Source organism: Procambarus clarkii, chromosome 71, assembly GCF_040958095.1.
Source record: "Procambarus clarkii isolate CNS0578487 chromosome 71, FALCON_Pclarkii_2.0, whole genome shotgun sequence".
In the NCBI taxonomy this organism is placed as follows: domain Eukaryota; kingdom Metazoa; phylum Arthropoda; class Malacostraca; order Decapoda; family Cambaridae; genus Procambarus; species Procambarus clarkii.
Genome location: NC_091220.1, coordinates 3,010,054 through 3,082,142, shown reverse-complemented (window position 1 = coordinate 3,082,142; position 72,089 = coordinate 3,010,054).

Below are 72,089 nucleotides of genomic sequence, written 5' to 3'. Positions count from 1 at the left end.
CGTCCAGCACCACCGTCCAACACCACCGTCCAACACCACCGTCCAGCACCACCGTCCAACACCATCGTCCAGCACCACCGTCCAGCACCACTGTCCAGCACCCCGTCCAACACTACCGTCCAGCACCACCGTCCAGTAACACCGTCCAGCACCCCGTCCAGTAACACCGTCCAGCACCCCGTCCAGTAACACCGTCCAGCACCCCTTCCAGTAACACCGTCCAGCACCCCGTCCAGTAACACCGTCTAGCACCACCGTCCAGCACCCCGTCCAGTAACACCGTCCAGCACCCCGTCCAGCATCTCCGTCGAGCACCACCGTCCGGCACCACGGTCCAGCACCACCATCCAGCACCACCGTCCAGCACCACCGTCCAGCACCACCGTCCAACACCACCGTCCAGCACCCCGTCCAACACCACCGTCCAGCACCCCATCCAGCACCATCGTCCAGCACCTTCGTCCAGCACCACCGTCCAGCACCACCGTCCAGCACCTACGTCCAGCTCCACCGTTCAGCACCTCCGTCCAGCACACAGTCTAGCACCCCGTCCAGCATCACTGTCCAGCACCCCGTCCAGCACCACCGTCCAGCATCACCGTCCCTCACCACTGTCCAGCACCCTGTCCAGCATCCCATCCAGCACCTTCGTCCAGCTCCTCCGTCCAGCACCACTGTCCAGCACCACCGTTCCTCACCACCGTCCAGCACCACCGTCCAGCACCACCGTCCAGCAAACCATCCAGCACCACCGTCCAGCACCACCGTCCCGCACCCCCGTCCAGCACCTCCGTCCCACACCCAGTCTAGCACCACTGTCCAGCACCCCCGTCCAGCAACTCCGTCCCGCACCCAGTCTAGCACCACTGTACAGCACCACCGTCTAGCACCCCGTCCAGCACCACCGTCCAGCACAACTGTCCAGCACCCCGTCCAACAACACCGTCCAGCACCACCGTCCAACACCACCGTCCAGCACCACCGTCCAGCACCACCGTTCAGTGCCACTGTCCAGCACCACCGTCCAGCACCACCGTCCAGCACCACCGTCCAGCACCACTGTCCAGCACCCCGTCCAGCACCACTGTCCAGCACCCCGTCCAGCACCACCGTCCAGCACCCCATCTAGTACCACCGTCAAGCACCACCGTCCAGCACCACCGTCCAGCACCCCGTCCAGCACCACCGTCCAGCACCCCGTCCAGCACAATTGTCCAGCACCACTGTCCAGCACCCCGTCCAGGACCACCGTCCTGCACCCCGTCCAACACCACCGTCCAGCTCCACCGTCCAGCACCACCGTCCAGTACCACCGTCCAGCACCACCGTCCAGCACCCCAGTCCAGCACCCCAGTCCAGCACCACCGTCCAGCACCACCATCCAACACCACCGTCCAACACCACCGTCCAATGCCACCGTCCAGCACTCCGTCCAACACCACCGTCCAGCACCCCCGTCCAGCACCTCCGTCCCACACCCAGTCTAGCACCACTGTCCAGCACCCCCGTCCAGCAACTCCGTCCCGCACCCAGTCTAGCACCACTGTACAGCACCACCGTCCAGCACCACAGTCCAGCACCACCGTCCAGCACCTCCGTCCAGCACCACCGTCCAGCACCACCGTCCAACACCACCGTCCAACACCACCGTCCAGCACCACCGTCCAGCACCACCGTCCAGCACCACCGTCCAGCACCACCGTCCAGCACCACCGTCCAACACCACCGTCCAGCACCACCGTCCAACACCACCGTCCAGCACCCCGTCCAGCACCACCGTCCAGCACAACTGTCCAGCACCCCGTCCAACAACACCGTCCAACACCACCGTCCAGCACCACCGTCCAGCACCACCGTTCAGTACCACTCTCCAGCATCACCGTCCAGCACCACCGTCCAGCACCCCGTCCAGCACCACCGTCCAGCACCCCGTCCAGCACCACTGTCCAGCACCCTGTCCAGCACCACCGTCCAGCACCCCATCCAGTACCACCGTCAAGCACCACCGTCCAGCACCACCGTCCAGCACCCCGTCCAGCACCCCATCCAGCACCACCGTCAAGCACCACCGTCCAGCACCACCGTCCAGCACCACCGTCCAGCACCCCGTCCAGCACCACCGTCCAGCACCCCGTCCAGCACAATTGTCCAGCACCACTGTCCAGCACCCCGTCCAGGACCACCGTCCTGCACCCCGTCCAACACCACCGTCCAGCTCCACCGTCCAGCACCACCGTCCAGTACCACCGTCCAGCACCACCGTCCAGCACCCCAGTCCAGCACCCCAGTCCAGCAGCACCGTCCAGCACCACCATCCAACACCACCGTCCAACACCACCGTCCAATGCCACCGTCCAGCACTCCGTCCAACACCACCGTCCAGCACCACCGTCCAGCACCTCCGTCCAGCATCACCATCCAGCACCACCGTCCAACACCTCCGTCCAGCACCACCGTCCAGCACCACCGTCCAGCACCACCATCCAGCACCACCGTCCAACACCACCGTCCAGCACCCCGTCCAACACCACCGTCCAGCACCACCATCCAGCACCACCGTCCAGCACCACCGTCCAGCACCTCTGTCCACCACCACCGTCCAGCACCACCGTCCAGCACCACCGTCCAGCACCACCGTCCAGCACCCTGTCCAACACCACCGTCCAGCACCCCGTCCAGCACCATCGTCCAGCACCTCCATCCAACACCACCGTCCAGCACCACCGTCCAGCACCTACGTCCAGCTCCACCGTTCAGCACCTCCGTCCAGCACACAGTCTAGCACCCCGTCCAACACCACTGTCCAGCATCCCGTCCAGCACCACCGTCCAGCATCACCGTCCCTCACCACCGTCCAGCACCCCGTCCAGCACCCCATCCAGCACCTTCGTCCAGCTCCTCCGTCCAGCACCACTGTCAAGCACCACCGTTCTTCACCACCGTCCAGCACCACCGTCCAGCACCACCGTCCAGCACCCCATCCAGCACCACCGTCCAGCACCACCGTCCCGCACCCCCGTCCAGCACCTCCGTCCCACACCCAGTCTAGCACCACTGTCCAGCACCCATGTCCAGCAACTCCGTCCCGCACCCAGTCTAGCACCACTGTCCAGCACCACCGTCCAGCACCACCGTCCAGCACCACCGTCCAGCACCCCATCCAGCACCACCGTCCAGCACCACCGTCCAACACCACCGTCCAGCACCACCGTCCAGCACCTCCGTCCAACACCACCGTCCAGCACCACCGTCCAACACCACCGTCCAACACCACCGTCCAGCACCACCGTCCAACACCATCGTCCAGCACCACCGTCCAGCACCACTGTCCAGCACCCCGTCCAACACTACCGTCCAGCACCACCGTCCAGTAACACCGTCCAGCACCCCGTCCAGTAACACCGTCCAGCACCCCGTCCAGTAACACCGTCCAGCACCCCTTCCAGTAACACCGTCCAGCACCCCGTCCAGTAACACCGTCTAGCACCACCGTCCAGCACCCCGTCCAGTAACACCGTCCAGCACCCCGTCCAGCATCTCCGTCGAGCACCACCGTCCGGCACCACGGTCCAGCACCACCATCCAGCACCACCGTCCAGCACCACCGTCCAGCACCACCGTCCAACACCACCGTCCAGCACCCCGTCCAACACCACCGTCCAGCACCCCATCCAGCACCATCGTCCAGCACCTTCGTCCAGCACCACCGTCCAGCACCACCGTCCAGCACCTACGTCCAGCACCACCGTCCAGCACCTACGTCCAGCTCCACCGTTCAGCACCTCCGTCCAGCACACAGTCTAGCACCCCGTCCAGCATCACTGTCCAGCACCCCGTCCAGCACCACCGTCCAGCATCACCGTCCCTCACCACTGTCCAGCACCCTGTCCAGCATCCCATCCAGCACCTTCGTCCAGCTCCTCCGTCCAGCACCACTGTCCAGCACCACCGTTCCTCACCACCGTCCAGCACCACCGTCCAGCACCACCGTCCAGCAAACCATCCAGCACCACCGTCCAGCACCACCGTCCCGCACCCCCGTCCAGCACCTCCGTCCCACACCCAGTCTAGCACCACTGTCCAGCACCCCCGTCCAGCAACTCCGTCCCGCACCCAGTCTAGCACCACTGTACAGCACCACCGTCTAGCACCCCGTCCAGCACCACCGTCCAGCACAACTGTCCAGCACCCCGTCCAACAACACCGTCCAGCACCACCGTCCAACACCACCGTCCAGCACCACCGTCCAGCACCACCGTTCAGTGCCACTGTCCAGCACCACCGTCCAGCACCACCGTCCAGCACCACCGTCCAGCACCACTGTCCAGCACCCCGTCCAGCACCACTGTCCAGCACCCCGTCCAGCACCACCGTCCAGCACCCCATCTAGTACCACCGTCAAGCACCACCGTCCAGCACCACCGTCCAGCACCCCGTCCAGCACCACCGTCCAGCACCCCGTCCAGCACAATTGTCCAGCACCACTGTCCAGCACCCCGTCCAGGACCACCGTCCTGCACCCCGTCCAACACCACCGTCCAGCTCCACCGTCCAGCACCACCGTCCAGTACCACCGTCCAGCACCACCGTCCAGCACCCCAGTCCAGCACCCCAGTCCAGCACCACCGTCCAGCACCACCATCCAACACCACCGTCCAACACCACCGTCCAATGCCACCGTCCAGCACTCCGTCCAACACCACCGTCCAGCACCCCCGTCCAGCACCTCCGTCCCACACCCAGTCTAGCACCACTGTCCAGCACCCCCGTCCAGCAACTCCGTCCCGCACCCAGTCTAGCACCACTGTACAGCACCACCGTCCAGCACCACAGTCCAGCACCACCGTCCAGCACCTCCGTCCAGCACCACCGTCCAGCACCACCGTCCAACACCACCGTCCAACACCACCGTCCAGCACCACCGTCCAGCACCACCGTCCAGCACCACCGTCCAGCACCACCGTCCAGCACCACCGTCCAACACCACCGTCCAGCACCACCGTCCAACACCACCGTCCAGCACCCCGTCCAGCACCACCGTCCAGCACAACTGTCCAGCACCCCGTCCAACAACACCGTCCAACACCACCGTCCAGCACCACCGTCCAGCACCACCGTTCAGTACCACTCTCCAGCATCACCGTCCAGCACCACCGTCCAGCACCCCGTCCAGCACCACCGTCCAGCACCCCGTCCAGCACCACTGTCCAGCACCCTGTCCAGCACCACCGTCCAGCACCCCATCCAGTACCACCGTCAAGCACCACCGTCCAGCACCACCGTCCAGCACCCCGTCCAGCACCCCATCCAGCACCACCGTCAAGCACCACCGTCCAGCACCACCGTCCAGCACCACCGTCCAGCACCCCGTCCAGCACCACCGTCCAGCACCCCGTCCAGCACAATTGTCCAGCACCACTGTCCAGCACCCCGTCCAGGACCACCGTCCTGCACCCCGTCCAACACCACCGTCCAGCTCCACCGTCCAGCACCACCGTCCAGTACCACCGTCCAGCACCACCGTCCAGCACCCCAGTCCAGCACCCCAGTCCAGCACCACCGTCCAGCACCACCATCCAACACCACCGTCCAACACCACCGTCCAATGCCACCGTCCAGCACTCCGTCCAACACCACCGTCCAGCACCCCCGTCCAGCACCTCCGTCCCACACCCAGTCTAGCACCACTGTCCAGCACCCCCGTCCAGCAACTCCGTCCCGCACCCAGTCTAGCACCACTGTACAGCACCACCGTCCAGCACCACAGTCCAGCACCACCGTCCAGCACCTCCGTCCAGCACCACCGTCCAGCACCACCGTCCAACACCACCGTCCAACACCACCGTCCAGCACCACCGTCCAGCACCACCGTCCAGCACCACCGTCCAGCACCACCGTCCAACACCACCGTCCAGCACCACCGTCCAACACCACCGTCCAGCACCCCGTCCAGCACCACCGTCCAGCACAACTGTCCAGCACCCCGTCCAACAACACCGTCCAACACCACCGTCCAGCACCACCGTCCAGCACCACCGTTCAGTACCACTGTCCAGCACCACCGTCCAGCACCACCGTCCAGCACCCCGTCCAGCACCACCGTCCAGCACCACTGTCCAGCACCCCGTCCAGCACCACTGTCCAGCACCCCGTCCAGCACCACCGTCCAGCACCCCATCCAGTACCACCGTCAAGCACCACCGTCCAGCACCACCGTCCAGCACCCCGTCCAGCACCCCATCCAGCACCACCGTCAAGCACCACCGTCCAGCACCACCGTCCAGCACCACCGTCCAGCACCCCGTCCAGCACCCCGTCCAGCACAATTGTCCAGCACCACTGTCCAGCACCCCGTCCAGGACCACCGTCCTGCACCCCGTCCAACACCACCGTCCAGCTCCACCGTCCAGCACCACCGTCCAGTACCACCGTCCAGCACCACCGTCCAGCACCCCAGTCCAGCACCCCAGTCCAGCACCACCGTCCAGCACCACCATCCAACACCACCGTCCAACACCACCGTCCAATGCCACCGTCCAGCACTCCGTCCAACACCACCGTCCAGCACCACCGTCCAGCACCTCCGTCCAGCATCACCATCCTGCACCACCGTCCAACACCACCGTCCAGCACCACCGTCCAGCACCACCGTCCAGCACCACCATCCAGCACCACCGTCCAACACCACCGTCCAGTACCCCGTCCAACACCACCGTCCAGCACCACCGTCCAGCACCACCATCCAGCTTCCCCGTCCAACACCACCGTCCAACACCACCGTCCAGCACCACCGTCCAGCACCACCGTCCAACACCACCGTCCAACACCACCGTCCAGCACCACCGTCCAACACCACCGTCCAGCACCACCGTCTAGCACCCCGTCCAACACCACCGTCCAGCACCTTGTCCCGCACCCCGTCCAACACCACCGTCCAACACCCTGTCCAGCACCACCGTCCAGCACCACCGTGCAGCACCACCGTCCAACACCACCGTCCATCACCTCCGTCCAGCTCCCCCGTCTAACACCACCGTCGAGCACCACTTTCCAACACCACCGTCCAGCACCACCGTCCAGCACCACCGTCCAGCACCCCGTCTAACACCACCGTCCAGCACCACCGTCCAACATCACCGTCCAGCAACACCGTCGAGCACCACCGTCCAGCACCACCGTCCAGCACCACCGTCCAGCTCCCCCGTCCAACACCACCGTCCAACACCACCGTCCAACACCACCGTCCAGCACCACCGTCCAGCACCACCGTCCAGCTCCCCCGTCCAACACCACCGTCCACACCACCGTCCAACACCACCGTCCAGCACCACCGTCCAACACCACCGTCCAGCACCACTGTCCAGCACCCCGTCCAACACTACCGTCCAGCACCACCGTCCAGCACCACCGTCCAACACCACCGTCCAGCACCACCGTCCAGCACCCCGTCCAACACCACCGTCCAGCACCCCGTCTAACACCACCGTCCAGCACCACCGTCCAACACCACCGTCCAGCACCACCGTCCAGCACCCCGTCCAACACCACCGTCCAACACCCTGTCCAGCACCACCGTCCAGCACCACCGTGCAGCACCACCGTCCAGCACCACCGTCCAGCACCACCGTCCAGCACCACCTGTTATACTCAAATTCTCTGTTAGTTGAAATGTAACCAATCACAGGCAGGTAGGCCTCTGACGTCATGCCAGACAGAGGAGCATCAGCGATGCTCCCAGCAGCCTCAGTTCTCCTCACAGACTCAGAGTAGGTGGACCTCGGTTACCTGGTACCTGGTTGATGGGGTTCTGGGAGTTCGTCTACTCCCTAAGCCCGGCCCGAGGCCAGGCTCGACTTGTGAGAGTTTGGTCCACCAGGCTGTTGCTTGGAGCGGCCCGCAGGCCCACATACCCACCACAGCCCGGTTGGTCCGGCACTCCTTGGAGGAATAAATCTAGTTTCCTCTTGAAAATGTCCACGGTTGTTCCAGCAATATTTCTTATGCTTGCTGGGAGGACGTTGAACAACCGCGGACCTCTGATGTTTATACAGTGTTCTCTGATTGTGCCTATGGCACCTCTGCTCTTCATTGGTTCTATTCTACATTTTCTTCCATGTCGTTCACTCCAGTACGTTGTTATTTTACTGTGTAGATTTGGTACTTGGCCCTCCAGTATCTTCCAGGTGTATATTATTTGATATCTCTCTCGTCTTCTTTCTAGTGAGTACATTTGGAGGGCTTTGAGACGATCCCAATAATTTAGGTGCTTTATTGCGTCTATGCGTGCCGTATATGTTCTCTGTATTCCCTCTATTTCAGCAATCTCTCCTGCTTTGAAGGGGGAAGTGAGTACTGAGCAGTACTCAAGACGGGACAACACAAGTGCCTTGAAGAGTACAACCATTGTGATGGGATCCCTGGATTTGAAAGTTCTCGTAATCCATCCTATCATTTTTCTGGCTGTCGCAATATTTGCTTGGTTATGCTCCTTAAATGTTAGGTCGTCAGACATTATTATTCCCAAATCCTTTACATGCTGTTTTCCTACTATGGGTACATTTGATTGTGTTTTGTACTCTGTATTATGTTTAAGGTCCTCATTTTTACCGTACCTGAGTACCTGGAATTTATCACTGTTAAACATCATGTTATTTTCTGATGCCCAGTCGAAAACTTTATTAATATCAGCTTGAAGTTTTTCAATGTCCTCAGCCGAGGTAATTTTCATACTGATTTTTGTGTCATCTGCAAAGGATGATACGAAGCTGTGACTTGTATTTTTGTCTATATCTGATATGAGAATAAGGAAAAGCAGTGGTGCAAGGACTGTACCCTGAGGTACAGAGCTTTTCACTGCACTTGGACTAGATTTTATATGGTTGACAGTTACTCTCTGAGTCCTGTTTGACAGAAAACTGAGTATCCAGCGTTCTACTTTACCGGTTATTCCCATTGACTTCATTTTGTGTGCTATCACGCCATGGTCACATTTATCGAAGGCCTTTGCGAAGTCCGTGTATATCACATCAGCATTCTGTTTCTCTTCTAATGCCTCAGTGACTTTGTCGTAGTGCTCAAGTAGCTGTGAGAGGCACGATCTTCCCGCTCGAAATCCATGTTTGCCTGGGTTATGAAGGTCATTGGTCTCCATGAAATTGGGGACCTGACTCCTAATCACTCTCTCAACCTGACTCCTAATCACTCTCTCAACCTGACTCCTAATCACTCTCTCTCTGGTTGGCCAGATATATACCTTGTTGTCTCGGTCAATAAATATATACAGAAGCGACTACTGTGTCTACATTCAACCCGAACAAGGCAAACGAATACTGGTAGCAGCAGTGGGACCCAGAATTTTTTTTCCGGAAACATAAGTTAAGTACCCAGCATCGCCTCGTGTTCCAGCCAAAACCGCCGCCACCGCCACCGCCACAAGCCGCCATCCTGTCACCCACGCATCAAATATTGTGCCAGACCGGGGTCCTGCCATCAACCACTAGTCTAGGCCAACGTTTCAGAAGTTAGGGTCAATATTTTCCTGTGAGAACGCTCATTCATCAGTGAGGAGGAAGGAAGCTTCCACGCCAGCCATTTTTGAATCTCACGCCACCACGTGGGAACCACCTGCACCCACCACCACTACGGCCACCCAAGCTGACAGCACCTAAGCTTTGTGAGTGTTCTAGCTACTGAAATCGTCGTCAGCCATCGTCGCAAGTATCAACTGATTATTGTGGGTGTTGTACAGTTATTCAAGAGGAATTGGTGAAAAAAAAAGACTACAATTGTTTGACTATTGTCGCCACCCTGCCTCCCTCCCAAGCTCACACACCTCGCCACCAGCCCCTGCTACATCGTTTTGTGTGAACTTCTCCTAGAAAATTGTGTTCTCCACCGCCATCGTCGCAATATCGTCGTCTCCGAGTTTATCTTCGCGCTCCCAACATCAATTCCGAGCTTGGGGGTCTCCACGGAGCTTCGCGCCACCGCCGCCAGGAGCGCTGCCATCGCACCAGTTTGTAAACACACCTCACATGATCCTCTTCACACGTCTCGTTACCGTTTTTCGTTTTGGCCACTGTTATATTGCAAATCCTGCAGCCCTGAGTTAAGTAATTATGAGCTAAGATATCGTGTGCTATGATTTAATGAGGTTTAACGTAACTATATCCAACATATCTTAGGAATTAACCATTCAGTGACTTGTTAAATATTGGAGCTGGTTCAGTACTCCATTCCCACAGTTTCTCTGAGTCCTTTCAATATTCCCTGCATTGATTCCATTATTCATTAATTGTTACTAGTGTCAGTAGTGAATTCAAAGGTGAGAGAAGTAAGAAATAATAGTTTCTAGCAGTTTATTTTGCATAATAGAAATTTGTTTTTGAGATTTCCATAGACAATAGAACATAGAAAATTTTTGATATTTCTCCAGACCTAACTTGAAATTTATCCTTTAAGCATTTTATTTTAAATTTTTACCATAGCAGTTATATACATTCCTGTGTCCAGTTTATGTGATACATCCATATTTCTTGCATTGCCACTTGTTGTGTTGAATCTTTTTAATGAAATTTTGCAATTGCATTTCCTAGTTTTTATTCTAAATTGCTGTGCTTAGTCTGGTTTAATTAATTTACATACATCTAATTCCAGTCATTTTTTAATGAAAGATTGCTAAAACTAGTTTACAATTTGCTTGTTCTTAAGTACAAAGCACAATGCAAGAAAACTTGCTTAAAAACGCAATATCATGCGAAATTCTGAAATTTGTAGGCCAAATCACAAATAGAGAGACAACGTGAAGAAGTATCAAAATATTACAAAGTTCGAACATTTTTACCTAAAATCACCCTACATGAAAAACGTGAAAGAAATCACTATAATACCAAGTTCGAGGATTTTTACTTCAAATCATAGAGCGAGGTTGCGAATTATTTTGATCAAGAAAAAGGCATATGAAAACGATGTTTTCAATTCAAATTATATAAATCAATGTTTTTTCTTTAGAATTGCCTAAAATGTTCCTGAACTTCCTTTTATTTCTGAATTCGTAAAACTGCTCTAATCTGGCTGAAACGTCGATATATGCAATAAAAACAGAAAATCTCTCTTAATCAAAATATTTCACTATTTTAACGAGGTACAGATAGGTGATTTAAAATCAAGTATTTAATTTTAATTTGCAATTATTTACGTGTTTGCATCATATTTATGGTAAATTTATTGAATTAATGGCAAAACAACAGAAAAGGCTAGAAAACGCGGAAAAACGGCAAAATATTGCCTAAATCGTTGATATTTGGTTTAAATCGCATACAGGAAACAAGGATGAAAAAACTAAAACTATTGCTAAATTCGCTGATATTAAGTGCAAAGCACAATGCAAGAAAACTTGCTAAAAAACGCAATATTATGTGAAATTCTGAGATTTGTTAGCCAAATCATATATAGTGGGACAACATGAAGTAGTATCAAACTATTAGTAAATTCGAACATTTTTACCTAAAATCACCCTACATGAAAAACGTGAAAAAAGTCACTATAATACCAAATTCGAGGATTTTTACATCAAATCATAGAGCGAGGTTGCGAATTATTTTGATCATTAAAATGGCATATGAAAACGTTGCTTACAATTCAAATGATAAAAATCAATGTTTTTTCTTTAGAATTAAATGAAATGTTTCTGAATTTCCGTTTATATTACTGTGAGAAGAGGTACTCGTAAAATTGGTCTAATCCGGTTGAAACGTCGAAATATGCAATAAAAATAGAAAATCTCTCTTAATCAATACCTGCGTCACTATTTTAAAAAGGTACAAATAGTTGATTGATAATCAAATTTTTAAGGGTAATTTGAAATTCATTACGTGTTTGCATCATATTTATGGTAAATTTAATGAATTAATGGCAATAAACCGAAAATGCTTGAAAATGTGGAAAAACGGCCATATATGGCCTAAATCGTTGATATTTGGATAAAATCTCATACAGGAAACAACGATGAAAAACCTCAAAATATTGCTAAATTCGATGATTTTATGAACAAGGCACAATGCAAGAAAACTTGCTTAACAACGCAATATTATATGAAATTCTGAGATTTGTATTCAAAATCACAAATTAGAGAGACAAGATGAAGTAGTATCAAAATATTAGTAGGTTCGAACCTATTTACCTAAAATCACCAAACATGAAAAACGTAAAAAATGTCACTATAATACCAAATTCGAGGATTTTTACTTCAAATCATAGAGTGAGGTTGCGAATTATTTTGATCATTAAAAAGGCATGTGAAAACGATGTTTACAATTCAAATGTTAAAATCAATGTGTTTTCTTTAGAATTACCAAATATGTTCCTGAATTTCCGTTTTTTTCTGAATTCGTAAAACTGCTCTAATCTGGCTGAAACGTCGAAATATGCAATAAAAACAGAAATTCTCTCCTAATCAATATCTTACTCACTATTTCAACGAGCTACAGATAGTTGATTTAAAATCAAGTATTTAATTTTAATTAGCAATTAATTACGTGTTTGTATCATATTTATCATAAATTTGTTGAATTAATGGCAATAAACAGAAAAAGCCAGAAAACGCGTAAAAAGGCAAAATATTGCCTAAATCCTTGATATTTGGTTTAAATCTCATACAGGAAACAAGGATGAAAAGAATTCAAAATATTGCTAAATTCGATGATATTAAGTACAAAGCACAATGCAAGAGAACTTGCTTAAAAACGCAATATCATGTGAAATTCTGAAATTTGTAGGCCAAATCACAGATTGAGAGACAACGTGAAGTAGTATCAAAATATTAGAAAGTTCGAACATTTTTACCTAAAATCACCCTACATGAAAAACGTGAAAGAAATCACTATAATACCAAATTCGAGGATTTTTACTTCAAATCATAGAGCGAGGTTGCGAATTAATTTGATCATTAAAAAGGCATATGAAAACTTTTTTTTTCAATTTCTATGATAAAATTCAATGTGTTTTTGTTAGAATTAACTAAAATGTTTCTGAATTTCCGTTTTTATTACTGAGAGATGAGGTACTCGAAAACTGCTCTAATCCGGCTGAAACGTCGAAATATGCAATAAAAACAGAAAATCTCTCTTAATCAATATCTGACTCACTATTTTAACAAGGTACAAATACTTGATTGAAAATAAAATATTTAAGGGTAATTTGCAATTCATTACGTGTTTGCATCATATTTATCGTAAATTTAATGAATTAATAACAATAAAGAGAAAAGGCCAGAAAACGCGGAAAAACGGCAAAATATTGCCTAAATCGTTGACATTTGAATGAAATCTCATACAGTAAACAACGATGAAAAACCTCAAAATATTGCTAAATTCGATGATTTTATGTACAAGGCACAATGCAAGAAAATTTACTTAAAAACGCAATATTATGTGAAATTCTGAGATTTGTAACGCAAATCACAAATAGAGAGACAACATCAAGTAGTATCAAAATATTAGAAAGTTCGAACATTTTTACCTAAAATCACCATACATGAAAAACGTGAAAATAGTCACTATAATACCAAATTTGAGGATTTTTACATAAAATCATAGAGCGAGGTTGCGAATTATTTTGATCAATAAAAAGGCATATGAAAACGATGTTTTCAATTCAAATGATATAAATCAATGTGTTTTCTTTAGAATTGCCTAAAATGTTCCTGAACTTCCTTTTATTTCTGAATTCGTAAAACTGCTCTAATCTGGCTGAAACGTCGATATATGCAATAAAAACAGAAATTTCTCTTAATTAATCAAAATCTTTCTCACTATTTTAACGAGGTACAGATAGGTGATTTAAAATCAAGTATTTAATTTTAATTTGCAATTATTTACGTGTTTGCATCATATTTATGGTAAATTTATTGAATTAATGGCAATACAACAGAAAAGGCTAGAAAACGCGGAAAAACGGCAAAATATTGCCTAAATAGTTGATATTTGGTTTAAATCTCATACAGGAAACAAGGATGAAAAAACTAAAAATATTGCTAAATTCGATGATATTAAGTGCAAAGCACAATGCAAGAAAACTTGCTTAAAAACACAATATTATGTGAAATTCTGAGATTTGTTAGCCAAATCACATATAGTGGGACAACATGAAGTAGTATCAAACTATTAGTAAATTCGAACATTTTTACCTTAAATCACCTAACATGAAAAACGTGAAAAAAGTCACTATAATACCAAATTCGAGGATTTTTACATCAAATCATAGAGTGAGGTTGCAAATTATTTTGATCATTAAAATGGCATATAAAAACGTTGTTTACAATTCAAATTATAAAAATCAATGTTTTTTCTTTAGAATTAAATAAAAGGTTTCTGAATTTCCGTTTATATTACTGTGAGAAGAGGTACTCGTAAAATTGGTCTAATCCGGTTGAAACGTCGAAATATGCAATAAAAACAGAAAATCTCTCTTAATCAATACCTGACTCACTATTTTAAAAAAGTACAAATAGTTGATTGATAATCAAATTTTTAAAGGTAATTTGAAATTCATTACGTGTTTGCATCATATTTATCGTAAATTTAATGAATTAATGGCAATAAACCGAAAATGCTTGAAAATGTGGAAAAACGGCCATATATGGCCTAAATCGTTGATATTTGGATAAAATCTCATACAGGAAACAACGACGATAAACCTCAAAATAATGCTAAATTCGATGATTTTATGGACATGGCACAATGCAAGAAAACTTGCTTAACGACGCAATATTATGTGAAATTCTGAGATTTGTATTCAAAATCACAAATAGAGAGACAAGATGAAGTAGTATCAAAATATTAGTAGGTTCGAACCTTTTTACCTAAAATCACCCTACATGAAAAACGTAAAAAATGTCACTATAATACCAAATTCGAGGATTTTTACTTCAAATCATAGAGTGAGGTTGCGAATTATTTTGATCATTAAAAAGGCATGTGAAAACGATGTTTACAATTCAAATGATAAAAATCAATGTGTTTTCTGTAGAATTACCTAAAATGTTCCTGAATTTCCGATTTTTTCTGAATTCGTAAAACTGCTCTAATCTGGCTGAAACGTCGAAATATGCAATAAAAACAGAAATTCTCTCCTAATCAATATCTTACTCACTATTTCAACGAGGTACAGATAGTTGATTTAAAATCAAGTATTTAATTTTAATTTGCAATTAATTACGTGTTTGTATCATATTTATCATAAATTTGTTGAATTAATAGCAATAAACAGAAAAGGCCAGAAAACGCGGAAAAACGGCAAAATATTGCCTAAATCCTTGATATTTGGTTTAAATCTCATACAGGAAACAAGGATGAAAAAAACTCAAAATATTGCTAAATTCGATGATATTAAGTACAAAGCACAATGCAAGAAAACTTGCTTAAAAATGCAATATCATGTGAAATTCTAAGATTTGTAGGCCAAATCACAGATAGTGGGACAACATGAAGTAGTATCAAAATATTAGTAAATTCGAACATTTTTACCTAAAATCACTCTACATGAAAAACGTGAAAAGTATTTATAATACGAAATTCGAAGATTTTTATATCAAATCATAGAGCGAGGTTGCGTATTATTTTGATAATTAAAAAGGCATATGGAAACGTTGTTTTCATTTCAAATGATAAAAATTAATGTGTTTTCTTTAGAATTACCTAAAATGTTCCCGAATTTCCGTTTATATTACCGCAAGAAGAGGTACTCGTAAAACCGCTTTAATCCGGCTGAAACGTCGAAATATACAATGAAAACAGAAAATCTCTTCTAATCAATATTTTGCACACTACTTTAACGAGGTAAAAATAGTTGATTAAAAATGAAAAATTTAATTTTAATTTGCAATTAATTACGTGTTTGCATCATATTTAAAGTAAAATTTTTTAATTAATGGCAGTAAAACGAAAAGGCTTGAAAACGCTGAAAAAACGGCAAAATTTTGCCTAAATCGTTGATAGAGAGATGAGGCACTCGAAAACTGCTCTAATCCGGCTGAAACGTCGAAATATGCAATAAAAACAGAAAATCTCTCTTAATCAATATCTGACTCACTATTTTAACAAGGTACAAATAGTTGATTGAAAATCAAATATTTAAGGGTAATTTGAAATTCATTACGTGTTTGCATCATATTTATCCTAAATTTAATGAATTACTAACAATAAAGAGAAAAGGCACGAAAACGCGGAAAAACGGCAAAATATTGCCTAAATCATTGATATTTGAAAGAAATTTCATACAGTAAACAACGATGAAAAACCTCAAAATATTGCTAAATTCGATGATTTTATGTACAAGGCACAATGCAAGAAAATTTACTTAAAAACGCAATATCACGTGAAATTCTGAGATTTGTAAGGCAAATCACAAATAGAGAGACAACATCAAGTAGTATGAAAATATTAGCAAGTTCGAAAATTTTTACCTAAAATCACCCTACATGGAAAACGTGAGAAAAGTCACTATAATGCCAAATTTGAGGATTTTTACATAAAATCATAGAGCGAGGTTGCGTATTATTTTAATAATTAAAAAGGCATGTGAAAACGATGTTTTCAATTCAAATGATAAAAATTAATGTGTTTTTCTTTAGAATTACCTAAAATGTTCTTGAATTTCCGTTTTTTTCTGAATTCGTACAACTGCTCTTATCTGGCTGAAACGTCGAAATACGCAATAAAAACAGAACTTCTCTCCTAATCAATATCTTACACACCATTTTAACGAGATACAAACAGTTGATTTAAAATGAAGTATTTAATTTTAATTTGCAATTAATTACGTGTTTGCATCATATTTATCGTAAATTTATTGAATTAATGGCAATACAACAGAAAAGACTAGAAAACGCGGAAAAACGGCAAAATATTGCCTAAATCGTTGATATTTGGTTTAAATCTCATACAGGAAACAATGATGAAAAAACTCAAAATATTGCTAAATTCGATGATATTAATTATTTTCTTGCCTAACCCAATTTAATAATTTTATTTGTGCCATTTTTTTTTACTTTAGGCAAGTTGATATTTTTTTGAGTGTTTATTTTTGTGTATACTATTTCTGATGCCAGGTGCACTTAATTATAATCTGCGTTCAAATATTACTTCCACGGCTGTGACAATGCCTACCACTGTTGAAACCCCTTCAGACTCAACAGGAGTAGTTGCTCATCCCAATGGCCAGAGATCAGCTCAGGAAATGGCTATTCCTCTTTTTGCTGGAGAATCCCGCTTATTAGAATCATGGTTTAGTAAGGTTGAAGCGAAAACAGTTGCACGTTTTTCTAAGCCTACTGATGCCGAATACTTAGCAATTGCACGGTCAGCTGTAGACACAACCAAAGGTGATGCACGTTTTGTTGTTGACGAGAAAGCCATTGTTAGCCTCCAGTCTTGGCCCGAATTTAAGGATTTCTTTCGCCGTCGATTTGTTAACAAAGGAGACCTTGACCCGTATAGGTTAGTTAAGAAAATTGCCAATGCCACCATGCAGTCTGGTGAATCGTTTAATGCATTTACTAGCCGTCTCGATCAGTATCTGTATGCCTTAGTTCCTGCTATGAATAATTCGACTTGGTTAGATAAAAACAATAATCTGTCCCCTGAGGCTATGGCCAAAATGATAGCATTTGGTACTTTAATGCATTTTGCCCCCGAGCATACTAAACCAATCGTTGAGCAACAAAATTTTGGTGTTAAACATGAAATTGGTGAAGTATTTGAGGCTATTAACAATGCCGCCGATAAACTAGCTCCCTGATGTGCTCAACTGTTGCCACCCTCTGATACTGTAAATGTAGTAACAAGCTCTCAGCATCCTCCCACAAACTCTCAAAACTCTTGGTCGCAGAAGCGTACCCATGCTCGTAGCCCCCAGTCAAATTCGCCGCCTCATAAATTGCTGAAACGCCATAGTCCACAACCATCCACTCCCTCATGTTGGCATTGTGGTAAGAGTAACCACCTCGCAAGGGACTGTTGGTCCGCCCCTAGATCATCACCTCCTAGACAATTCTCTCGGTCCCCTCGTCAATCTAATTATTCTAGGCTACCATAAGCAAGTTGGTCACCACACTGCGGATTGTAGAGCTAGGCAAAGGGCATCCCCACCTCGTAACTTCCATGGTCAGTCTTGGCGAGGCTCACAGCGTCCAAGACATTATCAGAACTCTCGTAATTACAACTCCCAGCCCAGCTATAATGCAACTTCAAATTATAATGCTCAGTCACAGAATGCTGGAGCTCAGAATGTTCACTCCATGTCGTCGGGAAACCCCCAAGGCCATCTGCTAACCAATTCAGGCTAGCCAATCCTAGTGCCCTCCCTGTGTATTCAGTAGCTACCCAAAATAGATTTGGACACTTGACAGAGGAGGACACTGACTCTAGACCAGTTGTAGATGTTGACGGATCCACAGTAAATTTGACCCAAACAAGACGTAGATATCGCAGACAACATAAGTCAAAAGTAGTAACTTGTCCAGTCTCAAGTGATGGTCCCCTTGTATCAGCCATTGTACATGGTAGAGTTTTAAAAGTATTTCTTGACTCAGGTGCAAAAATTAATATTGTCAAGCCCTCAGCTCTTAGAGACATCGAAAGTAAGCACCCTACTACTTTAAAACAGTCACACATACCTTTTCTAAGTGGTATTTCAGGAAATAAAGTAAAAGTTCAGGGTGAAATTGACCTCCCACTCAAGTTCAATGATGTCACATTGTCTATAACATGTTTAGTTGTTGACGTTATTCATTTTCCTGGAGACATTCTCTTAGGTCTGTACACCATGATTGATGAAAATATTGCATTGTTTCCCCATCGTTGGAACATAAGTATCAAAGACCACGTCATACCCTTGTGTAGCATGTATCGACAGGGCCATGAGTTCAACCTTCAACCAGATTACGTTAATTTTGTTGACACCCGCCTTGCAAGTGTAGGTTTGTCAGATCATTGTCGTGGTAGCATACCCGAGAAAACAGGCACTCGATTGAAGCTTAGTAGTTGTGCAGTTGTTAAGGAGAATAAGTATCGGGACTTTCTGGAAGGGGACGCCCTAACGGATTCCCATTGTCTCGCTCGCCTGGCAGCTTCCATCTCTGAAGTCAGTGGTTCCACGGCTACTGACACTGTGCTACACCCTCATTCTCTCACCAGAATAAGAGTTAAGGTTCAGGGAGTGCCTGAGTTGTCGGATGTGACTGCGGAAAGTGAAACATGTAAAGTGAATGGTACATTTGTTGAACCCTCCTGGCACACAGTGCAGGATGGTACTGTTACATTATTTATTGCAAACACTAGTAATGCCGACATCCATCTCCAGTCTGGTACCCATGTTGTAGATTTTGCCCATTACTCGTTACCGGTGCGAGTTGTGGATGATGTCTCCATGGATCATACTGTTTGTACACTCACACCAGGAGAACAGGAATCTCAGCCAGAGGTGCAAGCGCAACACCTCAGTCCTACTGATTTTCCTGACTCTGTGGCTCAGCTTTTGGAAATTTTGAACAGGAATAGAGCTGTTGTTGCTCTACCAGGAGAAAAATTAGGTCTCACTCCTCTTATTACACATAAAATTCCCCTTGAACAAGGAACTACGCCTATTTATGTACCAGCTTACCGTCTTCCCCATTCTCAGAGAGCAGAAGCCGATAGACTTGTAGAGGAAATGTTACAGAGTGATGTAATTGAATCGAGTAATTCGCCATGGAACGCTCCATTGATTCTTGTACCAAAGCGAGATGGGACTTGGAGACCTGTAATCGATTATCACAAGCTTAACAGAGTAACAATACCTGATCGTTTCCCACTTCCAGTTCTAAATGATTTGTTGCAAAGTACTGTATTGGTCGAAACAAAGTATTCTCAATGTTAGATTTGTTGCAGGGATTCTGGCAAATTCCCCTTGATGAGGAAAGTAAACAATTGACAGCCTTTAGTACTCCCAATGGTCATTTTCATTTCAACAGAATGCCATTTGGTTTGCGGAGTAGTCCAATAACCTTTTCACGGCTCATGACAAATCTATTTCGTAGATTGATAAGAAGTACTCTTCTAGTTTACCTTGATGATCTCATAATCATGTCGCAAGATGTTCAGACTCATTTCCAGAACCTTGAGAAAGTACTTGCAAAGCTCGCTGAAGCTAATTTAAAAATAAAACTTGCAAAATGTTCATTTTTAAAGCAAAAGATTAATTTCCTAGGTCATACAGTTAAACCTTCAGGTATTACATTGAATGAATAAAAAATTATTGCTGCCCGTGATTTTCCAACACCTCGTACCGCAGAAGCCGTAAGACAGTTCATAGGTCTTGTAGGATTTTATCGTTCATTTATTGCTGGATTCTCTATTATAGCAGCTTCGCTTTACAAGTTGCAAAGAAAAGACGAACCCTTTGTTTGGGGAGAGGCCCAGGATCAGTCATTCAAAAAACTCAAAGCAGCCTTGATTTCGTCACCTGTCCTTAGGTACCCAGATTTTTCTAAACCTTTTACGTTGGTTACAGATGCTAGTGACATAGGTCTAGGTGCTGCATTACTTCAAACAGAAGGTCACAGAGATCACGCAATAGCTTATGCTAGCAGCACATTATCTAAAGAAGAGAAAAATTATAGTGCAACAGAACGAGAAGCCTTGGCAGTTGTCTGGGCACTTAAACATTTCAAGGATACAATTTATAATTACCCAGTTCATGTTCTTACAGATCACCAACCATTAATTCCCTTGTTCAAAAATAAGAATCCAGTTGGAAAGTTTGCTAGATATTTTCTCACAATTCAAGAATTCAATCCCACATTTGGAAATATTCCAGGGAAGCAAAATGTTGTAGCCGATGCATTTTCTCGACACGTAGCTGCGATTCAGTTAAATTACCCAGCATTAGATGCTACAGTCGTAGAAACGGAACAGACCACTTGATATTCAGCAACCCCATACTAGCACTTATAATCTTAGATCTAGAACTCTCGTTTCAACCGTGCACTCACCACATGTCCATTGGCTAGATGTTAACGAGGATATCTCTCAAGATGATAGTTTGTCACATGAAGTTTCATCTGTTCTGGACCTTCAGTCAGAGCCAGAGTTGTATAGTGCTCTGGATGAGCTAGGTGTAGATATCCGCAGAACTTATAATTGAGTGCACTCTACAGTTATTCTGTTTGTTTTGAAAAAAAAAAAATCATTTGCAGTATTTCTACCACATGTGTCTTATTATTACCATTATATATATTGTATAGTTTTTCTAAACTTTATTTTGTTATAAATTAGATGCCATTGTTAAGTCTACTACCATTTGTATTTTTACAGTGCTTGTCATAAGAGTTCATTAATGTTCTAGCAATCACATTGAGGCCAGTGAATCCTGACTGCTATCACGCAGATGTTAGTCTTCTTCTTCCAGGTCTTGTATATAGTTTGTAAATATATGGCACATTAAATATATTGTACATTGGTCTTGTAAATATATTGTATATTTCAGTGTCAAAGAAAAAAAAAAAAAGGGAGGAAAAAAATCATTATCTAATCTTAAAATTCATTTGTGGTTGTTAGGTCAGAACTTTTTTCCATTAATGTAATAATTGTTTAATTTTGTATGGTTTTCAAGCACATGCCATTGACACATGTTAATAATTTTGTTTTAGGCAATACCTTGAGTTGTATTGTTCATATCTGAGCAGTAGACATACACGTGTTCTTAATACTCTGGTTTAATCAAAGCATTGTTACCATGATTTTCACCTATTATGATGAATTTTTTTTTTGGTGCATATATGCCGAGTTGTTAGTGATACGCACACCTGATCTTCTTCAAATGTTTTATTATGCAAATTTCACATGTAAGCCATTATTGAATGCCACCGAGGTCCTTTCAGTATCATTGTAACTATATAGCTAGCCAGAGCTTGTCGACAAGGGACGTCGACTTCGTTGCGCGTCCGAGCGGTGTTATACTCAAATTCTCTGTCAGTTGAAATATAACCAATCACAGGCAAGTAGGCCTCTGGCGTCATGCCAGAGAGAGGAGCATCAGCGATGCTCCCAGCAGCCTCAGTTCTCCTCACAGACTCAGAGTAGGTGGACCTCGGTTGGCCAGATATATACCTTGTTGTCTCGGTCAATAAATATATACAGAAGCGACTACTGTGTCTACATTCAACCCGAACAAGGCAAACGAATACACCGTCCAGCACCCCGTCCAGCACCACCGTCCAGCACCCCGCCCAGCACCCCGTCCAACACCACCGTCCAGCACCACCGTCCAGCACCACCGTCCAACACCACCGTCCAGCACCCCGTCCAGCACCACCATCCAGCACCCCGTCCAACACCACCGTCCAGCACCATCGTCCAGCACCACCATCCAGCACCACGTCCAACACCACCCTCCAGCACCACCGTCCAGCACCTCGTCCAACACCACCCTCCAGCACCACCGTCCAGCACCACCGTCCAGCACCACTGTCCAACACCACCGTCAAGCACCACCGTCCAGCACCCCGTCCAGCACCATCGTCCAACACCTCCGTCCAGCACCTCCGTCCAGCACCACCGTCGAGCACCACCGTCGAGCACCCCGTCCAGCACCACCGCCCAGCACCCCATCCAGCACCGCCGTCCAGCACCTCTGTCCAGCACCACCGTCCAGCACCACCGTCCAGCACCACCGTCCAACACCACCGACCGGCACCACCGTTCAGCACCACCGTCCAGCACCACCGTCCAGCACCACCGTCCAGCACCACCGTCCAACACCACCGTCCAGCACCACCGTCCAGCACCCCGTCCTGCACCACCGTCCAACACCCCGTCCTGCACCACCGTCCAACACCACCGTCCAGCACCACCGTCCAGCACCACCGTCCATCACCCCGTCCTGCACCACCGTCCAACACCACCGTCCAGCACCACCGTCCAGCACCCCGTCCAGCACCACCGTCCAGCACCATCGTCCAACACCACCGTTCAGCACCATCGTCCAACACCACCGTCCAGCACCTCTGTCCAGCACCACCGTCCAGCACCACCGTCCAGCACCACCGTCCACCACCACCGTCCAGCACCACCGACCAGCACCACCGTCCAGCACCACCGTCCAGCACCACCGTACAGCACCACCGTCCAGCACCACCGACCAGCACCACCGTCCAGCACCACCGTCCAGCACCACCGTCCAGCACCACCGTCCAGCACCACCCTCCAGCACCACCGTCCAGCACCACCGTCCAGCACCACCGTCCAGCACCACCGTCCAGCACCACCGTCCAACACTTCGTCCAGCACCACCGTCCAGCACCACCGTCCAGCACCACCGTCCAACACCACTGTCCAGCACCACCGTCGAGCACCACCGTCGAGCACCACCGTCCAACACCACCGTCCAGCACCACCGTCCAGCACCACCGTTCAGCACCACCGTCCAGTACCACCGTTCAGCACCACCGTCCAGCACCACCGTCCAGTACCTCCGTCCATCACCACCGTCCAACACTTCGGCCAGAACCACCGTTCAGCACCACCGTCGAGCACCACCGACCAGCACCACCGTCCAGCACCACCGTCCAGTACCTCCGTCCATCACCACCGTCCAGCACCACCGACCAGCACCACCGTCCAGTACCTCCGTCCATCACCACCGTCCAACACTTCGTCCAGAACCACCGTCCAACACCACCGTCGAGCACCACCGTCCAGCACCACCGTCCAGCACCACCGTCCAGCACCACTGTCCAGCACCACCGTCCAACACCACCGTCCAGCACCACCGTCCAGCACCACCGTCCAACACCACCGTCCAGCACCACGGTCCAGCACCACCGTCCAGCACCACCGTCCAGCACCACCGTCCAGCACCACCGTTAAGCACCACCGTCCAGCACCACCGTCCAGTACCACCGTTCAGCAACACCGTCCAACTCTTCGTCCAGCACCACCGTCCAGCACCCCGTCCAACACCACCGTCCAGCACCACCGTTCAGCAACACCGTCCAACACTTCGTCCAGCACCACCGTCCAGCACCACCGTCCAGTTCCACCATTCAGCACTACCGTCCAACACCACCGTCCAGCACCACCGTCCAACACCACCGTCCAGCACCACCGTCCAGTACCACCGTTCAGCACCACCGTCCAACACCACCGTCCAGCACCACCGTCCAGCACCACCGTCCAGCACCACTGTCCAGCTCCACCGTCCAACACCACTGTCCAGCACCACCGTCGAGCACCACCGTTCAGCACCACCGTCCAGCACCACCGTCCAGAACCACCGTCCAGCACCACCGTCCAGCACCACCGTCCAGTACCACCGTTCAGCACCACCGTCCAACTCTTCGTCCAGCACCACCGTCGAGCACCACCGTCCAGTACCACCGTTCAGCACTACCGTCCAACACCACCGTCCAGCACCACCGTCCAACACCACCGTCCAGCACCACCGTCCAGTACCACCGTTCAGCACCACCGTCCAGCACCACCGTCCAACACCACCGTCCAACACCACCGTCCAGCACCACCGTCCAACACCACCGTCCAGCACCACCGTCCAACACCACCGTCCAGCACCACCGTCCAACACCACCGTCCAACACCACCGTCCAACACCACCGTCCAACACCACCGTCCAACACCACCGTCCAACACCACCGTCCAACACCACCGTCCAACACCACCGTCCAACACCACTGTCCAGCACCACCGTCGAGCACCACCGTTCAGCACCACCGTCCAGCACCACCGTCCAGAACCACCGTCCAGCACCACCGTCCAGCACCACCGTCCAGTACCACCGTTCAGCACCACCGTCCAACTCTTCGTCCAGCACCACCGTCCAGCACCACCGTCCAGTACCACCGTTCAGCACTACCGTCCAACACCACCGTCCAGCACCACCGTCCAACACCACCGTCCAGCACCACCGTCCAGTACCACCGTTCAGCACCACCGTCCAGCACCACCGTCCAACACCACCGTCCAACACCACCGTCCAGCACCACCGTCCAACACCACCGTCCAGCACCACCGTCCAACACCACCGTCCAGCACCACCGTCCAGCACCCCGTCCAGCACCAAAGTCCAGCACCACCGTCCAGCACCACCGTCCAGCACCCGGCCCAGCACCACCATCCAGCACCACCATCCAGCACCATCATCCTGCACCACCATCCAGCACCACCGTCCAGCACCTCTGTCCACCACCACCGTCCAGCACCACCGTCTAGCACCTCCGTCCAGCACCCCGTCCAGCACCACCGTCTAGCACCAGCGTCCAACACCACCGTCCAGCACCCCGTCCAGCACCCCTGTCGAGCACCCCATCCAGCACCACCGTCCAGCTCCCCCGTCCAGCACCACCGTCCAGCACCCCCGTCCAGCACCACCGTCCAGCACCCCATCCAGCACCCCCGTCCAGTACCACCGTCCAGCACCACCGTCCAGCACCCCCGTCCAGCACCACCGTCCAGCACCACCGTCCAGCACCCCCGTCCAGCACCACCGTCCAGCACCTTCGTCTAGCACCCCATCCAGCACCCCCGTCCAGCACCACCGTCCAGCACCACCTTCCAGCACCGTCCAGCACCCCCGTCCAGCACCACCGTCCAACACCACCTTCCAGCACCACCGTCCAGCACCCCATCCAGCCCCACCGTCCAGCACCCCATCCAGCACCACCGTCCAGCAGCTCCGTCCAGCACTTCCGTGCAGCACCACCGTCCAGCACCACCGTCCAGCACCCCATCCAGCACCACCGTCCAACACCACCGTCCAGCACCACCGTCCAGCACCCCATCCAGCACCACGGTCCAACACCCCGTCCAGCACCACCGTCCAGCACCATCGTCCAGCACCACCGTCCAGCACCCCGTCCAGCACCACCGTCTAGCACCACCGTCTAGCACCCCGTCCAGCACCACCGTCCAACACCACCGTCCTGCACCACCGTCTAGCACCACCGTCCAGCACCATCGTCCAGCACCACCGTCCAGCACCACCGTCCGGCACCTCCGTCTAGCACCACCGTCCAGCACCCCCGTCCTGCACCTCCGTCTAGCACCACCGTCCAGCACCCCCGTCCAGCACCACGGTCCAACACCACCGTCCTGCACCCCGTCCAGCACCCCCGTCCAGCACCACCGTCCAGCACCATCGTCCAGCACCATCGTCCAGCATCTCCGTCTATCACCACCGTCCAGCACCCCGTGCTGCACCCCGTCCAGCACCACCGTCCTGCACCACCGTCCAGCACCACCGTCCAGCACCCCGTCCTGCACCACCGTCCAGCACCACCGTCCAGCACCACCGTTCAGCACCCCCGTCCAGCACTACCGTCCAACACCACCGTCCAGCACCCCGTTCAACATCACCGTCCAGCACCCCATCCAGCACCACCGTCCAGCACCCCGTCCAGCACCACCGTCCAGCAATCCATCCAGCACCCCCGTTCTGCACCCCGTCTAGCACCACCGTCCAGCACCACAGTCCAACACCACCGTCCAGCACCACCGTCCAGCACCACCGTCCAACACCACCGTCCAGCACCACCTTCCAGCACCCCGTCCAGCACCACCGTCCAGCACCACTGTTCAGTACCACTGTCCAGCACCACCGTCCAGCACCCCCGTCCAGCACCACCGTCCAGCACCACCGTCCAGCACCACCGTCCAACACCACCGTCCAGCACCACCGTCCAGCACCACCGTCCAGCACCACCGTCCAACACCACCGTCCAGCACCCCGTCCAGCACCACCGTCCAGCACAACCGTCCAGCACCCTGTCCAACACCACCGTCCAGCACCCCATCCAGCACCACCGTTCAACACCACCGTCGAACACCACCGTCCAGCACCACCGTTCAGTACCACTGTCCAGCACCACCGTCCAGCACCACCGTCCAGCACCACCTTCCAGCACCCCGTCCAGCAACACCGTCCAGCACCACTGTCCAGCACCCCGTCCAGCACCACTGTCCAGCACCCCGACCAGCACCACCGTCCAGCACCCCATCCAGTACCACCGTCAAGCACCACCGTCCAGCACCACCGTCCAGCACCACCGTCCAGCACCCCGTCCAGCACCGCGTCCAGCACCACCGTCCAGCACCCCATCCAGCACCACCGTCAAGCACCACCGTCCAGCACCACCGTCCAACACCCCGTCCAGCACCACCGTCCAGCACCACCGTCCAGCACCACCGTCCAGCACCCCGTCCAGCACCACCGTCCAGCACCCCGTCCAGCACAACTGTCCAGCACCACTGTCCAGCACCCCGTCCAGCACCACCGTCCTGCACCCCGTCCAACGCCACCGTCCAGCACCACCGTCCAGCACCACCGTCCAACACCACCGTCCAACACCACCGTCCAATGCCACCGTCCAGCACCCCGTCCAACACCACCGTCCAACACCACTGTCCAACACCACCGTCCAATGCCACCGTCCAGCACCCCGTCCAACACCACCGTCCAGCACCTCCGTCCAGCACGCCGTCCAGCACCACCGTCAAGCACCACAGGTCCAGCATCCCGTCCAGCACCACTGTCCAGCACCACCGTTCCTCACCACCGTCCAGCACCCCGTCCAGCACCACCGTCCAGAACCCGGAAAAGCACCAACGTCCAGCATCCCGTCCAGCACCACCGTCCAGCACCACCGTCCAACACCCCATCCAGCACCACCGTCCAGCACCCCATCCAGCACTACCGTTCAGCACCACCGTCCAGCACCATCGTCCAGCACCACCGTCCAGCACCCCATCCAGCACCACCGTCCAGCACCCCATCCAGCACCACCGTCCAACACCCCATCCAGCACGACCGTCCAGAACCATCATCCAGCACCACCGTCCAACACCACCGTCCAGCACCCCGTACTGCACCGTGTCCAGCACCCCGTCCAGCACCACCGTCCAGCACCACCGTCCAGCACCCCAGCCAGCACCACCGTCCAGCACCACCGTCCAGCACCACCGTCCAGCACCACCGTCCAGCACCACCGTCCAGCACCTCCGTCCAGCACCCCATCCAGCACCACCGTCCAGCACCACCGTCCAGCACCACCGTCCAGTACCCCAGCCAGCACCACCGTCCAGCAGCTCCGTCCAGCAGCTCAGTCCAGCACTTCCGTCCAGCACTTCCGTTCAGCACCACCGTCCAGCACCTCCGTCCAGCACCACCGTCAAGCACCACCGTCCAGCATCCCGTCCAGCACCACCGTCCAGCACCACCGTCCAACACCCCATCCAGCACCACCGTCCAGCACCCCATCCAGCACTACCGTTCAGCACCACCGTCCAGCACCACCGTCCAGCACCTCCGTCCAGCACCCCATCCAGCACCACCGTCCAGCACCCCATCCAGCACCACCGTCCAACACCCCATCCAGCACGACCGTCCAGAACCACCATCCAGCACCACCGTCCAACACCACCGTCCAGCACCCCGTACTGCACCGTGTCCAGCACCCCGTCCAGCACCACCGTCCAGCACCACCGTCCAGCACCCCAGCCAGCACCACCGTCCAGCACCACCGTCCAGCACCACCGTCCAGCACCACCGTCCAGCACCCCCGTCCAGCACCACCGTCCAGCACCCCATCCAGCACCCCCGTCCAGTACCACCGTTCAGCACCACCGTCCAGCACCCCCGTCCAGCACCACCGTCCAGCACCACCGTCCAGCACCCCCGTCCAGCACCACCGTCCAGCACCTTCGTCTAGCACCCCATCCAGCACCCCCGTCCAGCACCACCGTCCAGCACCACCTTCCAGCACCACCGTCCAGCACCCCATCCAGCACCACCGTCCAGCACCCCATCCAACACCACCGTCCAGCAGCTCCGTCCAGCACTTCCGTGCAGCACCACCGTCCAGCACCACCGTCCAGCACCCCATCCAGCACCACCGTCCAACACCACCGTCCAGCACCACCGTCCAGCACCCCGTCCAGCACCACGGTCCAACACCCCGTCCAGCACCACCGTCCAGCACCATCGTCCAGCACCACCGTCCAGCACCCCGTCCAGCACCACTGTCTAGCACCACCGTCTAGCACCCCGTCCAGCACCACCGTCCAACACCACCGTCCTGCACCACCGTCCGGCACCTCCGTCTAGCACCACCGTCCAGCACCCCCGTCCTGCACCTCCGTCTAGCACCACCGTCCAGCACCCCCGTCCAGCACCACGGTCCAACACCACCGTCCTGCACCCCGTCCAGCACCCCCGTCCAGCACCACCGTCCAGCACCATCGTCCAGCACCATCGTCCAGCATCTCCGTCTATCACCACCGTCCAGCACCCCGTGCTGCACCCCGTCCAGCACCACCGTCCTGCACCACCGTCCAGCACCAACGTCCAGCACCCCGTCCTGCACCACCGTCCAGCATCACCGTCCAGCACCACCGTTCAGCACCCCCGTCCAGCACTACCGTCCAACACCACCGTCCAGCACCCCGTTCAACATCACCGTCCAGCACCCCATCCAGCACCACCGTCCAGCACCCCGTCCAGCACCACCATCCAGCAATCCATCCAGCACCCCCGTTCTGCACCCCGTCTAGCACCACCGTCCAGCACCACAGTCCAACACCACCGTCCAGCACCACCGTCCCGCACCACCGTCCAACACCACCGTCCAGCACCACCTTCCAGCACCCCGTCCAGCACCACCGTCCAGCACCACTGTCCAGCACCCCGTCCAGCACCCCCGTTCAGCACCCCCGTCCAGCACCACCGTCCAGCACCACCGTCCAGCACCCCCGTCCAGCACCACCGTCCAGCACCACCGTCCAGCACCACCGTCCAACACCACCGTCCAGCACCACCGTCCAACACCACCGTCCAGCACCACCGTCCAACACCACCGTCCAGCACCCCGTCCAGCACCACCGTCCAGCACAACCGTCCAGCACCCTGTCCAACACCACCGTCCAGCACCCCATCCAGCACCACCGTTCAACACCACCGTCGAACACCACCGTCCAGCACCACCGTTCAGTACCACTGTCCAGCACCACCGTCCAGCACCACCGTCCAGCACCACCTTCCAGCACCCCGTCCAGCAACACCGTCCAGCACCACTGTCCAGCACCCCGTCCAGCACCACTGTCCAGCACCCCGACCAGCACCACCGTCCAGCACCCCATCCAGTACCACCGTCAAGCACCACCGTCCAGCACCACCGTCCAGCACCACCGTCCAGCACCCCGTCCAGCACCGCGTCCAGCACCACCGTCCAGTACCCCATCCAGCACCACCGTCAAGCACCACCGTCCAGCACCACCGTCCAACACCCCGTCCAGCACCACCGTCCAGCACCACCGTCCAGCACCACCGTCCAGCACCCCGTCCAGCACCACCGTCCAGCACCCCGTCCAGCACAACTGTCCAGCACCACTGTCCAGCACCCCGTCCAGCACCACCGTCCTGCACCCCGTCCAACGCCACCGTCCAGCACCACCGTCCAGCACCACCGTCCAACACCACCGTCCAACACCACCGTCCAATGCCACCGTCCAGCACCCCGTCCAACACCACCGTCTAACACCACTGTCCAACACCACCGTCCAATGCCACCGTCCAGCACCCCGTCCAACACCACCGTCCAGCACCTCCGTCCAGCACGCCGTCCAGCACCACCGTCAAGCACCACAGGTCCAGCACCCCGTCCAGCACCACTGTCCAGCACCACCGTTCCTCACCACCGTCCAGCACCCCGTCCAGCACCACCGTCCAGCACCCGGAAAAGCACCACCGTCCAGCATCCCGTCCAGCACCACCGTCCAGCACCACCGTCCAACACCCCATCCAGCACCACCGTCCAGCACCCCATCCAGCACTACCGTTCAGCACCACCGTCCAGCACCACCGTCCAGCACCACCGTCCAGCACCCCATCCAGCACCACCGTCCAGCACCCCATCCAGCACCACCGTCCAACACCCCATCCAGCACGACCGTCCAGAACCATCATCCAGCACCACCGTCCAACACCACCGTCCAGCACCCCGTACTGCACCGTGTCCAGCACCCCGTCCAGCACCACCGTCCAGCACCACCGTCCAGCACCCCAGCCAGCACCACCGTCCAGCACCACCGTCCAGCACCACCGTCCAGCACCACCGTCCAGCACCACCGTCCAGCACCTCCGTCCAGCACCCCATCCAGCACCCCCGTCCAGCACCACCGTCCAGCACCACCGTCCAGTACCCCAGCCAGCACCACCGTCCAGCAGCTCCGTCCAGCAGCTCAGTCCAGCACTTCCGTCCAGCACTTCCGTTCAGCACCACCGTCCAGCACCTCCGTCCAGCACCACCGTCAAGCACCACCGTCCAGCATCCCGTCCAGCACCACCGTCCAGCACCACCGTCCAACACCCCATCCAGCACCACCGTCCAGCACCCCATCCAGCACTACCGTTCAGCACCACCGTCCAGCACCACCGTCCAGCACCACCGTCCAGCACCCCATCCAGCACCACCGTCCAGCACCCCATCCAGCACCACCGTCCAACACCCCATCCAGCACGACCGTCCAGAACCACCATCCAGCACCACCGTCCAACACCACCGTCCAGCACCCCGTACTGCACCGTGTCCAGCACCCCGTCCAGCACCACCGTCCAGCACCACCGTCCAGCACCCCAGCCAGCACCACCGTCCAGCACCACCGTCCAGCACCACCGTCCAGCACCACCGTCCAGCACCTCCGTCCAGCACCCCATCCAGCACCACCGTCCAGCACCACCGTCCAGCACCCCAGCCAGCACCACCGTCCAGCAGCTCCGTCCAGCAGATCAGTCCAGCACTTCCGTCCAGCACTTCCGTTCAGCACCACCGTCCAGCACCTCCGTCCAGCACCACCGTCAAGCACCACCGTCCAGCGCCTCCGTCCAACACCTCCATCCAACACCACCGTCCAGCACCACCGTCCAGCACCACCGTCCAACATCACCATCCAGCACCCCGTCCAGCACCCCCTCCAGCACATTGTCCAGCACCCCGTCCAGCACCACCGTCCAGCACCCCGTCCAGCACCACCGTCTAGCACCACCGTCCAACACCACCATCCAGCACCACCGTCCAGCACCACCGTCTAGCACCACCGTCCAGCATCACCGTCAAGTACCACCGTCCAACACCACCGTCCAACACCCCGTCCAGCACCACCGTCCAGCACCTCCGTCCAGCACCACCATCCAGCACCACCGTCCAGCACCTCCGTCCAGCACCACCGTCCAACACCACCGTCCAGCACCACCGTCAAGCACCACCGTCTAGCACCACCGTCCAACACCACCGTCCAGCACCCCGTCCAACACCACCGTCCAGCACCACCGTCTTGCACCACCGTCCAGCACCCCGTCCAACACCACCGTCCTGCACCACAGTCAAGCACCCCGTCGAGCACCCCCGTCTAACACCACTATCCAGCACCCCGTCCAACACCACCGTCCAACATCACCGTCCAGCACCCCGTCCAACACTACCGTCCAGCACCCCGTCCAACACCACCGTCCAGCACCACCGTCTAGCACCACCGTCTAGCACCACCGTCCAGCACCCCGTCCAGTAACACCGTCCAGCACCCCGTCCAGTAACACCATCCAGCACCACCGTCCAGCACCACCGTCTAGCATCACCGTCCAGCACCCCGTCCAATAACACCGTCCAGCACCCCGTCCAGCATCTCCGTCGAGCACCACCATCCAGCACCACCATCCAGCACCACCGTCCAGGACCCCGTCTTGCACCATCATCCAGCACCACCGTCCAGCACCTCTGTCCACCACCACTGTCCAGCACCACCGTCCAGCACCCCGTCCAGCACCATCGTCCAGCACCTCTGTCCAACACCACCGTCCAGCACCTACGTCCAGCTCCACCGTCCAGCACACAGTCTAGCACCCCGTCCAGCACCACTGTCCAGCACCCCGTCCAGCACCACCGTCCAGCATCACTGTCCCTCACCACTGTCCAGCACCCCGTCCAGCACCCCGTCCAGCACCTTCGTCCAGCTCTTCCGTTCAGCACACTGTCCAGCACCACTGTCCAGCACCACCGTTCCTCACCACCGTCCAGCACCACCGTCCAGCACCTCCGTCCAGCAATACCGTCCAGCACCCCATCCAGCACCACCATCCAGCACCTCCGTCCAGCACCACCGTCCCGCACCACCGTCCAACACCTCCGTCCCACACCCAGTCTAGCACCACTGTCCAGCACCCTGTCCCGCACCCTCGTCCAGCACCTCCGTCCCGCACCCAGTCTAGCACCATTGTCCAGCACCACCGTCCAGCACCACCGTCCAGCACCACCGTCCAGCACCCCATCCAGCACCACCAGCCAGCACCACCGTCCAACACCACCGTCCAGCACCTCCGTCCAGCACCACCGTCGAGCACCCCGTCCAGCACCACCGTCTAGCACCTCCGTCCAGCACCACCGTCTAGCACCTCCGTCCAGCACCCCGTCCCGCACCACTGTCTAGCACCAGCGTCCAACTCCACCGTCCAGCACCCCATCCAGCACCACCGTCCAGCACCCCATCCAGCACCACCGTCCAGCACCACATCCAGCACCACCGTCCAGCACCATTGTCCAGCACCACCGTCCAGCACCCCCGTCCAGCACCTTCGTCCAGCACCCCATCCAGCACCACCGTCCAGCACCACCATCCAGCACCACCGTCCAGCACCCCATCCAGCATCACCGTCCAGCACCACCGTCCAGCACCACCGTCCAACACCACCGTCCAACACCACCGTCCAGCTCCACCGTCCAGCACCACCGTCCAGTACCACCGTCCAGTACCACCGTCCAGCACCACCGTCCAGCACCACCGTCCAGCACCCCAGTCCAGTAACCACCGTCCAACACCACCGTCCAACACCACCGTCCAATGCCACCGTCCAGCACCCCGTCCAACACCACCGTCCAACACCACCGTCCAATGCCACCGTCCAGTACCCCGTCCAACACCACCGTCCAGCACCTCCGTCCAGCACGCCGTCCAGCACCACCGTCAAGCACCACAGGTCCAGCACCCCGTCCAGCACCACTGTCCAGCACCACCGTTCCTCACCACCGTCCAGCACCCCGTCCAGCACCACCGTCCAGCACCCGGTAAAGCACCACTGTCCAGCATCCCGTCCAGCACCACCGTCTAGCACCACCGTCCAACACCCCATCCAGCACCACCGTCCAGCACCTCATCCAGCACTACCGTTAAGCACCAGCGTCCAGCACCACCGTCCAGCACCACCGTCCAGCACCCCATCCAGCACCACCGTCCAGCACCCCATCCAGCACCACCGTCCAACACCCCATCCAGCACCACCGTCCAGAACCACCATCCAGCACCACCGTCCAACACCACCGTCCAGCACCCCGTACTGCACCGTGTCCAGCACCCCGTCCAGCACCACCGTCCAGCACCACCGTCCAGCACCCCAGCCAGCACCACCGTCCAGCACCACCGTCCAGCACCACCGTCCAGCACCACCGTCCAGCACCTCCGTCCAGCACCCCATCCAGCACCACCGTCCAGCACCACCGTCCAGCACCACCGTCCAGCACCCCAGCCAGCACTACCGTCCAGCAGCTCCGTCCAGCAGCTCAGTCCAGCACTTCCGTCCAGCACTTCCGTTCAGCACCATCGTCCAGCACCTCCGTCCAGCACCACCGTCAAGCACCACCGTCCAGCGCCTCCGTCCAACACCTCCTTCCAACACCACCGTCCAGCACCACCGTCCAGCACCACCGTCCAACACCACCATCCAGCACCCCATCCAGCACCCCGTCCAGCACCCCGTCCAGCACATTGTTCAGCACCCCGTCCAGCACCACAGTCCAGCACCCCGTCCAGCACCACCGTCCAACACCACCGTCCAACACCCCGTCCAGCACCACCGTCCAGCACCACCGTCTAGCACCACCGTCCAACACCACCGTCCAGCACCACCGTCCAGCACCACCGTCTAGCACCACCGTCCAGCACCACCGTCCAACACCACCGTCCAACACCCCGTCCAGCACCACCGTCCAGCACCTCCGTCCAGCACCACCGTCCAGCACCACCGTCCAGCATCTCCGTCCAGCACCACCGTCCAACACCACCGTCCAGCACCACCGTCAAGCACCACCGTCCAGCACCCCGTCCAACACCACCGTCCTGCACCACCGTTCAGCACCCCGTCCAGCACCACCGTCCAACACCACCGTCCAACACCCCGTCCAGCACCACCGTCAAGCACCCCGTCCAGCACCCCCGTCTAACACCACTATCCAGCACCCCGTCCAACACCACCGTCCATCATCACCGTCCAGCACCCCGTCCAACACCACCGTCCAGCACCCCGTCCAACACCACCGTCCAGCACCACCGTCTAGCACCACCGTCTAGCACCACCATCCAGCACCCCGTCCAGTAACACCGTCCAGCACCCCGTCCAGTAACACCATCCAGCACCACCGTCCATCACCACCGTCTAGAATCACCGTCCAGCACCCCGTCCAATAACACCGTCCAGCACCCCGTCCAGCATCTCCGTCGAGCACCACCGGCCGGCACCACCGTCCAGCACCACTGTCCAGCACTTCTGTCCACCACCACTGTCCAGCACCACCGTCCAGCACCCCGTCCAGCACCATCGTCCAGCACCTCCGTCCAGCACCACCGTCCAGCACCTACGTCCAGCTCCACCGTTCAGCACCTCCGTCCAGCACACAGTCTAGCACCCCGTCCAGAACCACTGTCCAGCACCCCGTCCAGCACCACTGTCCAGCACCCCGTCCAGCACCACCGTCCAGCACCCCATCCAGTACCACCGTCAAGCACCACCGCTCAGCACCACCGTCCAGCACCACCGTCAAGCACCACCGTCCAGCACCCCGTCCAGCACCACCGTCCAGCACCACCGTCCAGCACCCCGTCCAACACCACCGTCCAGCACCCCGTCCAACACAACTGTCCAGCACTACTGTCCAGCACCCCGTCCGGCACCACCGTCCTGCACCTCGTCCAACGCCACCGTCCAGCACCACCGTCCAACACCACCGTCCAGCACCACCGTCCAGCACCACCGTCCAACACCACTGTCCAATGCCACCGTCCAGCACCCCGTCCAACACCACCGTCCAGCACCACCATCCAGCACCACCGTCCAGCACCACCGTCCAGCACCACCGTCCAACACCCCGTCCAGCACCACCGTCCAGCACCACCGTCCAGCACCACCGTCCAGCACTACGCCGTGTAAATGTCCAGGATGCCACAAACGTCCTCACTTCCTACGTTTTCAGATGTATGGATTAAGAGTCTAATTTTTCTCTCACATTATTGTAATAAGACTCTCAAAGGAGCCTTCGACAAAGCGCAGGGGATTGCGATCCTGGTCGAGTTTGCATGCATGGGTGTCAAGGGGAGACTCATGAAATGGGTTGAAATCTACCTCACAGGAAGGAAAGCCAAGGCCTGTTTCAATGGAGCAGTGTCCAGAACAATGAATATTGAACTCGGGACCCCCCAAGGCGGAGTCTTAAGCCCTACACTCTTCAATGTACTTATGAACGCCATTGCAAATATTGATTTTCCGGAAGGAACACAAGAAGTGGGATATGCAGATGATATCCTAATACAAGCTCCCACCTTGGGAAAAATTAAACAGTCCATTGAACTCCTTGGAAGGAAATATTTTGCGCTCGGGTTCACTCTCTCCACAAACAAGACGAAGGCATACTCCCATCACAAGCGGGGAGCAAATGAAGAACTGCAAATTAATTGTGTAACGCCTGAATGGGTATACCACTATCGGTACCTTGGCATCACTGTCGGCTCTAACACGGGGAAGAAAGATGTTATGGTTGAAGGCTGAAGAGAAACAATCTTCGTCCACATGGTTTAATTCTCAGCCTATTACAACAACAACAAAAACAATTATCCGGTACATGAAATATTATTAACAAGATCATAAACAAAAGAGCATCTGCTCCAAACATGCTACCTCCAACATCTGTAGTATTCATCCCAACATTCCTCCCCTTTTAAATAAACTCTACCCCTACAGTGCATGGCCAAGAAAGTACTGGGGCCTCTGGTTTCTGATAATTCTTAAAGCAAATATGACAATTTTTTGTTACCTCAGCAATATCTTGGTCTATTTTTGGCCACCAAACCCAACTTCTAGCTTCTGCTTTCATAGCATTTATGCCATTATGGCCTACATGCAGCTGTTCCAAAATCTTATATCTCAGTTCCCCAGGCACCACCACTCTTCCTATACAAGAGTACATCCTGGTGAATACTAAGGTCAGCCTTCACTGCAGCATATTCTGACAATAACAAATTATCATTCCAACCATATTTGAAATTTTTCAACAACAGATTTAATTTGGGATCTCTACCAGTTGCCTTCCTAATAGTCTGGAATGAAATATCCTCAAAAGACATAGATTCCACCAGGTTAACATACTCCACTGGAATACTGGAATTTAATTCTTCTGTCACAGGCAATCTACTTAATGCATCAGCTACTACATTATCCTTGCCTGGCTTAAACTCTAAATCATACTCAAACTGCGAGAGTAGTAAGGCCCATCTTTGAATTCTAGCATTGGCATTAACTGGAATCTGCTTACCTCTGCCAAACAATCCTAGCAGGGGTTTATGGTCTGTTCTAACAAGAAATTTCCGCCTCAGCAGAAAATACCTCAGGTATTTTTTTTACAGCATATACCAAAGCTAAGGCTTCTTTAACCGAGAATAATTCTGTTCTGCAGGAGATAATTTCTTGCTAGCAAAATATACTACTTTATCCTGACCATGTACTTCCTGTAATAATACACAACCCACTCCTACTGGGGAAGAATCTACCTCCCATTTTAACGGGAGTTTACCTGTAAAATTAGTGAGCACTGGAGAATTTATCAATTCCTGCTTAATATTCCTGAAGGCATTTTCTTCTCTAGCTGCCCACTTAAATCTAGCCCCTTTTTTCAACAATTCATACAAGGGTGCAAATTTTGTTGAAAAGTTCTTCACGAACTTATAAAAATATGTAACCATACCAACAAAAGACTGTACTTCCCCAACTGATGTTGGGGCTAGGGCATCTATATTGCCTCTACATTTTTTGAGAAGGAGTAAAGCCCTTGCCTATAATACGGTACCCCAGGTATTCAATGGCCTTGATCTTCAATGTTGTTTTACCCTTATTAATCTTTACATTGTGCTTTTGTAAAAGATTCAAAACTTGTTCATATCTAGCGATGCCTCACAGCTCTGGTGGATTTTCCCATTGATATATATATATATCAGGTTAGTGTGATTTCCGTGTGAAATAACTTTGAACTCTATATATATATATATATATATATATATATATATATATATATATATATATATATATATATATATATATATATATATATATATATATATATATATATATATATATATATATATATATATATATATATATATATATATATATATATATATATATATATATATATATATATTTATATATATATATATATATATATATATATACTATTAAATATGACCAAAAAAGTAAGATTAATAATTCTAACACGAATTTTCTCGACCTTTCTTACGTTTCTTTTCACTGTTGATGATAATTCAAAAATCAATTCTCCAAAATTCATTTTTATTTCTAGTCTGACGCGACACTTGAGCGCGTTTCGTAAAACTTATTACATTTTCAAAGACTTTAGTTTACACACACACATACAACTTTAACTGAATAGAGCTTAAACATCTTCGAGTTTTTATACCTACATTTGGGTGAGGTGACATGTTACAACAGTTTTGGATGAGGTGAAAATAAACTTTTAACACAAGACAGGACACGAAACAATAGGTATTAAATGTAGGTAACTGCAGAAGGCTGCTTCTATATTGGAGCGAAGTCTTGAAGTGGGTAGAATATACTTGTGCATTAATTGGCTGTTGATTGCTGGTGTTGACTTCTTGATGTGTAGTGCCTCGCAGATGTCAAGCCGCCTGCTATCGCTGTATCTCTCGATGATTTCTGTGTTGTTTGCTAAGATTTCTCTGGTGATGGTTTGGTTGTGGGAAGAGACTATATGTTTCTTAAAGGAGCCCTGTTGCTTATGCATCGTTAAACGCCTGGAAAAAGATGTTGTTGTCTTGCCTATATACTGAGTTTTTTTAGGCTTACAGTCCCCAAGAGGGCATTTGAAAGCATAGACGACGTTGGTTTCTTTTAAAGCGCTCTGCTTTGTGTCTGGAGAGTTTCTCATGAGTAGGCTGGCCGTTTTTTTTGTTTTATAGTAAATTGTCAGTTGTATCTTCTGATTTTTGTCTGTAGGGATAACGATTCTACTAACAATATCTTTCAGGACCCTTTCCTCCGTTTTATGGGCTGTGGAAAAGAAGTTCCTGTAAAATAGTCTAATAGCGGGTATAGGTGTTATGTTAGTTGTCTCTGCAGAGGTTGCATGGCATTTCACTTTCCTTCTTATGATGTCTTCCACGAAACCATTGGACAAGCCGTTGTTGACTAGGACCTGCCTTACCCTACTGAGTTCTTCGCCGACTTGCTTCCATTCTGAGCTGTGGCTGAGAGCACGGTCGACATAAGCGTTAACAACACTCCTCTTGTACCTGTCTGGGCAGTCACTGTTGGCATTCAGGCACATTCCTATGTTTGTTTCCATAGTGTAGACTGCAGTGTGGAAAACTCCGCTCCTTTCCATGACTGTTACATCTAGAAAGGGCAGCTTCCCATCCTTCTCCATCTCGTAAGTGAAACACAACACAGAATTCTGCTGAAATGCCTCCTTCAGCTCCTGCAGATGTCTGACATCAGATCGTGATCCGGCCTGTACTCCTCTTGACATACCAGAAAACATTCTAAGGAAACTACTCCAAGCTTGTACTAAAGAGGCACCCTTCTCGAGCCCGGATGGACACATGTATAAGCAAGTAGCTGGGGTCGCCATGGCTTCTCCCCTAGGTGTCCTGTTTGCAAACTTCTACATGGGTACCATCGAGCAAAAAGTTTTAGTCGACATGAACTTGAAACAGGCCATATACTGCAGGTATGTTGACGACATTTTTACACAGGTACCTGATGTCAGACATCTGCAGGAGCTGAAGGAGGCATTTCAGCAGAATTCTGTGTTGCGTTTCACTTACGAGATGGAGAAGGATTGGAAGCTGCCCTTTCTAGATGTAACAGGAAAGGAGCGGAGTTTTCCACACTGCAGTCTACACTAAGGAAACAAACATAGGAATGTGCCTGAATGCCAACAGTGACTGCCCAGACAGGTACAAGAGGAGTGTTGTTAACGCTTATGTCGAACGTGCACTCAGCCACAGCTCAAGATGGAAGCAAGTCGACAAATAACTCTGTAGGGTAAGGCAGGTCCTAGTCAACAACGGCTTCTCCAATGGTTTCGTTGAAGACATCATAAGAAGGAAGGTGAACCGCCATGCAACCTCTGAAGAGACAACTAACACAACACCTGTACCCCCTATTTGACAATATTACAGGAACTTCTTTTCCACAGCTCATAAAACGTAGGAAAGGGTCCTGAAAGATATTGTTAATAGAAACGTTATCCCTACAGACAAAAATCAGAAGATAAAACTGACGATTTACTATAAAACCAAGAAAACGGCCAACCTACTCATGAGAAACTCTCCAGACACAAAGCAGAACCCTTTAAAAGAGACCAATGTCGTCTATGCCTTCAAATGACCACTTGGGGACTGTAAGCCTCAAAGAACTCAGTATATAGTGTGACGGTGTTCCCCCCCTTATATTTCTCCCACGCCTGCAGTAAGAGTCATGTCCACTTTACCCAAACGTTCTCTACGTCGCAGGCATCAATTTGATATATGTGGGAGAGTGGAGTGTTCTCGGAGTGCCGAGAAATTTGTGAAACAATAATATTTTGGCCTGTGGTTTAGGCCCTTTAGGAAGCCAAGATGGCGCTGGCTCTCCCATTTCCCCGCCAAAACTGTGTGACGTCAGTGACACCGGATTGGTCACCGACAGCAATGTGGCACAGGGAGCCAATGAAAACCTCCCGTGGCGAATGTGACGTCACGAAGGAAAGGGGGTCCGGGCAGCGCGCCGCGTTGGCGTCATCAGTCAGACACGACAAGTCAAGGAGGTTGGACGTGCGAAGATTGGTCCTGTCAGTTTGACAGTTGTTTCTCGCTCCCGTGGATTTTACGCGTCACCTGAAGTCTGCCAGTACTCTGTGAGGTCTTCCTTAGTTCATGTGTTGAACCAGAGAGGGAATCGACGGTTATTGAGCAACAAGTGCTCCAGGACAGGTACTGTGCAAGAAGAAGTGAAGTCTGTGCAGTGACATAGGCGACGTCTGAGGCAGTTCACCCATTCGTGACGGCGTAGTGGCTGAACAGAGCCACTGGGTAGCAGAGGAAGAAGAGGACTATTTGGGAATCCGGACGACTGCAGCCGAGAAGTAGGCGGGCAGCCGTAGCTGGGAGGAGTCGACGGCCGGGAGACCGACTCCAACCCTACAAGAAGTCGAGGAGGAGCACGGACCTGCTGGGAAGAAGGCACGGAGACGACGCGCTAACGGTGGGACAGCGAGTGGGTTCCTGGAGGACACGACAACGTGTGTGTGGGGGCGTTCCCGACACGAGGCAGGAGCCAGGACCAGGAGCTACAACTCAACTCTCATCGGAGGATAGGTGGAAGTAGGTGGTTCTAGTTTCCCTCCCAATTCCCCTTTAGTCAGCTATATTATTCAGCTATATTATTTAGCCTGAGGATTTTGTATGTCGTGAGCAAGGCTCACCGATGTCACAGTAAGGCACCAGTGTGCAAAATAGTACTATCAAGAGTACTCACGATACTTATATATATTATTATTGGTGCGTACAGGCACCCGGAATAAGTGATGAATTTACTGTGTTGAGAATGTCTTTCATGAGACTTTAATGTGAACATATAGTGAGAAATTATATATAATATTATGCCAGTATTTGGAAGTTAGGCTATGTGCCCAGTAACTATTTTATCACCATTTATTGATGTCTGATTTATCTATATTATATATGTCTATGTTCGTGCATTGAATAATCATTTGTGAGTGCAGTGATTTATTGTGTTATCGCCCACGAAAGGAAGTACTGAAAATTCCAGTGTTAAATACTTCATAAGATATCATTGAACGAAGGGCAGTGTGTAATACTATGACAGTGAACTATTGTCGCATTTATTATAGAAACGATTGTTTGAGCCCGAGAACAGTGTAGCGAAGTAATACGTGCTATTGTTGCAAATATCGAGTGTGCGAACTTCTAGTGATCTTTTAGAACTTAAAGAAACAGCGCGCGTGACGCCAGGGAAACAAGCAATAAACTTTCGCGCGGAGGAGGGCGCCCAGCTGATTGTGACATTGACGAGAGGGGGAGTGTTGCCACCGTAGTGAGTGTATAATATACGTGGGAACGAACGACTCCCGCCTGATCAGCTGATTATTTATCGATGACCTTGTGACATCTTTGAATGAGTTTTAAGTAAAATACAAAATACATTTGTGTTTATATCATCCCCTCCATTTATCTTGTGGCTATATGATACTTGAAAGCAAAGAGTGATAAAAGTAAGTACCTGCCTGATATCCTGATCTATTGAGTGTGACCTTGCCAAGGATACCACAATTCAACCAGTCCACTGACGTGTTACTGGACACCGAAAACACCAGTTGGCGACCTTGTGGTTAATAGTAGAGCCCTATTGTTGGGGCGGGCACATAACAGTTAAGCGAACGAGTTGTGTTCCCACTCCTTCTCAATCAGAGGCCGGTTGGGATTGACTGGGATACTCTCCTGGCGTACAGTGGCGCCGAGAGGATTAGAGTGAAGACCCGCAGGGCTACGGTGAGTGACATTGAACGTATCTGTTGCTTACCCGAGAGTAGAGTGTGAAACCCCAACAATAGGCAAGACAACAACATCTCTTTCCAGGCGATTAACGATGCATAAGCAACAGGGCTCCATTAAGGAACAAATAATATCTTCCCACAACCAGACCATCTCCAGAGAAGTCTTAGCAAAAAACACGGAAATCATCGATAGATACAGCAATAGCAGGCGGCTTGATATCTGCGAGGAACTACACATTAAGAAGTCAACACCAGCAATCAACAGCCAATTAATGCACAACTATATTCTACCCACTTCAAGACTCTGCACCAATATAGAAGCATCAAGAAATATGGGCCAATAGGCCCATTGCAGTTACTTCCATTCTTCCCTTTAATAAATCCACAAACAGAACACCCATTGTTTCATGTTCTGTCTAGTGTTGAAAGTTTGTTTTCACCTCATCCAAAACTGTTGTAACATATCACCTCACCCAAATGCAGGTATAAAATGAAAGTTGTTTAAACTCTGTTTAGTGTTTGCAGGTTATAGCTGTGTGTGTGTAAACTAAAGTCTTTGAAAATGTAATAAGTTATTACAAAACGCGTTCAAGTGTCGCGTCAGACTAGAAATACAAATGAATTTCGGAGAATTGATTTTTCAATTACCATCGACAGTGAAAAGAAACATACAAAATATTGAGAAAATTCGTGTTAGAATTATTAATCTTACTTTTTCGGTCATATTTAATATTATGTGTCTACAGGAAAGACTGCTACCAAAATATACTAATATATATATATATATATATATATATATATATATATATATATATATATATATATATATATATATATATATATATATATATATATATATATATATATATGTATATATATATATATATATATATATATATATATATATATATATATATATATATATATATATATATTGTTACAGAGCCCCCGCCAATTTCTCCCAAGATCCAGCATTAAGAGTCATATCAGCTTACCCTGCTGATTCTCAGAGGTGCAGGGAGTTTGTTGGTATATGTGGCCACCAGATCGGCCGCCTGATAAGGGAGAAATTTGCATTTATAAGTTGGTAGGTAAAGGGGAAAGTAACACTCTTGATACAAACAAAATGGAGCCTCCTACCTGCAAATCCGCCAATTTGTGGACGACGCCAGCCGGCTGCGGATTGGATTGCTTACGTCACGTGCTGGGGGCGACTAATCAGAGCCCACTGTGACGTCATCTAGTGCCCCTGGCGGCGCCAGCGGAGATGGCGTCAGAGTTGATCTAACTGTGGAGGCGAGAGGACGTCCCTCGATCAGCTCTCAAGGATTGGAGGCTCTGGGAGGCTCTCTCAGTGGATTATAGCTAGCCATCGCAGCTCACCATTGTTACTGGAGACTCTTTGCTTCTGGAAAGCAAGAAGAAACCAAGTTTATTGGGCAGAGAAGTGCCAAAACCTGAGGAATTGTTCGGCGACGACACTTAAGGGCGCCGCCTGATGCAGGAGGGTCTGGAGGGTGTGGTGGGCAGGTTTGCTGTGACCGGATCACACCCACTGAGAGCTTTGGAGGAACGACACCGATCTTAGGACAAGGAGCAACGCCTTGTGGAAGGAACAAGTGTGTGTATACATTGATTAGCTCAGTGCCCACTGGGTGGACCAGGATTGGCATATCTGAAATTCTGGGAGTGGTTCGGCGATGACGCAGCGGCTTCACGACACCTGAGGACTTGCAGCACGGCACTGGATCATCAAGGACCAACTAAGGAACCGTGGAAGCCTCACACCATCGAGGGACAGGTGTCGTGAGCCAGGAATGTTGAAGATAGATTAATTTTTCCCTCCCATTACCCCTTGTTGAGTCAGCTAGATAGGCCACGATATTTATGTATGTATGTTTCAGTATAACATTGATACATTAGCATTAGGATAGGCTCTAAGGCAGATTGCGTCCAGGATTGTTGAATAGGATAGTATGTGTGGACGTTGAGGCAGTTGGAGAGGAGGTAGCCGAGGTGGACGAAGTGCCCCCCCCTATGTGAGAGGGTTGTTATAGATTAAACTACTCAAACAAGTTCCAAGTAGCACGGGCTATGGTGAGCCCTGTATCTTACCTGTCACATGAGCAGGACAAGTAGCACGGGCTATGGTGAGCCCGTATCTTACCTGTCACAGGAGCAGGACAAGTAGCACGGGCTATGGTGAGCCCGTATCTTACCTGTCACAGGAGCAGGACAAGTAGCACGGGCTATGGTGAGCCCGTATCTTACCTGTCACAGGAGCAGGACAAGTAGCACGGGCTATGGTGAGCCCGTAGTGGACTTACCTGGCACAGGAGCGGTGCTAAATGTGTCTGTGTGAGAGGGTTGTTTGTTATAGATTCAGCTACTCGGAACTCAAAGTTCCAAGTAGCATGGGCTATGGTGAGCCCGTTGTGAGAGGATTGATTGATGAAGATTAAGCCACCCAAAAGGTGGCACGGGCATGAATAGCCCATAAGTGGTGGCCCTTTCGAGCCATTACCAGTATCAAGACCTGATACTGGAGATCTGTGGAGGTGCGACTGCACCCTGCATGATGGGAGATGTCTCCCGTCTGTGAGAGGGTTGCTGTTGTTGTTGTTGTTTAAGATTCGCTACCTGGAACAAAGTTCCAAGTAGCAAGGGCTATAGTGAGCCCGTAGTGCCTTTTATGTGAGAGGGTGCGAGACCCCGTTTTAAATCTGCCCAGCTGACGAAGTTGCCAGAGGTTGTGAGAGAAAAGTTGCCAACGATCTCCAGATTATTTACTCTTTACATCCATTCCTGTATCATTATTACTTGTATATGTGATCATGTAGCTTATGTTAGTAAATATCACATAGTTTATCATTTTGTTTGAGTGCACTGTTACGAACCTTACCTCCTGTGGAGGTTAATTTAAAGTATAAAATGTTGGTGAACACAGTGGAGAATTTTTTATAGGAAAATATCTAAGCTGATTTCAGGGAGTAGTATTACTGATTGTATTACTATTGTATTGTATTGTTATTGTATTACTGATCAGTTACCAGTAATACTCCGCCAAGCAAAGTAGTACCTTCTCAGCTGGAGCTTGTCAGGAATAATGTGAACTGGAATAGCCTAACTATATTAGGGAAAAATTGACTCGATCTAAAAGCATGCATGTGGAATATGGTAAATAAAGTCAATAAAGGGTTTGATTGCAAATGTAAAGCATAAAGTATTAAGGGGCGATGATGCAAGAGACGTGGACGCCATCTTGACTGGAGGGGGAGCTGTATCCCTGCCGACCGATCCTTCCATTTGAGGGGTTTTCTCCGGCCGTACAGTCAGATAAGCCTTCCTTAGTACTTTTGCAGGGATGCAAGATAGGGTAGAGTAGTTATACAGACTTTGAAGAGGTTTTATAAATGAGTCAAGGTTTCCTAGAGGTGTAAATATATGTTAATTTAATTTAATTTGGCCCGAAAGGCGATTTTATTGAGCAGCGCCACTCATCTTGTGAGTGGACACACCGCCATAGCAGCATGTACAACACTCCCCAAAAGGAAGAAAACCCGCTGGGTTGTTCATCGTGTCACTTGTACCCAGACACAGCTGGGACTTGCGTAACTGTCTCAAGTGAACCGCTCCTCAAACAAGAAGATTAACATCTGTCAACCCTTAAAAGCTTACGTTATCTTGCGGGTGCAAAATGGGGAAATCTTTTAAGAACAGTATCAATATTTGACAAATAGTGTTTTCCTAACTCAAACAATGTGGGGTTCATTATTATACTCCTATTTCTAATGCCTCTCAGGTGTTCACATTCACGTAGATAGTGGTCAAGGCGGTGTCCATCACTCTCATCACAAATTCTGCAACTTTGCTGATCAACAGTCGTTTCCATTCCGTATCTCCATGGATATTTGTATCCAAGACGGATTCTCGCTATTACTGATTCTCTCCCGCGTCCTCCTCCTATTCGTCCATAATGATTGGGATTGCCAGCTGCAACAATGTTGTACCATCGTACAGATTCACTGGTTTGTGCTTCTATCCTCCTTTCCTCAGTTACCTTGTACGGTATGCAGGCGATGAGTCACAATAACGTGGCTGAAGTATGTTGACCAGACCACACACTAGAAGTTGAAGGGACGACGACGTTTCGGTCCGTCCTGGACCATTCTCAAGTCGATGATTCTCAACATCATCCTAGTACGGTGATGTTGCCTGATAATACCTCTAATTTGTAGTAGAGTCTTGGGTATGAAGAATTCAGTATGGTCTCCTTCAGCAGCCAGCACATCTGCTCGTTCATTCCCACATATTCCAACATGGGAGGGGATCCACAGAAACTTTACGACTCTTCCCTGATTGGTAAGTACTCTCACAGCTCTCTTAATTTCAGCGACCATTGCAAGATTTTCAGCCCGAATTTTACTAAGGCTTTGCAGTGCTGCTTTGGAATCAGTGCAAATCACTGCACCATTAGTGTTCCGTTCAAGAAACCTTAATGCCATATAATGGCAGTTAGCTCTGCTTGCGTTGAAGAGCCATGGTTTTCAATACGCGCTTTTTCTTCATTTCTGCCTTGGAAAGTATTATCCTTGATTACCGTGTATGCTGCACCTGCCCTGCCATTAACAGGATTAGATGACCCTTCAGTGTCATTAAACACGATCCCTTTAGTGAACTCTTCATAAATCTCTGTTTTTCACGATGTAAAATATTGACGTTTGTGATTATTGATTCAAGCAAGTTTCCTACAATAAACATTTTGGCTTATTGGACGATAGTTTAACCTATCTCCCTTTTTCATAAATCGTCACCACATTAGTAATCCTCCACGTACAGTAAATTTGTGCAAATCTAACACCTAACAGTTTTCTCTTGTGCTCCGTGTCCATGCTATACTAAATCTGATTTTCTTGTTATCACAGGTCTCTTGCTCACTCTATATTTAAATGTTATTTATTTGTGTTTTCCTATTTGATAACCGTCTAAAGTATTACTTTTGTGTGTTGGCTCCCTAATATGTTGTTTAAGAAAGCTGTCGTCCACTATTTGAAAACTAAAAAGTTTCACTATTCACAGCCCATTTAATTGATCCAATAATTATACCAAAATTTAAGTTTTCTATTATACATTGTTATACTTTGTTGTCTTTAATTGCATATTTTTTTCTTCCAATTAGTCTATGTTATGCACCAAAATATATAACTCTTTTTATTATGTTATAATTTTAATTGAATTATATCGAACAGTTTCTATGTGTGGATCTAATTCTCTCTCTAAGACGACAGATTAAATTTGCTTAGATATTTATTGTTATTTTTCCTTCCTCGTCTAACCTTGTGGGAACCGACCTGTGAGATTTATATTTATTTAATTTATATGAATTTATATTTACGTTAATTTATATACTTCGATAGCAATTTGTATAATGATAAGTGGACTGTATTTCTGCAATAATCTCTTAATCTCACAAATCGATCCTCTACACATTAGGGGGGGTTTATATTTATATGTATGCAGCCAATCAAACTACAGTAATTAGACTACATACATTGAAAAGGTTCCTTATCTTATAGTACAGCAGGTTAGTCCACCAGGTATAACTAGGGTGTAGACACCAAATTATCCTCTTTGAGGTAGCTTCCATCACCCAGTAACTGGTGCACAAATCTTGCTTCCTCGTCTTGACCTGTCAAAAGTGCGCTAGCTGTGAAGCCAGAAACCTATATATGACAAGTATATCAGAGAAAACTGTACATGGAACATTGAAGACCTGGCTTAATTACCTTTAGTTTGAGGCTTCCACGTGCTCTAACCGGGTCACCCTATATAATGACATTAATGGCCATAAATGAAGATACATGGGTTTCGGAAAGAACACTTAACTTGAATTTGTAGACAGCGTGTTGAAAATGGTACACCTTTGGTTTCCATAACACTACGTCCAAGTAAAATTAACAGGAGCCGAATTTGCTCCCGTGAGCCTCTGGTCTAGTCTCAACAATGGCTGCATCTAACACTCCATACTACTGACGCCTGGCCGACATTGTCCAGATATGATAGGAGCCACATTTGCTCCACACGTCTCGGAGGTGACACAACAATGGCTGCCCTCCTTCCTCACTCTGACGCCTGGCTTACATTGTCCACATGTCAGAAAGTGATAGAAGGGTCACATTTACTCTACTTTAATATTGATAATTAAGTTAATTTATATAAGATGTTTTTATGATGGTAAAGTCCAAAGACTAATGTATTTAAGAACAATTCCCAGCAGAATAGCTGGTGAATTATAATAGTATGTGGTGATGATATCCCGTTTTCTATAGACGGTAATTCCACTACAGGTTACATTTTCTATGGGTAACTTGTTGGTAATACAGCTATTATCTGTATGATTATTAAATGGTGTCGGATTTTCCGACATAATTCCCCAGGGGCTGCTCACGGGTCGAAGTCCTAATTAGAACAGACGAACACCGATACTCCTCCTTCGAATTATTAGATTAATTTGATGTTAGTAGTTAGTAATCACACATTTGTGCGTCTGTTCGTACAGGACGGATGTCCCGTACTAGAGTTGTAGGGGTTAGAAGTCTAATGCGATTTCATTTCCCTGTCAACTCTTGAAAGGCTAATATTCAAGCCTTATTACATATTATTTAACCCAGAAGACTGAATGTGATCAAGTACTACAGTCAAGTATGATTCAGGGACTGCAGTGAGATCAGTGACATTAGATATAACTTGAAGTTTGTTCAGGTAACTAGTCACTGATATATAAACACTGAGACCCATGGAATACATCTTGATTAAATAATAAATGTATCAAATCAGTCATCAGATTTATTGGGGTTTAATTTAGTTAATTGATTCAGAAGATTGAATAGCTCATCATTAAAGTAAAGTATGGTTCTGAGACTGCAGTGGGTTCAGTGACATTGGTCGCAGTGACTTGTAGCTGTTTTAGGCTACTGTTCACTGATTTGCCACTGAGGCCTCATGAACTCATCTCCAGCTTTAAATGATGATACTAACATCAACCTCTGTTGGTATAGTCAGCTGTAATCTCCTTAGTATAATGCTACTGGAGAAATATAATCAGCTGACAAATTTAGTTTCTATTGGTATTGTTTATCTGCAGGCATAGGTCTCCTCAGGCTTGATACTGGGCCTGAGAGTAATTTACCTCCTGCAGAGTTTAACATGGTTATACCCTGATATTTAGTAGGGCTACCGATGAATCGATGACAATAGTCTGTCCCTACAAGGAGACCGAAGTCAGTGAGGTGATCAGACTTAATATTATCTGCCAATTTTATTCCTCTATTTCTCAGGAATTTGGCTGTTGCTCTCAGACCTTGAACTTGTAGGTCTACTGGTATTTTGTCCACCACAATGGCTTGTACTCTACAGACGTACCTGCCTAAACGTACTGATGGTTGTACCACCTGGTAGACTTGAGGTCCTGCATCTGTTACAAACCCTGAGATGTTGAATGACGTCTGGGCTACAGGCCTTAATTGTAGTTCATCTGCCAGCTTTTTAGTGATATATGTTCTCTGGGATCCTTGGTCAAACAACCCACGGGTATGGACCTTGGCCCTCTTATTCCGGATGGTAATTTGGGAAGTAGGCAAAGTCGTATTACCTTTAGACTTTGCCGATTGGACACTCTTTGTTGGTTGCACCTTGCAGTACTGTACTGTGGTGGGAATGCTATCTTCCACCTTGGGTCTTGAATACGTTAATTTCGTATATTTGCACAGTGCTGCATGGTGTCTACCTCTTCTACACCTGTTGCAGGTGTTGAATTGGGTATCACAATAGTCTATGTTGTGTGACTTGAGACACCTTGCACATCTCCCTAATTCCTGGAGTCGCTCCATACGAGTGTCTCTGGTTGGATAATTAGCACAACGGTATGTTGAATGTTTCTTTTTGCAGAACATACATGTCCCCCAGCCTATTGCACGTTTGGAAGTTACCGGTTTGGGTGAACTAGTAACAGTAGGCTTGGAGGATGCTGCTGCATTGTCAGATTTTCTGCAACTTGATGTTAGAGTAATTGACTGATGTTTATTTGGGGTAGTTGGTTTACCCTTTAATTGACTCTTATTTTCTATTTCTGAAGGCTTGCATGAGGCTTTAACTTCCTCATTTGCACGTCGTTTGTTTATGATGGAATGTAAACCTTCAGTGATGTCCTGTACTGTCAGGATGGTGTTATGTTGATGTGCATATAATTCATCTAGTATATCGCTGGACAATTTTCGTTGAAGGACTACTTTGGTCATCCATTCACTAGTAGTTATATCAACCTTAAGACTGAATGTTCTTAGTAGTGACTCAAACTCCATGCTGAAGGATTGTAATGAGTCAGCAGTCTGATCAGGTTGTGGTAAATCCAGCAATTGTAGTACTAGATGTATGACAGTTTTCTCATTGCCAGCATTATCCATACTGGCTAGTTGGTAAAGCCTTGTGGGGTTTGTACTTGGGCTGCTCATAATACTGAACAAGCACTGATGGTAGCCTAGGGTCAAATTCTGCACTCACTAGGCAATAATCCTACCTCTACTAGAGGTTAGCACTTAAAATTAATACACATTATATATATACAATCATACACACTAATGATTTGAGTGATAAACCAGTGTCACTGGAAGTACCTTTAGGTTAGCTCTTCTGTATCACCCTAGGATGGTAGAGACACTAATTAATCACTCAAAGGTGTAATGATCATAAGTAAATTATTATATATACAACTCAACTCGAGTTGATAAAAATTACACCCAAAATAGGGTCTGGACCATTCATTAATGGTGTTAGGTTGTTGAATATAGTACAACTGACTATGATAATAATGGGACTAAGATGAGCAATAATAGTTCAACTAGTCAATGTTAATATCCTACCCTGTTGTGGGTTGGCAATTAGTAAATATTATACTGTTAACACTAGTGCAATATATATTAAATAATTCTCTATTTGGAGAAATAATATACACAATTATTGATAATAGCCTCTTAATTAGCCTCTATGAAACTTCTAATATTATCAAGAAGTATTAAATATTATTAGTGACCTTGCGAAATAAAGTCCACAAAATTCGTAGATAATCTCTCGCGAAATGTAACACCACGAAATCCGTGAACAATATCGCGAAGACACAGTCACTAATTTGGCTGGCTTCTATATTAGCGCTGTCATTTCACGAAATAACACGCCACCAAATATCTGTGGGTGTGCATGAAACCGCTGACGAAGCTGAACTCGGACTGAGGGAGGCTCCTGAGCTCCCTCGAGGCTACGCTGCCGTCTTGACTGCTGGCTTACATTAAATAACACTGCACTAGTATATTTAATGAATCCACTGGTTAACTGGTTCATCCGGTACTAAGATGACCAAATGTGGGTTCAAAGGATCAAATAATCCGTCATCCGGTTCGAAGATGACCAAATAATGTGGGAACCGACCTGTGAGATTTATATTTATTTAATTTATATGAATTTATATTTACGTTAATTTATATACTTCGATAGCAATTTGTATAATGATAAGTGGACTGTATTTCTGCAATAATCTCTTAATCTCACAAATCGATCCTCTACACATTAGGGGGGTTTATATTTATATGTATGCAGCCAATCAAACTACAGTAATTAGACTACATACATTGAAAAGGTTCCTTATCTTATAGTACAGCAGGTTAGTCCACCAGGTATAACTAGGGTGTAGACACCAAATTATCCTCTTTGAGGTAGCTTCCATCACCCAGTAACTGGTGCACAAATCTTGCTTCCTCGTCTTGACCTGTCAAAAGTGCGCTAGCTGTGAAGCCAGAAACCTATATATGACAAGTATATCAGAGAAAACTGTACATGGAACATTGAAGACCTGGCTTAATTACCTTTAGTTTGAGGCTTCCACGTGCTCTAACCGGGTCACCCTATATAATGACATTAATGGCCATAAATGAAGATACATGAGTTTCGGAAAGAACACTTAACTTGAATTTGTAGACAGCGTGTTGAAAATGGTACACCTTTGGTTTCCATAACACTACGTCCAAGTAAAATTAACAGGAGCCGAATTTGCTCCCGTGAGCCTCTGGTCTAGTCTCAACAATGGCTGCATCTAACACTCCATACTACTGACGCCTGGCCGACATTGTCCAGATATGATAGGAGCCACATTTGCTCCACACGTCTCGGAGGTGACACAACAATGGCTGCCCTCCTTCCTCACTCTGACGCCTGGCTTACATTGTCCACATGTCAGAAAGTGATAGAAGGGTCACATTTACTCTACTTTAATATTGATAATTAAGTTAATTTATATAAGATGTTTTTATGATGGTAAAGTCCAAAGACTAATGTATTTAAGAACAATTCCCAGCAGAATAGCTGGTGAATTATAATAGTATGTGGTGATGATATCCCGTTTTCTATAGACGGTAATTCCACTACAGGTTACATTTTCTATGGGTAACTTGTTGGTAATACAGCTATTATCTGTATGATTATTAAATGGTGTCGGATTTTCCGACAAACCTGTCTATTAGAGCCAAGAAAGTTATATACATTTTTATATTCAGAAAAAAGTTCCATGTTTTCTGTATTTATCAATGTTTCTGTTAAGTCAAAATATGTATTAGTTTTATAAAGTGTCCTTATGGAATGTTATTTTTCCTTCCTCGTCTAACCTGTCTATTAGAGCCAAGAAAGTTATATACATTTTTATATTCAGAAAAAAGTTCCATGTTTTCTGTATTTATCAATGTTTCTGTTAAGTCAAAATATGTATTTGTTTTATAAAGTGTCCTTATGGAATGTATTTTGTTCATAATTCTCCTACTGCTTCTGTAGTACACTTTAATGTGCTCTTATGTTAGTTCCTTTACACCTTGTATATGTTTTCAAAAAAACTTTTACTTCTCTCAACTCTTATTTCCATTTTCCTTCTGTATTTCCTTATTAATAAATTTAACTTTTTTCCGTACCAGAGTGAGATTGAATATTACTGTCTTTACAGCCTATGTTATACCCCTTGGTGAGTTATGCATCTTCTATGGTCATTTTATACCCATGCCACGAGTACACAGACTCACTACCGTCTCGGCAAATATTATTTCCATCTGAGAGGAAGACAATGGACTTAATTCTATTGCCCCAGAAACAATTTCTTTCTATCCACAATTGCTTCTAGAAACATACCCAAATCTATTTCTTCCATCCTTGAAACAGAAAGTTCTGTTCACAATACACCTGTGTATACTTATAACTGATTTTTTCTCATACCTGGTTTATTATGATGTTCCTTTGTTTCGTTGTGCGTCCTCGTACAAATTAACTTCCTTCAAAACGTGGAAGAGGTTCGACATCTTAAGCAATGTCTTCTTGAGGGTTAGTTTGCTATCCTTTGTTATGGTATAAGGGAGCCGGTCGGCCGAGCGGACAGCACACTGGACTTGTGATCCTGTGGTCCTGGGTTCGATCCCGGGCGCCGGCGAGAAACAATGGGCAGAGTTTGTTTCACCCTATGCCCCTGTTACCTAGCAGTAAAATAGGTACCTGGGTGTTAGTCAGCTGTCACGGGCTGCTTCCTGGGGGTGGAGGCCTGGTCGAGGACCGGGCCGCGGGGACACTAAAGCCCCAAAATCATCTCAAGATAACCTCAAGAAGATGGTTCATGTTTTTCTTTTGTCTACCATTTCCCCCTCTCTGAGGGGATATCATGCTGAATATCTTCCGGACTAGTATCTTTTCTAAATCCTTACACTTGCTCACTCAGCAGGTATGCCTAAGTATTAGGTATACAGGGGATTGTAGCGAGGTCATGACGATGCATTATTGTTACAATGAATCTACGACCAAGAGACCACTCTGTTCACACTGCGTCACACGTGAGATGACAGGCGTAAGATCACTGGAGTGTTTCCAGTGTGCGTTACACATTTCCATCAGTTTGTTTGGTTGAGTTTATGGAAGAGTTTCCGTGTGGGTCAAGAAACCTTCCACCGTTTCTTTTCTATTATGTTTTTATGCTCTGGAGATGTATGACTTGGTCCCCTTTTCTGTTTTAACTATGTGAGTTGACTTGCAGCGTATGTGATAATTTAAAAGGTAGTAAATATATGTAATGTTATTATTAAAAGAAAAAAGAATAAAACTTGACATTTATGCTTCAGATATTAGTTGAATAGCTTCAATTTTGTTGTTGGTTTGTTGTATTTCCATATATATTGTTAATAAATATCTCTATTTTAGCTTTAAGCAGTACCAAGTTATGAAAAATGCTGTAATGTTTAATTCAATTTTCAGCTGTTCGTGACAGAATGGAATCAATGAGGTGTTGTCGCCTGTTGGCAAGACAACGCCTAGTTTTCATTGATTAACGAACACGGACACGTCACTGTGAGCGAGGTGTGGCATGACAAGGAGGTGTGAGGGTTACTGGGAGGTGAGAGGGGACCTGCGAGGTTTGAGGGTGCCCGAGAGGTGTGAGGGGACCTGCAAGGGTGTGAAGGGGATACAGAATATAGCGAGTGGTCGCATCCCTTGTAAACTCACTAGAGCTACCATCAAGCAAGGAGCCAGGAGATTCATCCCTCCGGATACTAATTATGGACCGACAATGCATCTTACTCTTTGGACTCTTGGTATTTTTGGCTGATGATGGTTGGTCATTGGTTCCCAAGCGACCATACATCAACTCCAGGAAGCTGGTGGTGCTGTTGGAGGCCTTGGACTTGTTCCGAGGCTCGACTGTGATACTGTACCTGGATCCCTCTGTTCCAGGCCAAACCCAGCAAACGGTAATTGCTCTAGAGGCGATGCAGAAGACGTTTTACGCGGCTATAAATCTTGGTGTGAATGAGAGGTGGAGGCCAGACCAGCAGGTTGTGGCGCTCTCTCAGGGCATCTCCGTGCTCCATCTCGTCCTCTTCATCGCTGACCCAACACAATTCCTTCAGCCGCTGTGGCTAGACTGGAAGCCCCTGGACCTCTTACTCTTCAGTCTGGCACCCAGCTCCAGTCTCGATGTCCTTAGTGAGGAGGTTTTCAGCAGCGTCAGAAGTCTGGCTCTTATTGACGAGATCCCGAGTGAGGGAAATGGAAGGCCTAATGCAATGGGGGTGTTTACTGTCTTACCTTTCTCATCAAGCAGTGCGAAATTCCTCGGTAAGTGGAATCCCCAGTTTTTTACTCGGAGAGAAATCTTGTTTCCTGACCGCTTTCCTGCATTTGAAGGGTACATGTTTCAGTTGGCCACCTCCATGGACGACGAACCTTTCTTATATCAGAGGAAGTCTGATAACGCCATATCAGGGTCAGCAATAAGGATGTTGGTTGCGCTCTCAGCAACACTAAACTTCACCTACACTATGACGGAGAGTGCGCCTGACCACAAGTGGGGCAGAATGGAAAACGGAACCTGGGTTGGAATTCTGGGAATGATATATAGAAAAGAAAAGAATTTCACTGTGAATTGTTTTGCATTGGTGGATGATCGTATCAGAGACTTTGCAGCATCTGAGCAATATTCAGTGCATATCTGGAGAGCTTTTCTGTTGAGGCCTCAGCCCCTGGCGACGTGGAGGAACGTGTACCGGCCCCTGCAGCCCCTGGTGTGGGCTGCTGTTATTGCCTCTCTTGTGGTCGCTGTTGGACTCCTAACTCTCCAGGTGAGTCGGGCCTCTCATTCACTCGTGCGTATAATCAACCCAACACAAACTCACAGACGAGGGTAAAATATAAATTCATACAAACAGGCAGGAATGTGGTCAACATTGCACACATATAAAGATATACCTTCAAAAATGTACACCCCTACCACGCCAGGGATCTATGCTTTACCAAACAACTATAGGGAAAAACACCGCTGAAACAATGCGTTAAGCGTTAATCATGTTTTAACCTATCTGGAAGATGGAATCTCACCTCGACAAGCTGCACCAAAATATTAAGTATGTCTTGTTGTTAAACCATTACTTAGTAGTTAACACCAGCCGCTTGTTACTGCTCACGTTGATACAAGACATAACATCATCACCAGAAGACGTATAAATACAACCCCCAGCACCCATGCAACTACGGGCTCACCATAGCCCGTGCTACTTGGAACTTTCTTCCAAGTAGCGAATCTTTAACAACAACAACCCATGGAAGCCAGTCTCTCTCTCTCTCTCTGTGCACTGGGTCATCATCACTGCATCCAGCACTCGCCGTCTGCCCACAGGCTAAAGTCGTGTGCCGGATGTTGTGGTGGCATTATATTAAGTTTATTCATTGCACATTCTGTTTTCAGTTTGATATTATATATTACCCAAGTGAACTCAGATATTATTTAGCTTATTACTATAATAGTAAATTTTATTTATTGTTCATCTGGTGTTTTTGTTTCTTCCTGCAACGAGCACACTGCAAGGGGCCAGAGCCACACTTGAACTTATTTTATGTGATTGAGAGCCACATTACGCCTGCACAATATAGCTGCGATGCTCTTTCACATCACAACATATATCTAAAAAATATTGAGCCAGTTCAAAATGTACTGACTCATATTTGGGTTTATTGAGTCAATTGTAAGTGTACTGAGTCAGTTGTAAGTTGATTGAGTCAGTTGTAAGTGTATTGAGTCAGTTGTAAGTGTAGTGTGTCAGTTGTAAGTGTACTTCATCATTTGTAAGTGTACTGAGTCAGTTGTAATTGTACTGAGTCAGTTCTAAATACACTGAGTCAGTTGTAAGTGTCCTGAATCAGTTGTAAGTGTACTGAGTCTGTTGTAAGTGTACAACTGCAGTTGTGAGTGTACTATTACAGTTGCAAGTGTACTCATTCGGTTGCAAGTGAACTGTCAGTTGAAAGTGTACTTAGTCAGTTGTAAGTGTATTGTTACGGCCCTCTCGGGTCACAACCGGGTTCTTACTCTGATGTTGTTAGAGGTAGGGTATCCGGCCCCAAGCTAGTAGTGGCTTTCAAGGGATGTGATCCGTAACGCAAGAAAAATAAAAGGGGAAGGGAAATAAAGTCCAAAAGGTAATAATATAATTAACACCATCACCATAAATAATATAAAGATTACACGGGGGGGGGGGGGGTATAAACACTAGAATGCACAACGTAGTCTTCTTCTGAAGACTCTGAACGTTCACAGGTGCTCAACGGTGCTAAACTCTTGGTCCTCTCGTGGCCTTACGACGAATCCTTTGAGAATCTTGAGTCTACCCTGGCCACAGGCCAGCCAAGTCACAGTTCCACTGGGGGCACCGTCATGGAGGCCTTCAACCACAAGACCAGCCGGCAGCTGGCAGGTTCCAAACAGCAACGCTAGTTAGGCCACTCCACGATCGATACTAAGGTAGCGAACCCTAGTCAGGAGCCTCGTGTGATCCCACAGACCACTCTCCTTGCCACAACACCCCAGTGGTTAAGCGTCTCCACCAGTCAGTCCCCGGGTATGACAATCCCTCAACTGCCACTTCACAGGCAGGCTAACACCACAGTGTTCATCCGGGGGGCGACTCACAGCTGCTGCAGCAAACACTTGGAGACGAGACGACTGCCTGTAAGAAATACAAGAGAAATGTTGAACAAGAATACTTGCATAATAGACAAAAGCCAAGATTCAAGAAGATTACAAATTCTTGAGGCAATTCACATAAGAATAGAGCGACCTACCATGAACACCCAAATCACGGAACTATTTACTCTACCCACCATGAGAGTAAGGACAAGACAAGAACATATCGATGCCAACACAGAAGACAATGTCCAACATAACAGGCCTAATTACACTGGATTAATCTTTGTGTTTAGATAGGAGATGCCTCGTATGGGCCAATAAGCCTTCTGCAGCCCCTATGTTTATCCCTTATGTATCCCCCCATGTTTTCACCTTCATTGTATTATCACCTGACCTAATGCGGGTATAAAATCAACTAGTATTGTAAGATCTGTTCACTTGAGAATGAACCATGGAGGTTCGAAACGTCGTGCAAATTATACAAATAAGTGTAATACACTCTATAGTAAATCACTTCTTTTCTTCACCTTAAAAGTACGAAAATGAGTTTTGGAGAACTCCTATTTCAATTAAGCCCTGATGCTAAGAAAATAGTTAGAGGGATAGAAGCCCTAAACCAGAAAATAATAAATACAGAATATGCGGTCATATTCAATGTTTGAAAGAAAACCTGCTGCCAGTATATATATATATTGTTACGGCCCTCTCGGGACGCAACGGGGTTCTCACTCTGATGTTGTTAGAGGAAGATATATGTATCCGTTCCCGAGCCAGTAGTGGCTATCAAGGGATGAGATCCGTGACGCAAGTAACTTAAAGGGAGTAGGGAAAGAAATCTAAGAACTTAATATTATAATTTTCACCATCACCTATTAAATATATAAAAGAATACACAGGGGGAAGGGGTATTAACACTTTACAAGGGGATTAATCCACAATATATGTCTTCTGCTGAAGACGCTGGTGCCTTAACTCTCGGTGCCGAGTCCTTGGTGCTTTCTTCGTGGCCTTCACGACGTGTCTTCTGAGAATGCCGAGCCTACCCGGGCCACAGGTCAGCCAAAACACAGGTCCACTGGGGGCACCGTCGTGGAGGCCGTCAACCACACGTCCAGCTGGTCTGCTGGCAGGTACTGAGCCACCAAGGCTGGTACGGCCACTCCACGAACGATCAAAGGGGAACGCCCTAGACAGGAGCCTCGTGTGATATCACCAATCACCCTCCTGTCTTCAGTACCCCAGTGGATTATCGTCTCCAATAGTCGGTCCCGGGTAAATCCTTTCACTGCCACTCCACTGGCAGGCTAACACACCACAGTGTTCTTCCGGGGGGACGACGTCACAACAGCTGCAGCAAACTTCACAGTATGGAGACTGGCTGCCTCGGGTAGACTGACTCAACCTTCAACACAGTGGTCCCAGGTCGACTCTGTAAACAGACACGTCATCACTAACCGGGACACTAATACATCTCACTTACGGGCTTGGGCGCAAACACCTGACGTATCCAGTCCATAGATGGCGCTGTCGTCGGAGCACCACCTCACCAGAGGTCAGGAGCGGCGGTGTTGAGCGCTGAACCAGACTGGAAACTGGTCCTCGAGGCCAGTACACGCTGTCCTCACTAGGTGTCGTCGTCCGTTTGGCTGGGGTTTTCGGGAGCTGACCCACAGATGGCGTGGTTGTCACTGCTCCAGACTCGGACACTGGATCCGGGTTCGTAACACCTCCCCACCAAAAGGAATTTGGTTTGGGGTTCTATAAAAGAAACACAAACCAAATTAGTACGACGACACAACTCCAAATGGACACATGCTTTATAATCTGGGATGGCGAGGCTGTCTCGTCTACAGGACTGTACTGAGGAACCCTGGCACAAAGGGAACTTGTAGATTGAAGGCGAAGTCCTGCCTGGCGTAATCTTCCACGTCTTCCACGTCTCCACTGCGATGGCAAGCAGGGGCATCATCTCACATCTCTCCAGGAAGGATCGGTGTAGACACGATCTGGGGCGACTCGACACTTCCCTGCGTCGTGGCACTGATGATGGCTGATCCCAGACGGTATTTCTAGTACCGGTCCGGTGGTCCTTCAGGGAGACAGGAACCTGGAATACAGGGGTCTGATAATTCAGAGTGATAGCGACAGGGGATAAGTCGATACTTACTGCATACGCCTCTACTAGGCTTACACCTAGTTTCCACAGGGCTGCTTGCACGTCGCTGATGGCATTCGCTCTGCCACCGTCAGGTCGACCAACGTTCCGTATAACACTGTGTAGAGGCTCAGCAATCACGCGGGGGGTGTCAACCTGTCGGAAACAGTCACTCATATTATCGCATGTCGTACCTCCTGTATCAACCATCACCTTCCAGGTCCCTTCTTCAACTGCAACACCTGCAGTACAAATCTCCCATCCCTGGGACCCCTTCACGATGTTCACGGGAGCCACCATCCTTCGGGTCGTCCACTGATCCTTACTGAGAACACATAGAATACAGAGAATAAAACAAAATATCGCTAAGAAACATGAGGCCAATTGAGGGATAAGCTTCCCGAGCCAGTCATGTCCATAGCCGGCTACATCCACACGCCTGGCTTGGACCGAAGAGGGCACTAGACCTTTTGAACACACCGCACCTACCTCTGACGTCTGGGGAATCTCTGGCAGGTTCACTACACCCTGTAATTTGCCATACCGCAAGCATACATCCGCCTTCGCTCCAGACTCGTTGGTATCCGTGGGTGCCCGCACACAAGGCCTCTCTTCTTGCTCAGGTACCTCTGCCTTCTTAACTTCATGTTCCTCGTCGAGAGAAGAATCAAGAGACACTGCTAGATAACTGTCGATCTGCGGGGGAGAGGACAAATTAAATATGTTTACATCCGGGTCTGTCTTTACCTGGACATTACCATTGCCTGTAGTTACCTCAGACTTTGCTGTTCTGGTAGACTCGTCCGCTATCTTGGGATGATTGGTGCTCCAATCGGTCACCAAGTCGTTGGCTAGTACCACGTCAATCCCAGCCACAGGGAGGGTATCGACTACTGCCAACTCACATGTGCCGCTGAAATAAGGCGAGTCAAGATGTACTGGCACTAAGGGGGCGATATACTGCGTTCTCGGAAACCCAACCAGGATAACCTCTCGTCTCCCATCCACACTTACTCCCTCGGGTAACGAGCTCTTTACGATCAGGGACTGGGCTGCTCCACTATCTCTGAGCACTACAACTGATCTACCAGTATGATCACTCGTTACATACCCGGTTGAAGTGTGAGGGGCCAACAAACTTGGTCCTTCCTGCGTCGTCGTAGACTGGTTTCCGACTGGTGGTGTAACACAGCTCATCATCATCACCTCCCTACGTACGCTGCCACCTCTTCTGCCTCGGCACCTAGCAGCTATATGCCCTTTCTGCCCACAAGTCCAGCACACCATATTCCTCCTTGGACTCCGGTGTTTTGGACTACTAGGACTTGTTCTTCGGGGGCTACTTGAGGGCGTCTTCTTAGTGCTTCGTGGGACGGGAGTCTCTTCATCGTCCTGAGGTTTGTCGAACCGGCGCTGGTAATTCCTTGGGACGTACTTAGCAGACGGCCTATGAGTCAGGATGTACTCTTCAGCCATGGTGGCTGCTGCACTCAAGGTCTCTACCTGCTGTTCCTCTAAGTACGTCTTGAGGTCTCCAGACAAACAATCCTTGAAGTCCTCGAGCAGAATCAGCTGCTCGAGGTCTTCCTTGGTCTCCACCTTCCGAGAGGCACACCATTCCTGAAAAAGTCGCTCCTTGATGGTGGCGAATTCGGTGAACGTGTGCTCTGAGGTCTTCTTCAGGTTTCGGAACTTCTGCCTGTACGCCTCAGGTACCAATTGGTATGCCATGAGCACCACTTTCTTCACCATATCGTAATCGCCGGAGTCGTCAAGGGATAACGTAGAGTAGGCGATCTGGGCCTTCCCAGTCAAAACTGACTGTATCATGATGGCCCAATTCTCCCTTGGCCACTCCAAAGAGGCAGCGACTTTCTCGAAGGCTGCGAAGAACTTCGAAACTTCTCTCTCGTTGAATTTGGGGACCATTTTGATATTCCTTACCGGATCGAAACCGCTTACTCCAGTTTGTCTCTGTCCAGCGCCTAGTCGTAATACTTCTAGTTCATGTTGTCTCTGTCTTTCTTTTTCTTCTCTTTCTCGTTCTTCTCTCTCTCTTTCTCGTTCTTCTCTCTCTCTGTCTCGTTCTTCTCTCTCTCTTTCTCGTTTCTCTTTTTCTCTTTCTGCCTTCCTTTCTTCTAATTCTAAACGTCTCATCTCTAATTCTTTATCTTGTCTCTCTCGTTCCAATTCTAATTTCTTCCATTCAATTTCTCTATTAATTTCCAAGGCACGCATCTTGACAGTTAGGAAGCTGATATTAAGCTCACCTGCATCACTGTCAACGTCGCTGCCCTTATCTTCCTTTTCCGTGGAAGCTATTTCCTCACCTTCCTTTGTACTAGGAGTCTCGCCTTCCTGTTTCTCTTCTGCCTTCAGGTGCCGGTGAACCTTGGACAAGATCTCCACACGGGAATCACTGGCACGGATCTTTATCTCCAGGTAGGCGCTCACTAGTACAAGCTCTGGTTTGCTCAGATATTTTAATCTGGCAAGGCAGTCTACTCTGTTCAGAAAAGCCTGAACATCGTCCAGATCATCGATGGTAGCTTTTTCTGCCATTGTCACCGATGGAACACTCAACTAGCACTTGACACACCGCTTACACTTTAATACTTCACACACCGAGCACTGTTCTACGTCAATATGGCACTTTATCGCACCAAACACTACACTTGCCAATATTGCACGTAATCACTTCGGGCACCACACTACCCAATATTGCACTGAGTCACAGCGAACTCTTCGCTCTACAGTATTGCACTTAATCACTGAGCACCGCACTACTCAATATTGCACTTAATCGCTTAATCACAGCGAGCACCGCACTGCACAATATCGCACTTAGTCACTCTTGAGCACCGCACAGGACGTATAACGTCACAATCGTCACACAGGGGGAATTATATACAGGGATTACGCCACTTCACCACCCCTGTCAAACATACTTAACAAGGGGACGGATCCCGCTGGGGATGCCAATTATGTTACGGCCCTCTCGGGACGCAACGGGGTTCTCACTCTGATGTTGTTAGAGGAAGATATATGTATCCGTTCCCGAGCCAGTAGTGGCTATCAAGGGATGAGATCCGTGACGCAAGTAACTTAAAGGGAGTAGGGAAAGAAAGCTAAGAACTTAATATTATAATTTTCACCATCACCTATTAAATATATAAAAGAATACACAGGGGGAAGGGGTATTAACACTTTACAAGGGGATTAATCCACAATATATGTCTTCTGCTGAAGACGCTGGTGCCTTAACTCTCGGTGCCGAGTCCTTGGTGCTTTCTTCGTGGCCTCACGACGTGTCTTCTGAGAATGCCGAGCCTACCCGGGCCACAGGTCAGCCAAAACACAGGTCCACTGGGGGCACCGTCGTGGAGGCAGTCAACCACACGTCCAGCTGGTCTGCTGGCAGGTACTGAGCCACCAAGGCTGGTACGGCCACTCCACGAACGATCAAAGGGGAACGCCCTAGACAGGAGCCTCGTGTGATATCACCAATCACCCTCCTGTCTTCAGTACCCCAGTGGATTATCGTCTAAAATAGTCGGTCCCGGGTAAATCCTTTCACTGCCACTCCACTGGCAGGCTAACACACCACAGTGTTCTTCCGGGGGGACGACGTCACAACAGCTGCAGCAAACTTCACAGTATGGAGACTGGCTGCCTTGGGTAGACTGACTCAACCTTCAACACAGTGGTCCCAGGTCGACTCTGTAAACAGACACGTCATCACTAACCGGGACACTAATACATCTCACTTACGGGCTTGGGCGCAAACACCTGACGTATCCAGTCCATAGATGGCGCTGTCGTCGGAGCACCACCTCACCAGAGGTCAGGAGCGGCAGTGTTGAGCGCTGAACCAGACTGGAAACTGGTCCTCGAGGCCAGTACACGCTGTCCTCACTAGGTGTCGTCGTCCGTTTGGCGGGGGTTTCGGGAGCTGACCCACAGATGGCGTGGTTGTCACTGCTCCAGACTCGGACACTGGATCCGGGTTCGTAACATATATATATATATATATATATATATATATATATATATATATATATATAACTGAAAACTCACACCCCAGAAGTGACTCGAACCCATACTCCCAGAAGCAACGCAACTGGTATGTACAAGACGCCTTAATCCACTTGACCATCACGACCGGACATAATGAGGTGATAGCCGAGGCTATTTGAACCACCCCACCGCCGGCACTCGGATAGTTATCTTGGGCATAGCATTTTACCAAATCACCTCATTCTTTGGGGCACACGTGAGGAACACAAATGCGAACAAGCCTGAATGGTCCCCAGGACATATGCAACTGAAAACTCACACCCCAGAAGTGACTCGAACCCATACTCCCAGAAGCAACGCAACTGGTATGTACAAGACGCCTTAATCCACTTGACCATCACGACCGGACATAATGAGGTGATAGCCGAGGCTATTTGAACCACCCCACCGCCGGCACTCGGATAGTTATCTTGGGCATAGCATTTTACCAAATCACCTCATTCTTTGGGGCACACGTGAGGAACACAAATGCGAACAAGCCTGAATGGTCCCCAGGACATATGCAACTGAAAACTCACACCCCAGAAGTGACTCGAACCCATACTCCCAGAAGCAACGCAACTGGTATGTACAAGACGCCTTAATCCACTTGACCATCACGACCGGACATAATGAGGTGATAGCCGAGGCTATTTGAACCACCCCACCGCCGGCACTCGGATAGTTATCTTGGGCATAGCATTTTACCAAATCACCTCATTCTTTGGGGCACACGTGAGGAACACAAATGCGAACAAGCCTGAATGGTCCCCAGGACATATGCAACTGAAAACTCACACCCCAGAAGTGACTCGAACCCATACTCCCAGAAGCAACGCAACTGGTATGTACAAGACGCCTTAATCCACTTGACCATCACGACCGGACATAATGAGGTGATAGCCGAGGCTATTTGAACCACCCCACCGCCGGCACTCGGATAGTTATCTTGGGCATAGCATTTTACCAAATCACCTCATTCTTTGGGGCACACGTGAGGAACACAAATGCGAACAAGCCTGAATGGTCCCCAGGACATATGCAACTGAAAACTCACACCCCAGAAGTGACTCGAACCCATACTCCCAGAAGCAACGCAACTGGTATGTACAAGACGCCTTAATCCACTTGACCATCACGACCGGACATAATGAGGTGATAGCCGAGGCTATTTGAACCACCCCACCGCCGGCACTCGGATAGTTATCTTGGGCATAGCATTTTACCAAATCACCTCATTCTTTGGGGCACACGTGAGGAACACAAATGCGAACAAGCCTGAATGGTCCCCAGGACATATGCAACTGAAAACTCACACCCCAGAAGTGACTCGAACCCATACTCCCAGAAGCAACGCAACTGGTATGTACAAGACGCCTTAATCCACTTGACCATCACGACCGGACATAATGAGGTGATAGCCGAGGCTATTTGAACCACCCCACCGCCGGCACTCGGATAGTTATCTTGGGCATAGCATTTTACCAAATCACCTCATTCTTTGGGGCACACGTGAGGAACACAAATGCGAACAAGCCTGAATGGTCCCCAGGACATATGCAACTGAAAACTCACACCCCAGAAGTGACTCGAACCCATACTCCCAGAAGCAACGCAACTGGTATGTACAAGACGCCTTAATCCACTTGACCATCACGACCGGACATAATGAGGTGATACCCGAGGCTATTTGAACCACCCCACCGCCGGCACTCGGATAGTTATCTTGGGCATAGCATTTTACCAAATCACCTCATTCTTTGGGGCACACGTGAGGAACACAAATGCGAACAAGCCTGAATGGTCCCCAGGACATATGCAACTGAAAACTCACACCCCAGAAGTGACTCGAACCCATACTCCCAGAAGCAACGCAACTGGTATGTACAAGACGCCTTAATCCACTTGACCATCACGACCGGACATAATGAGGTGATAGCCGAGGCTATTTGAACCACCCCACCGCCGGCACTCGGATAGTTATCTTGGGCATAGCATTTTACCAAATCACCTCATTCTTTGGGGCACACGTGAGGAACACAAATGCGAACAAGCCTGAATGGTCCCCAGGACATATGCAACTGAAAACTCACACCCCAGAAGTGACTCGAACCCATACTCCCAGAAGCAACGCAACTGGTATGTACAAGACGCCTTAATCCACTTGACCATCACGACCGGACATAATGAGGTGATAGCCGAGGCTATTTGAACCACCCCACCGCCGGCACTCGGATAGTTATCTTGGGCATAGCATTTTACCAAATCACTGGTGGTTCAAATAGCCTCGGCTATCACCTCATTATGTCCGGTTGTGATGGTCAAGTGGATTAAGGCGTCTTGTACATACCAGTTGCGTTGCTTCTGGGAGTATGGGTTCGAGTCACTTCTGGGGTGTGAGTTTTCAGTTGCATATGTCCTGGGGACCATTCAGGCTTGTTCGCATTTGTGTTCCTCACGTGTGCCCCAAAGAATGAGGTGATTTGGTAAAATGCTATGCCCAAGATAACTATCCGAGTGCCGGCGGTGGGGTGGTTCAAATAGCCTCGGCTATCACCTCATTATGTCCGGTCGTGATGGTCAAGTGGATTAAGGCGTCTTGTACATACCAGTTGCGTTGCTTCTGGGAGTATGGGTTCGAGTCACTTCTGGGGTGTGAGTTTTCAGTTGCATATGTCCTGGGGACCATTCAGGCTTGTTCGCATTTGTGTTCCTCACGTGTGCCCCAAAGAATGAGGTGATTTGGTAAAATGCTATGCCCAAGATAACTATCCGAGTGCCGGCGGTGGGGTGGTTCAAATAGCCTCGGCTATCACCTCATTATGTCCGGTCGTGATGGTCAAGTGGATTAAGGCGTCTTGTACATACCAGTTGCGTTGCTTCTGGGAGTATGGGTTCGAGTCACTTCTGGGGTGTGAGTTTTCAGTTGCATATGTCCTGGGGACCATTCAGGCTTGTTCGCATTTGTGTTCCTCACGTGTGCCCCAAAGAATGAGGTGATTTGGTAAAATGCTATGCCCAAGATAACTATCCGAGTGCCGGCGGTGGGGTGGTTCAAATAGCCTCGGCTATCACCTCATTATGTCCGGTCGTGATGGTCAAGTGGATTAAGGCGTCTTGTACATACCAGTTGCGTTGCTTCTGGGAGTATGGGTTCGAGTCACTTCTGGGGTGTGAGTTTTCAGTTGCATATGTCCTGGGGACCATTCAGGCTTGTTCGCATTTGTGTTCCTCACGTGTGCCCCAAAGAATGAGGTGATTTGGTAAAATGCTATGCCCAAGATAACTATCCGAGTGCCGGCGGTGGGGTGGTTCAAATAGCCTCGGCTATCACCTCATTATGTCCGGTCGTGATGGTCAAGTGGATTAAGGCGTCTTGTACATACCAGTTGCGTTGCTTCTGGGAGTATGGGTTCGAGTCACTTCTGGGGTGTGAGTTTTCAGTTGCATATGTCCTGGGGACCATTCAGGCTTGTTCGCATTTGTGTTCCTCACGTGTGCCCCAAAGAATGAGGTGATTTGGTAAAATGCTATGCCCAAGATAACTATCCGAGTGCCGGCGGTGGGGTGGTTCAAATAGCCTCGGCTATCACCTCATTATGTCCGGTCGTGATGGTCAAGTGGATTAAGGCGTCTTGTACATACCAGTTGCGTTGCTTCTGGGAGTATGGGTTCGAGTCACTTCTGGGGTGTGAGTTTTCAGTTGCAAATGTCCTGGGGACCATTCAGGCTTGTTCGCATTTGTGTTCCTCACGTGTTCCCCAAAGAATGAGGTGATTTGGTAAAATGCTATGCCCAAGATAACTATCCGAGTGCCGGCGGTGGGGTGGTTCAAATAGCCTCGGCTATCACCTCATTATGTCCGGTCGTGATGGTCAAGTGGATTAAGGCGTCTTGTACATACCAGTTGCGTTGCTTCTGGGAGTATGGGTTCGAGTCACTTCTGGGGTGTGAGTTTTCAGTTGCATATGTCCTGGGGACCATTCAGGCTTGTTCGCATATATATATATATATATATATATATATATATATATATATATATATATATATATATATATATATATATATGTCGTACCTAGTAGCCAGAACTCACTTCTCAGCCTACTATTCAAGGCCCGATTTGCCTAATAAGCCAAGTTTTCCTGAATTAATATATTTACAATAATTTTTTTCTTATGAAATGATAAAGCAACCCTTTTCTCTATGAATGAGGTCAATTCTTTTTATTGGAGTTAAAATTAACGTAGATATATGACCGAGCCTAACCAACCCTACCTAACCTAACCTAATCTATATTTATAGGTAAGGTTAGGTTAGGTAGCCAAAAAAAGCTAGGTTAGGTTAGGTTAGGTAGGTTAGGTAGACGAAAAAACATTAATTCATGAAAACTTGGCTTATTAGGCAAATCGGGCCTTGAATAGTAGGCTGAGAAGTGCGTTCTGGCTATTAGGTACGACATATATATATATATAAATATATATATATATATATATATATATATATATATATATATATATATATATATATATATATATATATATATATATATATATATATATATATTATTAAATATTACCGAAAAAGTAAGATTAATAATTCTAACACGAGTTTTCTCGATCTTTCTTACGTTTCTTTTCACTGTTGATGGTAATTGAAAAATCAATTCTCCAAAATTCATTTTTATTTCTAGTCTGACGCGACACTTGAACGCGTTTCGTAATAACTTATTACATTTTCAAAGACTTTTGGTTTACACACACACAACTATTACCTGCAAACACTAAACAGAGTTCTTACTTACGCTATAATTTAAACAGCTTTCATTTTTCATTTTACAACCGGATTTTGGGTGAGGTGATATGTTACAACAGTTTTGGATGAGGTGAACGAAACTTTCAACACAGGATAGAACACGAAACAATGGGTATTGAAGGTAAGAATGGAAGTAATTGCAGAGGGCCTATTGGCCCATATTTCGCGGAGTCTTGAAGTGGGTAGAATATAGTTGTGCATTAATTGGCTGTTGAAGCTGGTGTTGACTTCTTGATGTGTAGTGCCTTGCAGATGTCAAGCCGCCTACTATCGCTGTATCTATCGATGATTTCTGTGTTGTTTGCTAAGATTTCTCTGGTGATGGTTTGGTTGTGGGAAGAGATTATATGTTCCTTAATGCAACCCTGTTGCTTATGCATCGTTAATCGCCTGGAAAGAGATGTTGTTGTCTTTCCTATATATTGAGTTTTTTGAGGCTTACAGTCCCCAAGAGGGCATTTGAAGGCATAGACGACGTTGGTCTCTTTTAAAGCGTTCTGTTTTGTGTCTGGAGAGTTTCTCATGAGTATATATATATATATATATATATATATATATATATATATATATATATATATATATATATATATATATATATATATATATATATATATATATATATATATATATATATATATATTTATTTATTTGTGACGGGAAAGTGTTGGAGCGTTGATGTTCGGCAGTCCTCCAATGGCAGGTGTCAATGCCTGGTCACACTTACAAAAAAAAGATAGACTGCTTGCCTGTTGTCTGTGGTAAGTGAGAGGGAGGAACACGTAAACCACAAAATATGAACAATGAAACTTTAATATATTTACTTTAAACATAAATGAAAATAAAGACAAATCTCGGGGGAATGAAAAGTTCAATTAAATAACAAAGATAAATGCAAAGACAATGTGAGACACAATATTATAATGGTGAAATAATAAAATGGTGCTGAGAATATCGGCTATGGCTGAAACCTCCCTTTGTATACAAGCCAGTGAGCTTAGTATGCCAGAGAGAGATGTCAACTCTAAGAGCACAAAGAATATTCTGAAGTTGATAGCTGGTCAGGGCTCCGACGTCGATTCAGGTAGAGGGCGCGGAGGTGCAGTGTGCAGGTGCACGGTCGGCGAGTCACCAATCAGGAGTTGGCAGGCTGGAATCAGTAGTTTGCTGCTTGACGACAAGCCGGCGTGGAGAGTGTGTGAAGTAGGAGCGATCTTGGGTACGTTTTGCCTCCTGGTCAAAACGTTTTGTGCTACCGGTGGACGTATCTTAAATATAGCATCTTATACTTGTTAACTGGACGTAACTTGAGGTAGGGAAGAGCAGGCTCAATCTCTCTAGAAAGAGATTATCGTTACAACTCTCTCCCGAAGCCTGCAGTTCCGGGTGAAGTTACATCTTCAGGAGGTAGAGTGGTAGGTAGAGCAGCCTCTACCTCATAGACTCTGGAGAGGGCGTCGGCTATGATGTTGTCAGAACCCTTGATGTAGAAGATCTCCAGGTTGAAATTCTGCAGATATAAAGACCATCGTAGAAGCCGTTGGTTGCCGAATTGGGCTTGCTGCAGGAAGCGTAAGGGATTGTGGTCTGAGTAGATGGTGGTAGACCGAGTACCTTGCAGGTACGGTTCAAAGTGCTGCAAGTTCAGGACGATTGATAGCAGCTCCTTTTCGATCGTGCTGTAGTTTCTTTGGTGTGGTTTAAATTTGTAGCTGTAGTAGCTAACAGGCAGAACCTCCTCGCCTCGTTGTTGCATCAGGACACCCCCGATGCCGGTACCATAGGCGTCGACATGGAGGATGAAAGGCTTTGTGATATCTGGCGAGGCGAGAATAGGATTAGAACAGAGCAGGAATTAAAGTTGTTCAGAAGCAACGGTTTGCTGAATGGTCCACTGATACCGTTACTTGGGGCTGGTTAAAGTGATCAATGGTGTCGCTACCGTACTAAAGTTCCTCACAAACCTACGGTAGTAGGAGGCAAGACCAAGGAAGCGCAGGAGCGGCTTCCTGGTGGTAGGCTGTGGGTAATGCTGGATGGCTAGGGAAAGTATGTTTAACGGAGCTATGCTGCCACTCCCTATCTCATGACCAAGATAACGCACTTTACCTTTGGCAAAGGTGGACTTGCCCAGGTTGACGGTGAGGCCAGCTGTCAGGAGCTTGGCAAACAATCGTTGCAGCTGGAGCAGATGTTCGCTCCAGGTGTTGGTTGCCACAACGATATCATCCAAGTAGGCGTAAGTGTTATCTAAGCCCCGAATGACGCGGTTGACAGCTCGCTGAAAGGTGGCTGGGGCATTACATAGTCCAAAGGGAAGGCGTTCGTATCTGTAAAGGCCAAAAGGAGTGGTAAAAGCAGATATTTCCTTAGCTCGCTCCGTCAAACATACTTTGTAATATCCTTTTAGTAAGTCCAGCTTCGATAGGTACCGCGCATGACCAATGGCGTCAAGGATGTCATCTATTCTGGGAAAGGGGTACGCATCCTTGACAGTCACAAGATTTAATTTACGGTAGTCGGTACATAGTCTGATCTTACCATGCGGTTTTGGCACCAAGATGCAGGGTGAGGCCCAAGGGGACTCA